General features: G+C 38.4%; 2 protein-coding genes and 1 long non-coding RNA gene across 3 annotated transcripts; 1 reads left to right on the top strand and 2 right to left on the bottom strand.

Moving 5' to 3' along the window:
* Window positions 1-22,517: 22,517 nt before the first annotated feature.
* LOC107776551 (uncharacterized) lies at window positions 22,518-30,492 on the top strand. Its single transcript, XM_016596470.2, has 3 exons — window positions 22,518-23,026; window positions 25,007-26,351; window positions 29,039-30,492. Exons 1-3 carry the CDS (start codon window positions 22,648-22,650, stop codon window positions 30,198-30,200), a joined length of 2,886 nt encoding a protein of 961 aa, XP_016451956.2. The 5' UTR covers window positions 22,518-22,647; the 3' UTR covers window positions 30,201-30,492.
* A 2,491-nt stretch (window positions 30,493-32,983) lies between these two features.
* LOC107776552 (putative mediator of RNA polymerase II transcription subunit 26c) lies at window positions 32,984-35,936 on the bottom strand. Its single transcript, XM_016596471.2, has 9 exons — window positions 35,265-35,936; window positions 35,123-35,191; window positions 34,945-35,027; window positions 34,726-34,799; window positions 34,542-34,603; window positions 34,369-34,402; window positions 34,134-34,264; window positions 33,392-33,482; window positions 32,984-33,254 (listed from the first exon to the last, which is right to left on the bottom strand). The coding sequence occupies exons 1-9, from the start codon at window positions 35,667-35,669 to the stop codon at window positions 33,145-33,147; spliced, it is 1,059 nt and encodes a 352-aa protein (XP_016451957.1). The 5' UTR covers window positions 35,670-35,936; the 3' UTR covers window positions 32,984-33,144.
* A 5,091-nt stretch (window positions 35,937-41,027) lies between these two features.
* Window positions 41,028-44,877, bottom strand: LOC107776553 (uncharacterized). Its single transcript, XR_012698133.1, has 2 exons — window positions 44,571-44,877; window positions 41,028-43,228 (listed from the first exon to the last, which is right to left on the bottom strand). It is a non-coding gene; the product is annotated as an uncharacterized LOC107776553 (long non-coding RNA).
* Window positions 44,878-72,089: the final 27,212 nt, after the last annotated feature.

Below are 72,089 nucleotides of genomic sequence, written 5' to 3'. Positions count from 1 at the left end.
GATTTAAACTACTCTTCTCCTTGTAGCATCTCGAAACTTGCACTTTTAATCCCTCATTTCTTGTCTTGGCTTGTTTAAATCCGTCCTTAAGCTAAACGTACGTTTTCTTTTTCTATTACCAAGCTTATAATTAACTAGTGATTTGTCCATGGTACTCATGAGCTTGGTAAATCTCACTTAGAGGGAAACGACGAAAGAAATAAGTACAAAAGAAGCAAAAGTATGCAACTGTCGGAATCGAGCTCGATTGCGACATGGCAAGTTAGGCTCGGAACATGACAATCAAAGATTGAAGATCGACCTCGAGTCCCACCGAGCTAGAACCCGGGGTCAGAACGCCTGTCTTCAAGAGAATTGAATTCGTAATCCCGGAGTCGACCTTAGCCCCAATCGAGCTTGAAGAAATATTGTTAGCATAACCAACAGAAGGCCAAAATATTCGTGACCGGTGGGGTATTACGGCGGGAATCTCGACGCATATCAGTAAGGAATCGGCAATCAGCCAATCAAGGAATTTTTTACCTTTTATAGAATTTACCTAAAATAGGACTCCTCTACTATATAAAGGGGATTTGATAATTCAATCAAGACGTTGTAACACGCATCCCAAAGCAATACATTGTTATTATTTCTCTTTAATCTCTTGTTCTTTTGTATTCTGACATCGACCAAAGCGTACCTGGCTCGAGGGTGGCTAACCTTCCAAGGACGATACTATTCAATTCGTGTGGTTTGTATTTACTTTGTCATTATTTATTTTAACTGTGATCTAATTTATCATTTTGTATCAAATTAGTCCACGTATCCTTAAAACCACTTACAAATTCAACTATTATCTGATTTTGAAAGTAAATAGTTTGACGCCTACCGTGAGGCTAAGGATAATAGTGGTTATTTGATACGAATCTCCATAACACACATTGCTTTACACTTCTACATTGAAGGGTCTTTAATTTAAGGTTAAAATTTAAAATGTCGAACTCTCAATCAGCACCCCTACATGTTGACAACGAGTCCGGCCATCATGGTGAAAATAACAGCATAGCGCCCGATGATGAGGTACCGCCTGTTGATCCCATCGGAATTTTGACCGCGGGATCGATTGATGCTAATTCACATGTGGCTATCGACACAAACTTGCCAACCGACCCCGAGAATAGCGTATGTGGTGGAGCCCGATCGGCAACTCAAAACACACAAAAATTGGAGGAGACGGGATCAGTTTACGGGTGATCTTCGAAATGTTGCATGCTCAGCAGGTGGCGATAGCTCAGTTGCAGAACTAAAGCCGTGCACCGAGTAGAGTTGAACCCGATCCACCCCAGAAAGTCACCCGCAGGGATGAACCGGTCGCAGAAAGGTCAAATGAAAACGAATTGGGGGCTAACCTTGAGATCATAGAGATGCTCGAAGAGCTGACAAAATGGATAATCAGGGGAGAAGAAAATCGAAGCTAATGACAAAAAGGTAGAAACCTACAATTCCAGGGTAGACCAAATCCTAGGAGCACCGCCAATATTGAAAGGCCTGGATTCCAAGAGGTTCGTGCAAAGAACGCTAGTGCCACTTACCAACGCCTAGTAAACCGGATGTTCGAGGAACAAATAGGAAAATCAATGGAGGTTTACATTAACGATATATTGGTTAAGTCCCTGCGAGCAGAGGACCATTTAAAACATTTATAGGAAACTTTCAACATATTGAAGAAATATAATATGAAGCTGAACCCGAAGAAATATGCGTTTGGAGTTGGGTCAGGTAAATTCCTCAATTTCATGGTATTCAACCGGGGAATCGAGATCAAAGCCATCGAAGATATCACGGATGTGGACAACGTCAATGCCGTATAAAGATTAACCGGGCGCATAGCCGCCCTGGGGAGATTCATCTCGAGGTCCTCTGACAAGAGCCACCGGTTGTTCACACTATTAAAGAAGAAGAATAACTTCTCATGGACCCCGGAGTGCCAATGGGCCTTGGAGGAACTCAAGCAGTATCTATCGAGCCTACCCTTGCTTCACACCCCGAAGACAGACAAACAACTATACTTGTACTTGGCAGTATCGGAGATAGCAGTAAGTGGAGTCCTGGTCCGAGAAGAGCAAGGTACGCAATTTCCAATTTACTATGTTAACAGGACCCTAGGTGAGGCGGAAACTAGGTACCCTCACCTAGAAAAGCTGGCGCTCGCTTTGCTAAGCGCCTATAGAAAGCTAAAACTATAGTTCCAATGTCACCCCATATGTGTCATGACTACTTACCCGTTGCGAAATGTCATGCATAAGCCCGAGATCTCGGGCCGGTTGGCCAAATGGGACGTGAAAATCAGTGGGTTCGATATTGAATATCGACCCCGGACCGCCATTAAATCTCAAATTTTGGAAGACTTTGTGGCCGACTTTACACCTGCCCTAATACCCCAAGGACAAAAGAGAGTTATTAATCAACTCAGGAACCTCCTCGTGGATCTAGACCCTCTTTACAGACGGTGCTTTGAATGCAAAAGGGTCCGGACTTGGTATCTTATTGAAGCCACCAACAGGCAATGTAGTCAGACAATCTGTTAGGACTGTGAAATTGACTAACAACGAGGCCGAATATGAGGCCATGACTGCAGGTCTCGAACTAGCCAAAAGCTTGGGGGCAGAGGTAATCGAAGCCAAGTAATGACTCCCTCCTTGTGGTGAACTAAGTTAATGGGACGTTCGAGGCCAGAGAAGAACGAATACAAAGGTACCTGGATAAGTTGCAAGTAACATTACATCGGTTCAAAGAATGGACTTTGCAACATATACATCGGGATCAAAACAGTGAGGCTGATGCCCTCACTAATTAAGGATCATCGGTCGAGGATGACGAGTTCAACTAGGGGGCAGTCGTACAACTTATGAAATCAGTAGTGGAAGAAGGTCATACCGAGATTAACTCAACGAGCCTAACTTGGGACTAGAGAAATAAATATATAGAATATCTGAAGACCGGTAAACTGCCCTCGGATCTAAAGGAATCGAGGGCCCTTCGTACAAAGGCAGTCCGGTTTAGCCTATCCGAAGATGGAACACTGTTCAGAAGAACATTCGATGGCCCACTCGCGATATGTCTAGGACCAGGGGACACCGAGTACGTTTTGAGGGAAATCCACGAAAGCACCTGTGGAAATCATTCAGGCACCGAATTATTGGTTCGAAAAGTGATCATAGTCGGCTACTACTGGATCGATATGGAAAAGGACGCGAAGGAGTTCGTACGAAAATGTGATGAATGTCAAAGACATGCTCCGATGATTCATCAGCTCGGGGAGGTTCTGCATTAGGTTTTGTCACCATGGTCATTCATGAAGTGGGAAATGGGTATCGTCTTCCCCCCTTCCGTGGGCACCCGGTAAGGCTCAATTTATATTGTTTATGAGTGACTATTTTTCTAAGTGGGTGAAAGCACAGGCATACGAAAAGGTCAAGGGAAATAAGTCATTGATTTCATTTGGGACCACATCATATGCCGGTTTGGAATGTCGGTCGAGATCATGTGCGACAATGGGAAATAATTCATCGGCAGCAAAGTTAGCAAGTTTGTCGAAGATCATAAGATCAAACGGATCCTATCAACACCCTACCACCCTAGTGGGAACGGACAAGCAGAATCGACCAACAAAACCATACTCCAAAACCTCAAGAAGAGGTTGACCGACGCCATAGGAAAATGGAAGAAAATCTTGCCCGAAATCTTATGGGAATACCGTACGACCTCGAAGTCCAGTACCGGGGCCACCCCGTTCTCGTTGGTTTATGGTGCTAAAGCTCTAATACCAGTCGAAGTTGGAGAACCAAGCCTCAGGTTCTGATATACAACCAAGGAATCGAACGACGAGACTATGAACAAGAGCCTAGATCTATTAGATAAAAGGCGTAAAGCAACCCTTGTCCAGTTGGCCGCCCAAAAATAGCGGATCGAGAGATATTACAATCGAAGGGCCAACCTTCGTCACTTCAATGTCGGGGATTTAGTGCTAAGGAAGGTCACACTAAACACCCGGAACCCAAATAAAGGAAAGCTGGGGCCGAAATAGGAAGCACCTTATCAAATTATCGACATCACCAGTAAAGGATCGTACAAGCTCGGAACAATGAACGGTAAGCAACTATTGAACAACTAGAACATAACCCACTTGAAGCGATACTACTGTTAAGGTACGAACCCATTCATTTCCTTTTATTTATTTACATTATGAACTAACACTTGCAGGCAATCATCAAAGAACAATACAATCTTTAGGCCTGAAAGCACGCGTTGCACTCTTTTTCCCTTGAACCGGTTTTGTCCCAAATTGGTTTCCAGACAAGGTTTTTAACGAAGCAATGGAAAATCGTGCTAACATAGAATTGAAGGCTGGTTACAAACCGGTATCGAAGATCATGACAACAGTAGTCAAGGCCTCTCTATGCTCGACCCCGAACACTTAGGGCATCACCCTCGGATAACGACTTTAGCAAGGAAGGAAACTTTATGATTGAACGGTCTCGGTTCGATCGATAGGATTTACTATAAGGGCCAAACGGTCAAATAAATCGTGCCTGCATAGACTACTCGAGCCCTGGCACAAAATTTGTACACATGTATAATTATTATGCATAAGAAAAAAAAGAAGTTTCTACCTTGCGGATAAATATCTTGTCCCTTAAGAATTTCTCTTTTTTCTTTTCCTCTTAAGGAATTTCTTACATTCGATTCCCTAAAGGTATCGAGCCCAAGGGCCGCCTTTATCCGGGTTTGAATGATCACTCCCAATCGGGGGTTTTCATCTAAAAACAAACTCGGACGGCTCCGGCTATCGGAGCCCGGGGGCACGAGACCTATTAGGCAGCGCCTGAACCCTAAAGGCTACGGTCATTCCCATTCGGGGAATGTTTTCTTAGGCAAAGCCCAGATAACTCGAGGTGACAAGCCCACGGGGCAACACCCGAACTAAAGGCTACAGCCATATTAAAATGGCTCGGAGACGTCCGAGACCTGTAACAAAAAAAAACAAGGCCTTCAAAATTTTATAATCGGTTCTAAAGGCTACCCTCGGCAAAGTATAATCTGAAAAATCATAAGTACTTTGGGGAAAAGGTTTCTGGTCATACCGAACCCCCACGATGCCTTAAACAAAATAATGTCGAAGGCAAGGCATGTTCGAACCTCCGAACATGACCTAACTATTTTATGATAAGGCATTTCGATCTTTGCAAACATAAAGAATAAGGCAAAGGAAAACAAAATTTTTAAACTATCGAAGGGAAAAACAAGCCTTGTATATTATATACAGTCTTTACAAAGGCCAAATGGCCTTAACAAAAAATACAAAAGTACACAAGTACAAAAAATCTCTACAAAGGCATATAAACAGCCTGGTCTTCTCCACCCCCGGGTCCATCAGAACCAATGGAGTCTTCATCTTCTTCTTCTCCGGGGTAGGCCAACTTCTTGGCCTCGGCCTCGATCCCCTTAGCGGTCTCGATCTTGGTCGATAGATAGAAACCCCGAGCATGAATCTCCTTAAGGGCCTCTCTTCGCGACTGCCATTTCTCATAATCAACAATGTCCTTCAAGCGGTCCTGGGCCTCGGCATCAGCCTTATATTGGGCCACCATCTCATTGGCGTCGACTTTAACCACCACGACCGTTGACTTAACCATTTCAAGTTCCTTGGCCATAATTTCTCGATCAGAGGCAGCCGAACATAGCCGAGACTACAGCTCTTCAACTTTTTTGGCCTACACCTCGGCCCTTTCCTTTGCTGCTCGAAGCTGGACCTCAGCCGAAGTCAGTTGCGCCCGAGCATACTCTTTTTCCAAGGCTAGACGATCCATCCTGCCCCTCCATTCGTTGGTCTCGGTCTTGACAACGTCCATCTCAACTCGAAGTTGGGCGACCTGGTCAATTTTTTGTTGGATCTGCGGATTTTGATCGTTAGTTACCGAGCCTAGCTCGTCGTCACTAGCCTCAAATATTTTTACCTGCTCGACCTGATCAGCATGCTCCTTCCGAGTCACCTCGAGCTCAGCTCAGAGGCTCTTAGCCTCCCCCTCACGCTGCTCACTGAGAAGTTTGTAGGAATCTCTCTTCTCAGTGAGCCCTCGGACCTCGGTCTCAAGCTGTTTCAGCTCATCTCGATATCGGAGAAAAGTCTCGTGGTGAAGCACTGAGGCCTACAAGCACAAAGATAAAATGTTAATTACAAAATAGCCTAAGTACAAATTGAAAACCATTGAGGAATATCTAAAGTTACCCGGTTTAACGCCTGTTATGCTTCATTGAACAGACAGAGTGCATCTACCTCATTCATCTTGGCCTGATCATCCTCGGTCATCAGACACTGAAGATAACTGGCCACCCTTACGGGGGCGGAGAGGACCCGGGCATCCTCCGGGAGGGAGATAGTGATGGATCGCTTCCGGCCAGAATTCAAACTCGGGGCAGGGAATCGATTGACCAGTTTGGGGCTCGAGGAAGGTCCGCTTGCTCCCGAAGATGGGCTCTTCCTCAGTATTTCTAAATCACCCAACCCGGTGACGTCCTCTTTGGCCATAGAGTCCACTCCATTGAAAAAGCCGTGGAAGGGGTCATCCACTCCAAGAACCCCCTCGTTGGGACGTTCTTTCACTGTATGAGCCTCATTGTACATGGACTCAGTGAACGAAGGTGACGCGGTTATCTCTATCACACCGAGTGCTTCCTTCAGTGCACGGCTCATGTCCCGGGAAGCTTCGGTCTCGGCCTCCTCCTCGACCTCCCTAACTCGATGAATATCGGCATCGTCTCCCTCTGGTTCGAAGACCCCTTGCCCTTCGAGTCGTGTTGACACTCGGGCCACCAGATTGAAGGCTTCTTCCTCTTGTTCTTCTTTGGATTTATCCCTCAGCCGATAGAGAGAACTCGGAGGTGGTGCTCGAGCACTTGAAAGGGGACTCGGTGGGGACATCATTGCTACCAGATGAGGGCCTCATTTGGACATCCTTGGATAAACCTGCAAAAGGAAACAAAGCAAGTGAGAATTGAATGATGCATAAGGACAACCAAATATTACTCATGAAAGATATCTCACTATGGGAACGGGCCTCCCATCGACCCTTTGAAAGTTCACTCCACTAGCGCTCAGAATAGAGCCTTTATAGTATGATGCCCTCGACCCACTCCTTAAGTCGAGGAATTGTGTTCGGGACCCGAGCGAAAGCTACACCACCACAGAACACCGATAAGAAGAAAGGGAAAAAGCGATAAATTAAACCTTGGAAGCAAAAATTATACTTACGTGACATATTCCACTTCTCAGGGAACGGCATATGCTCGGCTGGGATCAAGTCTGAGGTCCTCACTCGGACGAAACGGCCTAGACAATCTCGATCTCGATCTTCATCGATACTCGAGAACGGGGCTTTAATGGCCAGACGTGCGAGCTTGATCAGTCCTCATCCCCCTCCCCCTCCCCCTCCCCCTCCCGGTAGAGTGAGGGACTGTATAAATGCATGAGATGGTCAATGGTAAATGGAAACCCTTCGATCTTACTTACGAAGAAACGGAGGAGGATTACTATCCTCCAGAAATAAGGGTGAATTTGACCAAGGGTTATCTCATATCTCTTGAAAAAGCTGATGATAATCGGGTCCAGGGGGGGCCAATGTGAAGGGATAGGTGTAAACACTTAAAAGTTCCTCAACGTGGGTGGTGATGGCTTTGTCAGATTCGGGAACCACCACATGTCAACCCAGTTACAATCCTTCTTGACTTCGGAGAGAATATCCTCGGTGATCGAGCAGATGTACCTTGAGACCCCCTCATACTGGCATGGTACGAAGGAGGGATTTTCGACTTTAAAATCAGCATTGACCGGGCACCCCCTCGGGATGAACATTTTTAGAGGAGGTTCTGGTGTTGGTTCCTCGACAGCAGTACGTGAAGCGGTCTCTTTGGTAGCTGGCCGCGAGGTAGAAGGAGTTTCCTTTTGGGGAACGGTTTTGAAAGTTTTCGCCATTTCTTTATGGAGAGGAAATAAGGAAAAAGAGGAAGTTAAAAGAGTACACTTAATAGTTTGATATGAAGACGGAACAAAAGTTCTTATAAAAAGACCTCAAATATAAGTGCCTGAAAATATTGAGATTGCTAAGGTACGAGGGCAGAAGCTTTGAATGTAAAGTTTGAATGAGTAAATGAGGGGGTATTTATAGTTTTTCAGTGATGGTTCGCATCAAAGAGTGACCGACCAGCAACTGACAAACATTTAATGCCATTAAGACTTGACTGACGAGTTGTTTTGATTGTTTTGTCGTTTCTGCCGTGTGGTATCGAAGAAAGAATCGAAAGGTCATGTCGTTTCTCGTCGTCTACTCTCCGAAAAATGAGGGGACTATCTGTATATGGTCGGAATCGATCTCGATTAAGACATGGCAAGTTAGGCTCGGAACATGACAACCGAAGACTGAAGATCAACTTTGACTCCGAGAGCATTGAGTCCGTAATCTCGGAGTCGACCTTAGCCCCGATCGAGCTCGAAGAAATATTGTTAGCATAACCAACCGAAGGCCGAAATATTCGTGACCGGTCGGGTATTACGACGGAAATCTCGGCATATATCAGTAAGGAACCAGCAATCAGTCAATCAAGAGATTTTTTACCCTTTATAGAATTGTACCTAAAGTAGGACTCGTCTACTAATAAAGGGGGATCTGATAATTCATTCAGGACATTGTAACACGCATCCTAAAGCAATATATTGTTATTATTTCTCTTTAAGCTCTTGTTCTTCTGTATTCTGACATCGATCAAAGCGTACCTGGCTCGAGGGTAGCTAACCTTCTAAGACTGATACTATTCAATTCGTGTGGTTTGCATTTACTTTGTCATTATTTATTTCAATTGCGATCTAATTTATCATTTTGGTATCGAGTTAGTCCACTTATTCTTAAAAATACTTACAAATTCAATTGTTATCTTATTTTGAGGGTAAACAGGGGTAAAACATGCCACTTATACTTTTAACATAGTTTAGTATAAATTTTTCCCAGAAGGCATCACACCATAAGAAGTATAATCATATACCTTATATGTAGCTTCCCATTCTTTTGGGTTATCAATGTGGAATTTTATTTGTATTCCCAACAATAATTTTTCCCTCGAACTAAGATTCAGGTGGTCCACTACCACGATCCATAGATCTCTCCCTCGAACTTAGTTCCACGTGGTCCATTACAACGATCTATGGGTCAATTTTCAAGATTCATGGCAACTGAAGCCCACTACTAGCTTCTTCTTGTCTGATTGAATTTCTAACCGAGCCCCACGCTATTACTCTGTCATTGTCATACTCATCACGTTGAACTCGGGCTTTGATACTAGTTGTTAGGTTCAACCCAACCCAAAGAGTCTCTTAAGAGGGTGTGATATTGTCTGTTTTGACTAAATCCGCACGATTTTCCTCAAAAGACGTCACACCATTAAGAGATTCCTACATCTTAATTATATGTAACTTTATAATTTTTTCAACTGTCAATATGAAACTTTATTTGCACATCCAATAAAAACTTACTTTCCAATTTTTTCAGCTTCCAATGAAACTTTGTTTTCACATCCAATAAAAGTTTTCCTTTGAGCTCACGATGTCACTAAAGCAACTTTAGTCGTGCATTAAGCTCTATGATTTATAGTCATCACACAAAATGTATCATTGTTTTTATACTTGCATGAAGATGGAAATTCCTTTTTAATTTTTATCTTTTCTCAACAGACAACGGATCTAGAATTGATACTACATTTTTTAAGCAACATTAATTCTCCATTGATAAAAGCTTTCATTTCTTACAATCTTATAATATTCAAATTGCGGGGAACTCTTTCAGGAAAATAAAAGCTGCAATTTTCAAATGATTTGTCGAAAATGAAATTCCTAATTGGGAGGACCAAACGATCTATGTGGGCGTGGTCCGCTTGTGCCCGCTTAATTTCAAGATCTCGTATTTTCCCAAACTGGAAATAAACAAAAGAATAATATTGGAGAAACCTAATGACCAATTTCACGTGAAAATCAAACTTTGAATATATAAATATTTATCAATCAGAGCTTTTTTAAAGAAGCAGATCGCATGTTTTTAGTTTCTTTCGGTTCCAATTTATCTGGATATAATTAATAATAGGAACCGACCACTATGTGCTTCCTCCCAAAATGAAAGATCAAGTCATGTTGATCTTCCATTAGTGCTCTCCATTAGAGATAACAGCGACATTCTCTGAACTTTAATTGTTTACTTTACTATCAGCTAGAGTAATATTTGTTAGCCACCATTGATTGTTAATATAAAATATCAAAATATCAAAATATACTACTTTTCGAGGGAAGCTCAGTGCACAAAGTATTCAATATTCATGTAAGGTTGGGCAAAAAACGCAACCTAAGAGAATATGATATAGGCAGTGTAACTTGACTCAAGTATCAATGATCAATTTCACGGTTCGAACCCGTAACATATAAATCATATAAAAACAACTTCACTATTATTCTAAATTATAGCTCCTCTTCATTACAATGTACTTTTAAATTTCTAAAAAAATTAGAAGTAGTTTTAGATATTCTAAGTTGAGGCTCTTAATTTAAGCGATATAAGCCAAACCAAATGGAGAAACAAGAATTAGGAAATACTCTTAACAAGAATTTGATACTTATAAATTGTAGATCCCTTTAGCCAGATTCTAATACCCCTTCAGCCCAGGGGAGCATCAAATAAACCACACATGTACATTTAATAACATAGCTTGAGGTGTAACACTAAATCAATATTGATGTGTTGAGGGGAGAGTCAAGATTTAAAATTTATAGGTTTTGAATTTGTTATTAAACCTATAACTCATAAGTAAATATTTTATATATCTAATAAATTTTTCATATAAAAATAGAATCTAGACAAAAGTTATTGGTTCCGTCGAAATTTATAGCTAATATAGTAACTTCATCCCGGAATGCGTCGGGATCTAAACCCATAATAAAAAATTAACATTATACTCAACTCAACCTCAAAAGCTCGTGAGATGATGATTATCTAAAACTCTCGAAAACATAATTAATTTCTTCAAACGTTGTGGAACACTAACACAATTGATCAATTATATATCATGAAGTTTTTATTTTTCTAGTTTGTTTTCTTATCTACTATTTCTAGAAAAGAACAAAACAATTTCATGTAAAATTATAACATACAGGGAAAAAAGTTCTATGTACGTACTTCTTTTTTACATATGTTTACCCGAAAAAAATGGATAGAGTTCAATTTATACGTAATTCTAAAGATACGTGGTATAACTTGGTACAAATCAAAAAAATAAGTAGAAATATATTGAATATTGACTGTAAAAAGGAATGAAAATACAAACCAAATTAAGTAGAGAATGATTTATAAACAAGCAAGATGAATCAATGTTCAAAACCCAAAAAAGGATAATATCTCCTATATTTCTGTGTAAAAATCAATAATCTTTGAAATGTGAGAGAGTATTGATGTATGCTTCTCTGGTTGTTCAATCTTCCCCTTACAGAAATGAGACTCACTCTTAATATAGTGAAAAAATCCTACTTTGGATACAATAAAAAATACATAATGGGGATCCCATGATAGATTAGTTAATTAGTTTTTCCTTAATTCTCGCCGAGATTCTCTCCCCCAGTGCGGCTACAACGACTTTTTTGTCTCTTGGCTCGATCTCGGTCGGTCTCGGTATCAGTCGGTCTCTAGGTCTCGAGCTCGATATTGACTCGGGCTTGGTATTGGTCGGTCTCTGGATCTCGAGCACTTCATATCAAAGTTCGATTTGGATTCGAGCTCGATATTGACTTCGAGCTCGGTATTGATCGGTCCCTGAATTTTGAGCTCGATAACATGGCTTCAGATCTCATATCGATATTATGGTGACGACGCTCGGTCCATCATATTCCAATCTCGACTAATTACATGAAGGACGAACTCGGTTTTGACCGTATACAGATAGTCCCCTCGTTTCTCGGAAGGAATGTGGCGAGAAACAATATGATTTTCCGAATTCTGACTAGGTGGGAAATGACGTCAGCGATGAGCTCGATTATGACGTATGCGACAAACGTCCCATCGGTCCAGTTACCAAAATATTAAATGTTTGTCAGTCGTTAGTCGGTCACTACCGATTCTGAACCGTCATTATCAGGCATATAAATATTCAAACTTTTATTCACATCCAAATGTTTTACCCAAAAGTTTTTCCTCTGCTCTTGTATCTTCTTCAAAAATCCATCTACTTCATATACTTTACATCACAAACAAACCCAATTCTCTTTCCTTCATTTATCAATGGCGAAAACCTCTAAAAAGGTGCTGCAGAAAGAGGTTGTTTCTTCATCACGGCCTACCGGCGGCGAGGATACGACGGAGCCCCGCCCCTAGGAGTTCGTTCCGGTAGGGTGCTCGACTGTCATTGATTTCAAAGTTGAAAAACCTTCTTCGGTACCGGGCCGATGTGAGCCTGTCTCGAGGTACCAGTGTTCAATCACCGAGAAAATTCTCAAAAAGGTAAAACGGGAATGCAATTGGGACGACAAGCACGTGGTAGTCCCATCTCCCGAAGAATCAATTACTACCCGCGTTGAAGGGTTCTTAAGTGTCTATACTTACCATTTCACGTTGGGTCCATTAGATCCCGTCATCGTCGCTTTTTGTAAAAGATATGACGTGACCCTTGGCCAAATTCATCCTTCGTTTTGGATAATAGTGATTCTTCTTCGATTCTTCTCAAGCAAGATGGAGGGGTGTCTTTTTACCCTCGATCACCTTATGCGCCTTTATAGTCCCCGACTCTATCGAGCAGCGATGATCAAGCGAGCTCACCGAGCCACTAAAGCATCGTTTTCGAGTATAGACGAAACTCGTGATCGAGGTTGGATGGGCCGGTTTGTTCGAGTCAAAACCTCGGATGATTTCTGTCGCCGATATGTCGTTTCCTGAGAGATGGAATATGAGCCGTGAGTATTTGCTTCTTTTCGAGCATTTTAATTTGGGATCACCTTTCATGTTCTTGATCCACTATTTCTTTTCTGTTATAGCTATGGACCAGATGCCGGAACCGATCCCGGTCCTTAAACAATGGGTTGAAGGCCTCGTGCTGTAGAGACCATATTCTGAGTGTGCTTAGGTGGAACTATCAAAGGGTCGATGGGAGGCCCGTAGTCATGGTAAGTTTCTTTCTCAGTTTGTTTGTAGCTCGATCTTCTTCACTTATTTATCCTCATTTCTTCCTTTGTACGACTCGGGAAAGATGTTGTTATGAGGCCTTCATCTGGTAATGAAGAGGTCCCTGCCCTGAAGCTGGTTAAAGAAAGGAAAAGAAAATATGCTCCAAGTTCCCCGGTCTCGGACAAGAAAAACCTGGTGAAGAGAACTCGCAAACCTAAGGGGGGCTTCGATATCATGCCTTTAGACTCGATCCACCGATTAAAGGACGAGCCTGAAGAATAAGAAGAGGAATTAGCCTGTGTACGAGACAATGTTGTGATACAACAATCCTCCAAATCGGCGAAGGTTAACAAGGGAGTTCTGGCCGTGATTCCCGAACAAGGGAAAACCGAGAATATTCGATCTCGAGCTGAGATTGTCGAGGGAGAGACTGAGGGCAGAACATCTCTGGCAGAATATATCTTGAGGGACGAGCTCGGGATAGTCGATATTACTGGATCCCCTCAGATATCAGATGTTATGATCCATGAGGCCAGCATGTTGGAAGGTCAATCCTACGAGGGCATTCAAAAGCTAACCGATATCCACGATTTTCTGGATGGGATCGAGTCAGCTGCCTCGAAGGAGGTTATCGGGTTGGATGGATTATCGATACCAAAGAAAGTATCATGGTTGGGCTTTGTCGGGTCTTCATCAGTTCTGAAACTGGTAGACCGATTCCCGGTCCCGAGTGTTGATCCCGATCGTAGGCGGAGGGTAGTGCTCTCTGTCCCGGAAGATACCTAAATTTTCTCTTTCCCCATGAGGGTTGCCAGTTACCTTCGGTCCTTAGTGACCGAAGAGGATCCATCACTGATGAATGCGGTAGGACCCGTCTGCCTTTTCAACGAGGCCCAGAATGCCCTGAATCGGGTAACTTCGATGGCATCTTTGTTGTTTCTATTATATTTAGATATGTAGTTAATTCTAACATTTTTGCTATGTTCGTAGGCTTCGGTTCTACATCACAAGGCCTTCCTCCTAATCCGAGAGGAGCATGAAGCTGAGGTTCGGAACCTCACTGAGAAGAGTGACTCTTACAAGCTTCTTAGTGAGAAACTTCGAGCAGATTTGACGCAGTTCGGGAAGAGCACGAGGAGATGGCTGAGAAGGTATTCCGAATTTTTCATGATAGTGAAGGTGAATTGGAGATATTTACTAACAATCTGATTCTGTAGGTTCGGCAGAGAATCGAGCATATCGGACGTCTAAAGCCAAGATCATGGTCGAGCACGCTAAATGGCAGGCTCGGAGAGAAGCTCTCGAGGAGGTCAGTGCTCAGGGCTTCGATATTGGGGCCGAGATTGAAATTGCCAAGGCGGAGGAAAACAAGACTCAAAGGTTGGCCTTCCCTAAGGAAGACTCTGATAGCTCGAGCGAATCTAAAGGTTGGGAAGATGTTAAGGACGCGGCCTCCGATGAAGACCAAACCATTTAGGATATTAGGTAGTTGTTGTTATTTCTTTTGAGGCTGCTTTCGGCCTTTGTAAAGAACTTCATTCGGGCCGAGTTGCCTTTGTAAAAGATTTGTATATAAAATATGTTCCCTTTTATGGCTTCCGAATCTTTTCCTTTTTGTTAATTTATACAAAGGTCAAAAGTGCCTTAGCATTGAATAAATATTCGAAGGTCCAAGATTGAGATAGTAAAGGCCGGTAGTAAGTACTGCACTCGACCGTTTCTTATAGGCAGTCCCTGAGTGAATGTCCAAATTCGAACTGAGGTGGCCCCTAGGCTCGATGGATAGATGTCAAATGAAATGATTTGCTCAAACTTGAAACAGAGTAGCCTTTTTAAGCTTGATACGTAGTCCCCGGTTTGGGGCAATAGTTAGAAATTGAATCAATGCGGACCTTGGGCTTATAGGTCGAGTGAGAATGATTTCTCCAACTTGAAGTGAAAAACAGCCCTTAGGTTTTATGGTCGAGTGAGTGTTTGCTCGAACTCGAAATAATGTAGTCCTTATGCTTAATGGTCGAATGAGCGTTTGATCGAACTCGAAGTAATGTAGCCCTTATACTTAATGGTCGAGTGAGTATTTGCTCGAACTTGAACTAATATAGCCCTTCGGCCTAATCGTCGAGTGAGTGTTTGCTCGAACTCAAATTAATGTATCCCTTAAGCTTAATGGTCGAGTGAGTGTTTGCTCGAACTCGAAGTAATGTATCCCTTAGGCTTAATGGTCGAGTGAGTGTTTGCTCGAACTCAAAGTAATATAGCCCTTAAGCTTGATGGTCGAGTGGGTGTTTACTCGAACTCTAAGTAATATAGCTCTTAGGCTTAATGGTCGAGTGAGTATTTTCTCGAACTCAAAGTAATGTAGCCCTTAGGCTTAATGGTCAAGTGAGTGTTTTCTCGAACTCGAACTAATTTAGCCCTTAGGCTTAATGATCGAGTGAGTGTTTGCTCAAACCCGAACTAATGTAGCCCTTAGGCTTAATGGTCGAGTAAGTGTTTTCTCGAACTCGATGTAATGTATCCCTTAGGCTTAATGGTCGAGTGAGTGTTTGCTCGAACTCGAAGTAAGAATAGCCCTTATGCTTCATGGTCGAGTGAGTGTTTGCTGAACTCGAAGTAATGTAGCCCTTAGTCTTAATGGTCGAGTGTGTGTTTGCTCGAACTCGAAATAATGTAGCCCTTAGGCTTAATGGTCAAGTGAATGTTTGCTCGAACTCGAAGTAATGTAGCCCTTAGGCTTAATGGTCGAGTGAGTGTTTGCTCGAAGTCGAACTAATGTATCCCTTAGGCTTAATGGTCGAGTGAGTGTTTGCTTGAACTCGAACTAATGTAGCCCTTAGGCTTAATAGTCAAATGAGTGTTTGCTCGAACTCGAACTAATGTAGCCCTTAGGCTTAATGGTCGAGTGAGTGTTTTCTCGAACCCAAACTAATGTAGCCCTTAGGCTTAATGGTCGAGTGAGTGTTTAGTCGAACTCGAATTAAGGTAGCCCTTAGGCTCGATAGATAGTCCTCGATTGAGAATCATTTCTCGAACTCGAGTTAAGTTAGCCCTTAGGCTTTATAGTCGAGTGAGTATTTGCTCGAACTCGAAATAAGAATAGCCCTTAGGCTTAGTGGTCGAGTTAGAATAATATCCCGAACTCGAAGTAAAGTTGCCCTTAGGCTCGATATATCCATAGAAATCGGATGCAATAAATTCTTGGAGGGACCTCTTTTCATTCTTGTGTGAAATAATCTTACATGCGTACATGTTTTATGCTTAAGGCTTGAGCAATCTACGCGGGCACGGTTCATTTGACCGTTTGGCCCATACAATAATCTTGTCTTCTCGAGGACCTTTTAACGTAAATCTTTTTCTTTGCTGCAGCTGATATTCGAGGGTGACGCCCCCCAGTATTCGAGGTTGATCAGATAGAGAAGCCTCAGATACTGATGACGCAACATTTAACATCAAACCGTTGTTCTAAGTTACCTACAATTGTTAGTTTTGAAGCATCAAAAAGAGGAACGAACGGGAGTCGTACCTCAGCAGTAGTATCGCTTCTAGGTGAGTTTCATTCCAATTATTAGGCCCGATAGCCTCGGTGCTTCCTGACCGGCATGTCGAAGTCGTTTTTGGTCATGACCCCTAATTATTTTGACCTTGATAATTTCTTCTTTCGTTTCTCACATGTTTCCTACCGGGCCCGATGCTCCTCCGATCTTCATTATATGGTCGATATCGATCCCTGCTTGACCTTGACCCGCGATCGGTGTCTCTCTTGGTTCTTTCGAGGTTCATGGCTGGATAAATAGGCTCCGAAGGGACTCCGAATTGACCATCTTCGACTCTGATTTTCAATTGATACCTATTGTCCACATCGGTCCATGTAGTGACAGGGTATTCTATTAAGTTTTGCTTCAATTGTGGTGAAGCCATCGAGCTTCGTTCGTTCAGTCCTTGAGTGAAAGCTTGAACAGCCCAATCGTCTGTGACCGGTGATAGATCTATTCACTCCATTTGGAAACGAGATACGAACTCTCTTAGCATCTCATTATCTTTTTTCTTTACCTTGAAAAGGTCCGACTTCCTGGTCTCGGCCTTTATGGCTCTGGCATGTACTTTTACGAAAGAATCTGCAAGCATAGAAAAAGAATCGATAGAGTTAGGGGGTAAATTATGATACCATACCATTTCTCCCTTTGACAGTGTTTTCCCGAACTTCTTCAATAATACGGATTCGATCTCATCATCTTCTAGATCGTTCCCTTTAATGGCACATGTGTAGGTGACAAGTTCGTTGGGGTCGGTCGTCCCATTATATTTAGGAATTTCGGGCATGTGGAACTTCTTGGGGATCGGTTTGGGAGCCGCGCTTAGGGGGGGAGGGGGAAGGCTTTTGTATGAATTTTTTGGAATCCAAGCCCTTCAATACCGGTGGAGCCCCCGGGATCTGATCAACCCTAGAGTTATAAGTTTTTATTTTTTTGTCGTTTGCTTCAATCCTCTTTTCTCCTGACTCAATTCATTATGTCAGCTCCTCTAACATCTTAATAATTTCGGGATTAGTCTGCTATTCTTGTTCATTTGATCTTACTACAGCTGGCCCCGTTTCGTGGGTGATTTCTCGGGCGGGCTCGGCCCTGCTCGGTGTCTGGGTTTGGCTCTGCAACTGAGCTATTGCTACCTGTTGAGCTTGTAACATTTCAAAGATCATACGCAGGTTGATCCCGTCTTCTCCAGCATTTTGGATATTTCGAACTGCAGGTCGAGTTCCACCATGGATGTTGTTTTCGGGGTCAGAACGTTGGTTCACCTCGATGGCCACATGTGAATTGACGTCGATTAGATCTGCGGCCCTAGTTCCAATGGGATCGACGAGTGGCCTTTCAGCCCCAATCGTTAGGTTGTTGTTCTCATCTTGAAGGCCACCTTCGTTATCAATAGGTAGGGCCATTGATTGAGAGTTCGTTGTTTTTAACCTGAAATTAAAGACATTTCCAAGAGCAAGTGTAAAATGGTATGTTTTGCAGAGATTCGTACCAAATAACTACTATTATCCTTAGCCCCACGGTGGGCGCCAAACTGTTTACCCGATAAAAATGGATAGAGTTGAATTTATACGTAGTTCTAAGGATACGTGGTATAACTTGATACAAATCGGAAAAATAAGTAGAAATATATTGAATATTAACTGTAAAAATATATTGAATATTGACTGTAAAAAAAGGAATGAAAATACAAACCAAATTGAGTAGAGAATGATTTATAAACAAGTAAGATGAATCAATGTCTAAAGCCCAAAAAAGGATAATCTCTCTTATATTTCTGTGTACAAATCAAAAATCTTTGAAATGTGAGAGTGTATTGATGTATGTTTCCCTGGTTGTTCAATCTGCCCCTTATAGAAATGATACTCACTCTTACTATAGTGGAAAAATACTACTTTGGATACAATAAAAAATACATAGTGGAGATCCCATGATCGATTAGTTAATTAGTTTTTCCTTAATTCCCGTCGAGATTCTCTCCCCCGGTGCGGCTACAACGGTTCTTTTGTCTCTTGGCTCGATCTCGGTCGGTCTCTGGATCACGAGCTCGATATTGACTCGGGCTCGGTATTGATCGGTCTCTGGATCTCGAGCACTTCATATCATAGTTCGATTTGGATTCGAGCTCGATATTGACTTCGAGCTCGGTATTGATCGGTCCCTGAATCTTGAGCTCGATAACCTAGCTTCAGATCTCATCTCGATATTATGGTGACGACCCTCGATCCATCATGTTCCAATCTCGACTAATTACATGAAAGACGGACCCGATTTTGACCGTACACAACATATTAATATGACTTTTGAAGTTTGGTCGCGAAAGGATGTAAGTGAAACGATCAATCCCTTTGCATACTGAACCACTTTAATTTCTTGCATTAGTTTAAGTTGCCTCATACTAGCAAAGAAAAAATGTATTTAAAACGTGAAAAAAGTTTGAAAACCATTATAAGGTTTAACTAGGGGTTTGATATGCTTTTTTAATAATGTTCCATTTGCTCACCTAATGACCAGAAACATTATTTATATACTTGGCCGGTTGATAACTCCCAATCATTAAAGCTTCTGGTACCTTTTATATTCTTCTTTTATTTAAGCTAATCAAATTTTTGGCACATGTTCTATATATATATATATATATATATATATATAAAACCAGGAATCTTAACTATAGTGACAGACTATCCTCTGTCATATATAAAGGGGGAACTAAAGAAGATATAAACAATTACGTACGTAACTGTATCTTTGACTAATACTCTGAATATTAATGTACTCCGTACCTTATTAGTGATAGCTAGAGCTATCTCCACGTTTGATAATTTGGGCTAAATTATGTATCAACAGGAAAAGTGAAGCGAAACATAGTCATGTAACAAACGAGAACTAATATCTTCTTTTAAATATTTCCTAGACCAGCTTTAATAATTTGGGCTACAGAAGTATATGTAGTTTACTAGCTTTACCCTAATTGGATAATAATGGTAGTAATCAGTTTCTGGAGGATTCTTGAAAATTTAACCTAAATAATAGTCCCAAATCTTAAACTAAAAATAGCCAACGAATGTATGTGTGTGTGTGTGTGTGTGTGTGTGTGTGTGTGTGTGTGTGTGTGTGTATATATATATATATATATATATATATATATATATATATATATATATATATATATATATATATATATATATATATATATATATATATAAGGAAAAATGATATTGTATAGCCGCTGTAAAAATAATAGCCGAAAAAATATATAAAATTTATATATATTTTGTATATATATACATTATGTATGTTATATACAAAAATTATACAAATTTTACATATTTTTCCGGCTACCAGATGTAAATAGTTTCTAGTGCGGGCTAAAAGTGATAATATCCCTATATATAATCTATGTATACTGGCTAGAAAAAGTAAACATTAATCAATCAGGCTATTTGTGTCATCTTTATTAGATGGTTTTTGACTTTTATTAATCTTATAAATTAACGTTTTTAAAGTTCCATAACACCATAGTTTATATATACATGTAGTGGTGAAACTCATACAACATTTTTAGATACGATACGCATACACATATATGCATAAGTTGTATAGATATGTACGCTCATGTACGTATGGTGATTGAATCTAAAATATGGCGCAATCAAAATGTAAATCGCGTTTGCTTCAAGTTCAATTGGATTTAACCTCTATTAGACAAGATTGATTCACAAATCACAAACATGATTTCAAATTTGTACTGAATCAAACTTATTCAGTTATTCCTACCAAATTTGGATTTGGAGACTTCTAATTAACAAACACTTCTGGTGTGGTGTTAGTATTGTTTACTTCATAATTTCCTTTTTTTTTTTAAAACAATCTTACTAATGGGAGGTTAACTCTTCCACCGCAGATAATGGGAGGTTGTGTTCCCTCCTCCTCTTTGAAAAATTAACCAAAATAGACTGTAAATGTATAATATATACTATATATAATTCATGTATAATGTATGTATAACCATGTATAATTAGGTAGAAATGGCGTGGGATAGCCACTTTTTAACATGGTATTTAATTTTTATCCAGTATTTTTAATGCTGAGCAAAAACAGTCACTACTCTATTAAATTAATACGAAAATACGTTTTTACCCTTTTTTCATTGTTGTATAAATATTAAGGACATGGTGTCCTTAACATTTATACTGCACACATGAAGTTAAGGACATCATGTCTTTAACATTTACACTGAACATATGAAGTTAAGGACACCATGTCCTTAATATTTACACAACACTCATAAAGTTAAGGACACTATGTCCTTAACATTTACACTATACACATGAAGTTAAGGACATGAGGTCCTAAAGTTTAACATCAAAAGGTGCAAATACAAGTTAAGGACATTATGTCCTTAACATTTACACTGCACACATGAAGTTAAGGACGTCATGTCCTTAATATTTACACTGCACATATGAAGTTAAGGACATGATGTCCTAAAGTTTAACAACAAAAGGTGCAAATACAAGTTAAGGACATTATGTCCTTAACATTTACACTGCACACATGAAGTTAAGGACATGATGTCCTAAAGTTTAACAATGGAAAGTGCAAATACAGGACACTTTGTCCTTAATATTTACATTGTATTCATGAAGTTAAGGACACCATGTCTTTAATATTAGCACATGGGTATTTTCATCCGGATAAAAAATTATTAAGCACTGGCTAAAAAGTAAATATATTTTAAACAGTGGCTAAAGAGTAAATACATCTCTAATTAGTGGCTAACCGTGCACTTCCTCCTATAATTAGCGTATTATCTATGTATATTGGCTAAAAAAGTAAATACTGAATCGGGCTGGCTATTTGTGTAAAAGTTCCTTCCTCCGCATTACAGTCTTCTTTAAGGCCCAAGTAATATGTCCTTTCGTACAGGCCACAAGGCCCAAATCAATGCTTGCCAATTAAAGCCCAATCAACATGAATTCCCCAATTCTTTGTCATTTTAGATTTTTAAAGCCCTCACTTGGATTACAGCCCTCGTTACAAAGTCCAGCAACCAATAGGGTTAAGATTTTTCGTTCTATAAGTTTGAAATTTGGAAATTCAAAGTAATAAAGAAAAAGGTAAATAAATTTGGTTAAGAATATTTTTAGAAAAATGACTTCTTTACTCATTGATCTTATTCTTAGGAGTAAATTTTGTTTGAAAATAGAAAGTAGGATTAGTTTGTTGTGAAAAGGAAAGTGGGATTATTATTGCAGAATCCAATAGTCTATTTGTCCAAGCAATAAAATAAATAATTAAAAATTAAATTAACTATCATTTGGGTGTTTTGAGAATTAATGACTAATATTTCACACACAAAGGATATACTTTTTTTAAAAAAACTCACATACATTTTACTGAAATCTAATAAAGCGCCCACAAAGCGAATTGCTTGCTTATCAACTCATCCTAATTCCTAGCTTTCACTACTCCAATTAGATAATTTCTGATTTTCTCAATTTATTTGAATCCTATCAACTTATATCTTACCATGAAGGATTATAACTTAGTAATTTTGCGTTTTCATTATTCATCCTCATGTAACATTTAAACAAAAATAATTTTCTCTTTCTTTACTTATATTTTTATTTTTACGAAAAATAAAACATGGTTGACAATTTTTGTTTCTTCTCTTTTTTTTTTCCTTATATCACGTGAAGAGCACGTGTAGGGATTTAGGAAGGGTTTTAGCTCATTTCTCCTACTTTACCAAAAAACCTTCACTTCAATAAACCGACTTTTGCAGAGGTTTTTCACTTTCTCTCATGGCATACATCATCAACATGAAATGAACAATCATCATCATCATCACCACCACAAAACCCTAACCCTAAACCCCAAAATTCTCCAAAATGAAACCCCTTTTCCCAAGACCCAATTTTTTTACAATATCTCTCTTCACTAACACTGTTACTACAACAAAACCCTGCTGTCAAATAGCTCATTTCAGCACCAATTTTCAAACCCAAGTCCAATCTACGTATCCGTCTCGGCGCCACGAAGAGGAAAGCCGTAATGTGAAGGTATCAGTGTGGTGGGATTTCGAGAACTGCTCTCCTCCAGCTGGTGTTAATGTTTTCAAGATTGCACAGTGTGTTACTGCTGCTATTAGAGCTAATGGAATAAAGGGTCCCATTCAAATTACTGCTTTTGGTGATGTAATGCAGCTTTCTAGGGTCAATCAAGAAGCTCTTTCTTCTACTGGAATTAATCTTGCTCATATTCCTCATGGTAAAGTTTTCATTTTTATGTTTATTTTTTGGTTCTTGAAATGTAAAGTTTTGATTTGTTTTTTTTGGGAAGAATGTGGTTTTAGATAGTTTTTTAGCCATGCCCTTGTTTCCGAATTGATGCGTTATTATCATGCAATGGGAAAATGTTGAAGGTTCATATATTCCTTTAAAAATAATTGTCAGATAACACTTTTAACTGAGCATTTAAGATGTAATATATAGAACATTGAGTAAACTACATATCTTAATGCAACTTCAATAAATGAAATTAGAAGTTTTGTTCTTTAAGGCTAGCATAATGGTGGGAGAAGTATGTTGTCTGAAGACCATTTGGTAGCACAAACCGTAGAATCATTACCCCCGCCCAAAATAGAAGAATGTTAGTATTAAGTATTAACTCGTAGAAAAATGCCGTGTTGAATAAAAAAGGCTTTTTCTTTACCCAAGTGGCCCGATGCTTGAGTACCATGAGTTCAGATGTGTCAAGTAAGGTCTGTTGCGCGTTTAGACTACATAATTATGGATAATTAAAAATGACATGGCCTTAGGCACACATATAAGGAAGCATTTCCTAGAGTAATCGTGAAGAGATTAATAAAAGCCATCATGAAATCTGAGGAAACTGTTGGAAATTACTACTGCAACTGAAGAATGTTTAGCTGCTTTCATACTAATTGGCAGTTGGCATTTTCTATGCGCATGACCATGTTACCATTATACTATTTAAAATATCAGTTGGTGGTGCATGTTTTCACTACATATCAATTATAGTCCGTGCCAGAATTTGAGCAGACATAGCTATAAGCTGATAATTGAATTTTCCCTTGACAGTGTCTCATCCTATTTTTTGACTTTGTAATATCTTCCTTCAGTACAGATTGAGATTCTCAGTCTGTCGTTTAGGTTTTCTGATCTTTTATGGAGGCTTTCTTACGAAAAATCTTGAGTGGTAATTGTTTATTTGCCGGAAGCATGATTTTTGAAGAAAAATGCGGCTTTAATTGAGAAAGAACAACAAATGCTTATCATTTTCATCTTTCTAAGATGTATATCAGTATTTAGTCTGTGATAATATGGCTTCACCGGGTTTCAAATTATGTGTTCAATGTAAGTGCGGTGTTGAAACACTTTATGGCGTTGAAGTGTTTCCTTTTTTTCCGATATCGGGTATTATGGCTTATTGGAAAGTAAAAGTTTTTTCTCTCCTCGTTTTTGAATTTCTTTATAAAATGTTTGGTGAAAGCTGAAGATGGTTATCCCTATTCCTCCATAGGCTTTTGTTTAATTATTTTGAATGACATAATTTGTGCATAGCTCGGATAGGACCAAGGAGAAAGCGAAAACACATCTTCTCAATCTGTATTCCATGTTTATGAGATTCCTCTTTTTCTGTTATACGGTTGGAGGTGAATAGTAGTTAAAACCAGAAAATTGCATCATGGAATTCAACCTTTTCAATTTTTGGTCACTAAGCTGGAAGAAAGTACCTGTTTTGGATTCCCTTAATTCATGGTACAGCATTGGGAGCTTAAGTTCCATACTTAACTCAATTGCAATGGGTTGTCTTTGCTGAAGTTGTATGACCAATTAAGTTGTAAAATCCGACATAATTGTACTAGTAATCTTGGCCGAGTTTGACCAAATTGTAAATCTTGGATAAGTTTTCCTCAGCTGATTATTACCCTTGATTATCAACTCCATGAATCTGTTTAACTCCGGAATTCTGGGATTTATGGGACCAGAGGGTTTTATGTGGCTGATGCTGGTTTTTGTGTATTAAATTTTTTCTTGACATCGTTTCCCCCTTGTAATTTAACTACTTTTTTATTTGATTCTTAAATTCATATGTTGTCCTCAAAAGGGAAACTAAAAAATATCGTAAAATAAGACAGTTGTCAGGCCTATGAGTAGCTTGTAATTTGACCTTCATTTCCTTGATCGCTACAGCTTTACCAATCTTTCGTTATGTTGATTTCAGGTGGAAAGAACAGTGCTGACAGGTCCCTCCTTGTTGATCTGATGTATTGGGTTTCTCAAAATCCTCCACCGGCACACCTCTTCTTGATTTCAGGTGACAGGGATTTTGCTGGAATATTACACAGGCTGAGAATGAGCAACTACAACATTTTGCTAGCCAGTCCAGAAAGTGCTCCTAGTGTTCTTTGCAGTGCAGCTAGTATCATGTGGCAATGGAACGCGTTATTGAAGGGGGAAAACCTTATAGGGAAACATTTTAATCAGCCGCCAGATGGTCCTTATGGTTCTTGGTATGGTCACTACAAGGCGGCTCTTGAAGACCCTTTTGCAGTTACAGAACAACCTGCAAATCCTCGCTCAGAGGAATTGTCCGAAGCTGTTGCAGATTCTAAATGTCGGCCCATTCCGAGGTCAATAGTGAGGCATATCCGCAATATTTTGAATTCATACCCTAAAGGAGTTTCTATTACAGAACTTCGTGCAGAACTGACGAAAAGCAATTTGAGTATAGACAAAGATTTTTACGGTCATAAGAAGTTCTCTCGTTTTCTTTTAGCCATGCCAAATATTCTAAAGGTCCAGTTTGGAAGCGATGGAAAATATCTTGTGCGGAGCGTCAACCCTAAAGTTCCTGAACAAAGTGACAATTCAGGCAAAAGTGCAGAGCCTGAAACTAATGGAGAGGCAGAATTTACTAGTACTCCTATTTTGAATGGCGAGACAGGCAGTTGTATGGAGGGCAAGGATGAGAAGTCACCTCAATCTTCTGAACAGAAAGTGAAGACATCTCCAAGAAAATTCCCGGGATCACAGAGAGTACAGGAGGTATCAGCAGAAGTTCAGCAGCCCCCACCCGAGAATGTAGTCGCTAAAGCAAGTGAGGGTCAATTGCAAACTGCAGAGCAGCATGATTCTGCACCTGAAATGGACTTTCTAAAAAGGTTCTGGAATATGTGGTTTGGGAACAAGGAGTATGCTCCTAGGGATAATATCTCAAATGAGTCAAAAACTGCAGAAAGGGATGTAGAATTAAAAAGTCATTCTGAGCAATCGGAGGGTCCCCCTTCTTTTGCTCCTGGTAATAACACCCGTATTAAAGATAAAGCCCCTATGCATCCAGAGGATGCAACGGAGAAGCCTAGCCAAGAGTCCAGCCTTTTTAACCAGATTAGAAACTGGTTTAGATCTTGGAGAAGTTCCAAGCTCTCGGATGAATCGGGCTTAGAATCCCATAAAGAATTCAAGCAGACAGAGGAATTGTTCTCAAAGGAATCCTTTTGGAGCGAAGTGGGATCATTCTTAGTTACAAGCCATGGTTCAGTGCTTGTCTTGCAATCAAGAACTAGGTAAACCTTCTAACAGGCTTTCTATTTTTATATTTATGGTCTATCTGGCATCAATTTGCTTCATAATTCTGCTAGCTTTTCTCTTTTTTGCTACAGTTTATGCCTCTGTTTGTCTATGTAGATAATATTTAAGTTTGGTCCATTTGTATTGTACATAGTACTGTTTCCTTTGGATTGAAGGTATACACATTTTTTATAATAAATTACCATGAACCCCTTGACATACATTAGGGAGTTGTTTAATTGTGTTTTATTGCGACCATGTGTTGAGTTGCATTTCGCTGCTTTGTTTCCTCTTTTGAGATGTACTAATATGTTGGTAATCAATATCGTCTGTGGTCTCTTTGTATGCTCAGTTGCATTTATCTCCTTTGTTTCTTTCTTGTAATGGGATAATTATAACATGTTAGTACTTAGTAGTCAATTTCTTTTATGGTCTCCTTATATGTTATATACGCACGTCCTAGGATTTGTGAAGGACCAAAAAAACAAATTAGTCAAGAAAGCAATTCCAAGACGCTTGATTTTAAGTCAGTGCAGTTGTCAAGCTTCAGTAGTGAATTATGTCAACTTCTTTTTTTTTTTAATTAACCGTTGGTGTCCAGGCCAGCTTGCGCGCACTTTGACTAATTCCACGAAGTACCTGCTACCTTTCACCAGTACTGGTACCGGGTGACTTTGTCCACCAAGGCTTGGACAGATGGGATGAAATCACTTGGCTTTTTTGCCTCTAAGTTTTTGAATATGAAACCTCATGATTCTCAACCCACTTCATTAACCGCTGGGGTCTAGGCCACACCTTTGGATGCAATTGAGAATTTTAAGTTAAAAGCACCAAAATATTTGAATTTTTTTTTGGAAGCTGCAATTCCTTTTTCTCCTATGCTGGATATCTTGGTTCCATTCTTCAACATATGTTTTTGCCCCTTTGGTATGCATGATTATTTGGTTAACTTGTTGTTTTCAATTTGTCTTTTCCATTTGTCTAGTAAAAATGTGGAGCTTGTTTTTCCTTTGGTAATTAATGATCATCTGGTTAATTTGTTTGTTTCAATTTGCCTTTCTTTTTCTTTACCTAGTGAAAATGTGGAGGCTAAGAAATATATGGAGATAGTTCGTTCAATTAATAATACTTCATGATCCTGGCATGGGCCCAAAGAGAGATCGATTTTGGATTTGCCATATTTGTTGCAGTTACCTGGTTGGATCTTGGCCCGCCGAATCAAGTCATCTCTTCTGCGCATGGACTAAAGCAAAAGAATCCCGCATGGCGCATATTAGGATGTGTAGCCATACATAAATTCAACCCCAGCCTGAAAAGGCCAAGCCCATCATCCCCCTAGATAAGGGGAGAAATTACTGCGTTTGAGATAGATGTAAGAACCTTTTGATCGCTTGAGGAGTCAGGCAATTAACTGACTCTTTTGGGAGCATGGAGAGGCGAACTCGGCGAACTCAATTAGATGAGAGATTGAAGCGATTAGCTGATGTGGCTAGAAGTGTAAATGGGCTGCTGAGCACACTGACCTTAAATGTGACAGTTTTTTTTTTTTTTTGGGAGAAGGAATGTGACAGGTTTTTAGATAGTCATCCAGAGCATGGCAAGGAAATATTTTAGGCATACAGTGGTTGGTCCTACAGGTATAAATAGTTTCTTTAAACATAAAACAGAGACATCAATTAATCACAACACATTTAACTCCTGTCATTCTCTTTCAACTTGTTAATTCAAGTTTATTTCATTGCAGCTTAAGCAATATTCTCTTTGAACACCAAGCATCTACTATCTTTTCTTCATGTGATTTCGCCTTAACTTTGTACCCCTCACAATCTAGCCCTACAAAACAACTACATTTTTTACTTCCAATATTATGACCTTCCGTAAAGTGGTCCTAATAATCCATGGTAAAGGAATAGAGATCCTTGACGTTTATCGCCTGACATAAATTGGGAATTACAGTGTTCGTGAACACTGCCACAATTGATCAAGCTTAATTGGCTCAGAATTTTTACCCGCAACTATAGGAATTGTTATGCAGCTAATAACAATAATATGGGGGTGTTCATACAAGAATTGCCTACTTTACTGGTAATTTTGTCTTTAGGTATTCTTATACAGAGATTTGCTAATACATATTTCTTATTTCACATCTAATTCAGCAAAAAAAATGCATAGATTCTTGAGTAAATAACCAGTATTAGTAATGCAGAGTTTTATACCAGAAACAGAACTGTGTATTTGTTATGCTGATTTTGCTTGAGAAATGTAGAGCTATATGTTAAAAACCCGACACTGAATTAGCTATGCTAAATGGTATGCAAAAAAAAGTTTGGCAAAATCATATCTTGGAACTTTTTTTCCCATGTATTTTATTTGTGATGTCAGGTTTTAAATGTCTAGTTCTTCAAGTATTTAATACCTAGTATACAGTGCCAAGTATTGTACCCACTTTCTTGTGTTTGGATTTGAAGTTGAGTGGTTTGTTCAGGATGTTTAGTACAATTACTGCCTTCATGCGGCTTGGGTTTTTCGAATGTTTTACCACCTACCCACCCAGAAAGTGGTTTACTTGGGCTTATAATGTACTTCTTTTATGCTTCAACTCAAGCTACATTTCTCTGAATCTGACACATTTTATTTTTATCTGTAATGGTTTCTGATCTTATGCTACTATGGTTTTCTTCAGGGCCCAGATGGCACAGAATCTCCAACAAGAAGGTCCTTCATCTCTGAATTTTCTTAGTGAAGGTGATGCTCTTCGGCTGGTTGACTTGTTAATCTCAGATAAGAAATGGGTGGAGGAATGTCTTTCCCGAACTTTTCCTTACAAACTCTATCAGCCAGCTGTCAAAGCTTCATTGAACAGTTATTCTTCCACTTCAAATGGGTTGAGTTCTATGTTTAGGCATACGAGAGATATATCTAATTTGCAAAGCTCACAAAAACTTGATGGCGAGAAAAGACACCAAAATCCCCCTCACAGAGGAGTTTCTCGGCCCGTTGTTCAGGGCACTTGTTTTGTTAAGTCCAGAAATGAGATGCTTATGGACTGTCAAAAGCTGGTGGATGACATTGTAAAGCAATATCCGGAAGGATACAACATGGGATCTTTCCGGTCCCTATTTCTTGAAAGGTATGGATATTCACTGGATGTAAATAAGCTTGGCTACACAAAGTTAGCTAATCTCCTTCAGATAATGCCTGGGATAAAAATAGAGTCTACTTATATTCTTCCCACTACTAAAGTCCCGAAAAGTCCAGGTCTAAAAACAGAGGAGCCGTCTGATCAAGAAAGTGATTTCAGTGGTACGGAAGGCAATTTAGATAGTGAATTGTCGAGTTTGCCTGGGAAAGATAATGAGTTTGATTCTACTTGGGAGGAACTAGGTCCAGTATCTAAGACAGGACGCGCCAAGGATGAAATAAAACTGGGGTCTGATGGAAAAGCCAAAGATGGATCAAGTGAACAAATACATGGCAACTATGAAGCCCCATCGGATCTTGATTTCTCTGATTCGGATGAAGAGAACTCATCTTCTGCTAAATCAGAAAATGGGAAGCCGAAAGTGAAGGAGGAAGATAGCTCATTGTTACAGATTCTTGATTCATGGTACGGTAGAACGGATGAGTCAGCAAATGTTGATGGCGTGGTAGAATCTTCAACCGACGGTTCAAAATCAGATACTTCAATATCAGCTGACAAAATGGAAAATTCTGCCACTGGGAGGAGGCAGAAGACTTATTCATTTGTAACTGACCAACCTGGGGATACTAAGGATAAGTTGATTGATGGTATATTGGGTAGCTTAAAGAAGTCAGGTGAGAGGTCGACTGAGTCGAGGGTGTAGGTCTGATGGTTGAGAAGAGCATCCTGTCTGTGGCTTCTTTACATCAATTTCTAGGATAGGTGTTTAGCAAGTAGCACACACATTGTGCAACATATTGCTAATTTTTTGCTATTGATCTATGATTATAGTAGGCTGCTATATCGGAGAATTTTAAGGGGGAGAAGTTTCTTTCTTTATCTACTCACTATGTACTATGAAATTGTACTATGGTTGGTTAGAGAGATTAGGAAATGCAACTATTGCAACATTTGTTGGCCGTACAAGTTACAAGGACTAACTCATGACTTGTAAACACTTGGCGTATAAGAAATTTTGGTATTGCCAAATGCGTAAGAATTGACAATTAATCAGGAACCTCTCTTTCAATGTTTGTATATGGAAGACATTAAAATTATCCTCGCAAATGCATTGTGACAACGATCGGTCTATAGCATTGTCTGGTAAGGGTAAACAATCCATGCTAATCAGATAAACAATTAACACAAATACAGAGCTAATAAACACTAGTAGTTAGGGGAAAATAATAAATTTCTGCAACAGAAATGTGATGAAAAATGGGTAGTTCTTCAACATCAACTTCAAATATTGAAAGCACTAGCTGACTGAATATATCCACTTTATACTCGCTGCTCAGAGTTTAAGAGCTACATTATAACGCTAGCCTAAATCGTCAATCATGTCCAAAATGGAGAAGGGGATCATATCTTGTCATATATTCGTCCGGCTTGATCAAAGATCCAGAAGCCATAGGCAAGTTGGAGTTCAAGTGCATAAGCCCATTTTCATGTTGGGAAAATTAGGGTGAAATTAAAAAATAGCTAGATTTACAAGTGGTAATTGAAAAATAGTCACAGTTTCAAAAGTAATCGAAATTTAGCCACGTTTCATGTAAAGATAAATCTGAACGAAAACACTATTTAAAATCCGAAAAATATTCCACTGAAGTTCCAGTATAATATACTGGTCCGGCATAATATGTTGGAAGTTCGTACACAGGTGCTCCAATCTCCAGTATATTATGCTGGAACTTTCCGTGTGTTGGAGTTCCAGCATAATATGCTGGAAGTTCATACACATGTGCACCAATCTCCAGTATATTATGCTGGAACTTTCTGTGTTGCAACAAAATAGTGGCTATTTTTCATGGACTTTGCAAACGATGGCTATTTTTCAATTACCAATCCGAAAACTGGTTAGCCCGTGCTATTTTCACGGAAAATTAGGTCCAAAGTTTTTTAAAAAGGGCTCAGCTATAATTGGACCTCAAGAAAGGGAAAATACCACAGGCTAACCAGTTTTTGGACTGGTAATTGAAAAATAATCAGTGTTTGTAAAGTCATTAAAAAATAGCCACTATTTTGCTAAAACACAGAAAGTTCCAGCATGATATGCTGGATTATGGAACTCCTGCGTATAAACTTCCAGTATAGTATGTTGAAACTCCATCACACGGAAAGTTAGCATAATATGCTGAATTATGGAGCTCATGCATATAAACTTCCAACATATTATGTTGGAACTCAAGCACATTATGAAATTTCAGCACATTATGCTCGAATCTCATGTGTAAAAAAATTCGAATTCCAACATATTATGCTGGAATATTTTCAGATTTTTAAGGGGTGTTTTTGTTCAAATTTTATCTTTACGTGGAAAAGCGGCTAAATTTTAATTACTTTGAAATTGTGGCTATTTTTCAATTACCAGTACTAATACCGGCTATTTCTTTTCTCCCCGAGAAAGGAGAGGGAGCGACTTTTGGACTGCTGTGTGGGGTCCACTTATTCTCCTATTGATGCATAGACCATTTTACTTGCTTTCGTATGGCAGGTGCATTATTCGTGAAGCTAACAAGGATTTTGATACTCCCACTGTAAGCGCTGATTCAACGGTGTAGGCGTGTAATAGAGTCAAGATTGTGTTTAGGCGCCGTTAGTGCTACAATTCTACCTGCAAAAAACCTACATCAGATTCTTCTTTCCAAATAAATGTACTGGACTTGATGTTCTTTAAACAAGGAGTAATTGGACTAATTTAATTTGCTAAATTGAAATAAACTTGTCATTTTTGAAAATAAAAAGCAGGTTTTAGCTTAGAAACACTAATACAAGGTTATTTTGCATTTAACATATTTAGCTTGTATATAAAAAATCTTCTCTCCTTTGTTTCTCTAGATTCCATTCTCTAGTCACCCTATACTACACTAATTGAGATGAAGAGAGTATTTTGTTGCTTTCCTTCAAAAATTAAGAACTGGCTACTACTTTTGAAGAAAGGAAGTACAGTACTCAAAACCTATATTTTGAAAAGTGAGGAAAGAAAGAGAAAGGCAATTAATGGGAAAGAAAATGGTCGACCCTTATGCCCGAAGTATTTCACCGTGCATGACAGTCCTTTTCCCACCCTAACCCAAACGGGTAAAAGAAAAGCTATAGTATTTCCATTCATGTTAAAAATTCCTTCCCTTCCAACCAACGGGTGACTATGCTAGATAATTCTATCTGCATTCGCCACAAAAGGTATACCAGAATTAAGAGAAAGAATTATTATTATTATTTAAAGAGGAAACCCGGATTTGCTTTTCATTTTTTTCCATTTTTTTAATGCAGAATCTTGCAAACAAAAGCCTTTTGCCCATAATTTCAAAACCAAACTTGAGTAAGTTTTTAAAATTCCAAGTTCTTTTTTTTTTCTGGGAAGTGCAAAAGAAATGATCCCTGTTTCCAAAATGTTGACATTCAACAAATGCTTTTGAATATTTACCAAAAAGTAGAAATAAGTACTAAATAAAACGCTTATGGTTTTTGATTGGAAAGAAAAAAGTAGTAACAGGGATGAACCGTTGGGTAAAATCCCGTTATCACAAATGCTGAGTTTTAAGACCAGATGCGTGCAAATAATAGAGAAGTATATTATTGTACACACAAACGGGCTTCTGACAAAATCAGCGATGATGCCTGCCCTGAAAGCCGCCTTTATTCTTGGCAAAGAAGCCGTTCTTTGGTTTTGGAATCTCATGAATATCCATCACCTGTATTGTCCTTTGCTTTTTAGCTTCACAAAGCAAAACAATACACCAACAAACAAAGCCCAGTCAATAATCCAAAAAGAGCAACAAACCATAAAAGGAATAGTAGTAGTTTTGCTATTGCTAATAATACAGCAATATATTCTAAAATCCAAAACCAGACCATTTTGAGCTTCTTGGTAATTCTCCTGAAGCCGCCTTCTTGCTGAATTTAGCTTTTCAAGATCTATGGCTGATTCCCTTGGAGGAGGTCTCTGCAAACACCCAGTAAAACACAATCATATGTTGGGTTTTCCAGCAGAACAGAGATCATTTCCAAAATAAAAAACGAAAGCCTGCTGTTAATCTTTAAAATGATCTTAATCTGAAATTTCACAGAAAAAATGTACGGTTTGTTATGCTGTCTTACACCTCACCAGCAATAACCAATATGGCTGCATTGCATTTCTATATTTGTCAAGTAGGGGAAGTTACTCGTTAGTGCCCCCAGATACAACTAAATCACGCAGTAAAAGAGACTGCGTTAGTTATATTCCGATCACACCAGTTGGTCATCAAGCAATAGATGATGTAGCAAATAAGTTCAAATTAAACACCATATATGATTGTGAAAAAAGATGCAAGTGAACTTGAATGATGTGACAGTAGTCAACTATAGACAAATTGGACCTACTACCATTATTATATGTTAAGCAGTTGAGCTAACTACACCAACTTATCCTTGGTCAAATACTGAAAGAGCTTCAAGGTTAAAGAAGCATGCACTATATTCTAACATAGGAGCGGGACACAACCCATTCATCTCATCATTAATCAACATACTTAACTAGCACTAATTCAGTATAATTTATCAAGAGACACGGTAGTAGTAAACCATGAAAGAGTAAAAGAGTTGAGCATAATACACTTGGGGGAGGAGCAGAAGTAGGTTTAGGAGCAGACTGCAGTGGTCTAGTTGGGGTTACATTCCGCGGGAGAACTGGTTTTGGCTTGTACTCTGATTCGGAATTATTCCTGTCCGAACTTGAACTCCCATCTAAAAAGAAAACGATTGGTCAAAGCTGATGAAATGCATATCAAACTTTTTAAGCAAAAAGACCATATTGACAAGTTAAAATCAGATTCCATTATGATACATACTTCGAGGATTCGGTGAGTATGTGAAGTCAGGAACCTGTAAAAATCATTAAAAAGAAATAAATTCTAACTGTCAAACTTAGAATCTGCAACAAATGGTCCTCCAATCTTACACTTTTTCTTTCCTTGTACAACCGAAAAAACAGACTGGACATCAGTGAATTCCTTAAATTTACCTGATGATGACCATTCAGTTGATTTTTCGGTACATTCTGTTGGGGTGAGTCTCCATCAGCAGCTGCCCCCATTACCATTAACAAACTAATTCATCAGTACCTTCATCGTCTATCTATTGTGTTCCTTTTGGTGAAAGAAAAAACACAAAGGAGAAACTAAATTGGTTTTTGTTGATGATATTACCAATAAGATTTGAAGACCCATGTTGCTCAGGCTGGTTTAGCCTAACCCAATCATCAACAGTTTCTTTCCATTTTCTGCCACAAAAATAAAAATCAACTCAAACGCAAAATTCTCGTAATAATGAAGAGAAACAGGATCACAAAAGCTTGCAGCTGTAACTACTCTTCAACTACTTAGAATCCAAAAAATTCATACAACAAAATTCATGAAAATTCAAACCTCACAAGCATCTTCACCAATCTCCTAACTTCATTTGATGGATGCTTCCTCAGTCGATTCACATGCCTTCCGATATCAGTTTCCTAACCAAAATTTCATTCCAAACAATACCTTCAATGTAACAAACAACAACAAAAAGCAAAAGTAAACAAATAGTTTAAAAAAAAAAAAAACTCACCTTGAGAGCTTGGAATGTAATATCCATATCTGCTAGACTTTGAAGCAAGTCAATCACATCCTCATCCGACTGATTAATAATAAGTTAAATTAATAAAATTACTCATGAGAAAAAAATAAAAAAGAATAACAGTAAACTATACCAGTTGTGGATCTTCAAGTTGTTCTTTGATAGTAAGAATTCGAGTTTGTTCATCATCATCAAATAATCCTCCATATGGATCTACATCTTCTTCCTCGTCATCATTCTTATTATCATTACTGGTATTGTTGTTCCGATGATTTGATTCCGGTGTTAACGGACTCTTATTCATCACCGTCTCCACATTTCTAGTAACTCTCTTGCCGTTATCCAAGCTATACTGACCGTTAACGACGTCGTTACAGCTCCGGCAGCGCGTGGAATACAGCTTCTCAACGATTCCGTCGCGGCGATGCTTCAATTCATCGCCGCAGTCAACCGATGCAACCAAAATCGCTGCGTCGATCATCGTCCACACATCTACCTTCGATTCCGATAAAATCAATCGGAATTCGTCCAAATCCATGCGAAAAAATTATCGAGGAAAATTTGGAGAAAGATATATTGGAATTACATCAGCAGATCTATGGATGATGATGGCTGAATGGAATAAAACGACGACGTATTGAAAAGCATTTTATTAGATCTGATTTTTGAGATTTTAGATGATGTTTACGAGTCTTCTTCGGAACCAGACAGAGAATAGCAAATGAGGGGAGTGGGTGGGCGGGTGATGGGAAGGGGGAGAAGAATGTGAAGGATTTTTTTTGGAATAATGATTTTGATTCTTCTTTTTGGCTTTTGTTTTAGTATTTGTTTATTACAACAATAACAACAACAACCAATTAAAATTTCACAAGAAAGATCTGAAGTGTATAGCGTACGTAGACCTTAAAATTTCACAAGGAGGATCTAGGAAGTGTATAGCGTACATAGACCAGACCTTAAATTTCACAAGTAGGATCTCGGAAATGTATAGCGTACGTAGACCAGACCTTAAAATTTCACAAGTAGGATCTCAGAAGTGTATAGCGTACGTAGAACTTACCTCTACTACAAATGGGTAAAAAAATTATTTTCGAAAGACTCTCGGCTTAAAAAAAAATAAATAAACAATAGACAATAGATCGGTGACAACAACATAAGCCGGAAAAATAAAATAATATCAGCATTATAAGAAACAAAAAATAAATATAAAAGCAATAACAATAACCAATAATAATGTCATAGAAAATAGTGTGGAAACTACATAAACCACTAACAACACAAGGCGAAACATTATCACCTTAGTCCTGCCCCCGGAAATAACGTAAAAACGCTCGACTCCCTCCTAACCTACAACCCTAATGCTCGACCTCCACAACTTCCTATCTAGAGCCATGTCCTCGGAAATCTGAAGTCGCGTCATGTCTTGTTTGATCACCTAACCTCAATACTTCTTAGGCCGCCCTCTACCTCTCCTCATACCTGCCAAAATCAATCATTCACACCTCCTAACCGGGGCATCTATGCTTCTCCTCCACACGTGCCTGAACCATCTAAGCATCGCTTCCCGTATCTTGTCGTCCATGAGAGTCATGCTTACCTTCTCCCTAATATCTTCATTCCTGATCTTATTCAGCCTAGTGTGCCCGCACATCCATCTCAACATCCTCGTTTATGCCACTCTCATCTTTTGGGTATGAGAATTCTTGGCTACCCAACACTCAGCCTAATACAGCATGGCTGGGCTAACCACCGTAAATTGCCTTTGTTTATTCATTAATTAAAATTTAATTTATAATCTACTCCCTCCGTTTAAATTTTAATTGTTCACTTTGAACTTTTTACGCCACTTAAAAAATAATAAATAAAATATGTATTTTATATTTTACCGATAATAATGATAGCATTTCCAAAAGTACTCTTGAAAAATAATTTGGGAAATGAGTAGTTAATATTAACGATAAAACAGAAAAAAATATTATCTTTCTCTTGATTTAATATAGTGAATAAGTGGAATTAAAAATAAAAATATATTTTTAATGTAGTGGACGGGTCAAAATCAACGGAGGAAATATACGAATTGGGTTAGAATCCTCGAAATAGAGATTTTTTAATGAGTCTTATGTGTCAAAAATATTTGAATTAGTTGGGATCTCAAAGCAAGTACTCAATATCGAATTAGAAACTAAAAGAAATTATTAGTAATTTTTAAATTAATTGTAGTAATTAGTAAGGTTGTTTATTTTTTATTAAAAAGGGTGAGCTGTGACGCAGCAAATGGGTTGATGCCTTTTGTTTGCTCTATATTTATTTTCTCGGTAGAAAGTGTGTTTGTTTGTAAGTGACGTTAAAGGAAGAGAGAAGGAAAGCTGTTGTATTGGCAAGTGGGATTGGTGGGTTTGGCTGTACTATTGGCGGGCTAATACTTATCTTATTGAATATTGATTGACAGTTCCCTCCATTTCTGTGCTTTCCTCGAGCGTTAAAATAGTCGAGGCGGCAAAGAAGAAAAAGTAAGTTTCTCGGTCTCAATTGGGTTGTATTTAATTGAGTGTTTGGTTAAACTTAAAAGTTGATTTGACCATTCTATTCTTTTCTTTTTTTTACTCATATATGCGTTTAGTAATAAAATACTTATGAGCAAGTGTTTTGTAAGTACGAATTAACCAAAAATCATAATGTCATCACTTAAAACTTATGATTTTTATTTTATAATTGCTTTTATTTTGGTCAAATCCTTTTCTTTATATTATTCCTAATACCTTTTGTAATCTTCTAAATAACCTTCTTAAGACTAAACCCCCAACTTCATCTTGATCTCATTCTATTCCTTCTCTTTCATGTGAAGATACTTCTAAGTTTATATATATATATATATATTGGTAACTTATTTTAAGAGCACCTCAACCATTTTAAGAGAGAAAGTTCTTATCGGCATTTCTTTATCAAGTATACCAAATGTTTATTATTAATTTTATTACTTTCATTTAACACGAAATTGCATATACACAAAAATAAATTCGACACTTGATATTTGTGATTTGTTTTCAATTAGTTACAATTACGCCAAATAAGCTTTACATTATTTTTTTAAGGACATGTATGATGGAGCTAAGACTCGGGTTAGGGCAGTGAAGGGCGACTCAGAGCATTTTTCGGTTGTTATGGGATTACACCAAGGATCTGCACTTAGCCCATTCTTATTTGCTCTGGCGATGGACGCACCGACACACCATATTTAAGGGGATGTGTCGTGGTGTATGTTATTCGCTAATGATATAGTTCTGATTGATGAGACGCGAGACGGTATTAACGAGAGGTTGGAAGTTTGGAGACGGGCCCTTGAGTCTAAAGGTTTCAAGTTGAGCAGGACTAAGACAAAATACGTGAAGTGCAGGTTCAACGGCGCGTCGAGAGAAGCGGTCATGGACGTGAGGCTTGCCTCTTAAGTCATCCCCAAGAAAGTGAGTTTCACGTATCTGGGGTCGGTTATCCAGGGAATGGGGAGATTGACGAGGGTGCCACGCACCGTATAAGGGTGAAGTGGATGAAATGGAGGCTAACGTCTGGCGTCTTGTGTGACATGAATGTGCCTCAAAACTTAAAGGTAAGTTCTATAGAGTGGTGGTTAGGTCGGCCATGTTGTATAGTGCAAAGTGTTGGCCAGTTAAGAATTCTCATATCCAGAAGATGAAAGTTACAGAAATGAGGATGCTGAGATGGATGTACGGGCACACTTAGATGGATAAGATAAGAATGAAGATATCCAAGTGAAGGTGGGTGTGGCTCCCATTGAAGACAAGATGCGGGAAGTTAGGCTTAGATAGTTCGGGCACGTGCAGAGGAGAAGCCTGAATGCCCCAGTAAGGAGGTGTGAACGACTGGCCTTGACGAGTATGAGGATAGGTAGAGGGCGGCCTAAGAAATGTTAGGGAAAGATGATCAGGCGGGACATGGTGCGACAACAGATTTTCGAGGACATCACCCTTGATAAGAAGTTATGGAGGTCGAGCATTAGGGTTGTAGGTAAGGAGATAGGAGGCTAGTTTGATAGTGTTTTATTTTAGGTTGCTAGTGGCTCTAGTTGTGCCCTTGGTACTTCATTAAGGTAGTAAGAAACTAGTCTGGAAGTGTTTTGTCCTAGGATATTAGTGGCTCTTGTTGTGTCCATATTATTCCATCGCGTCAGTGGTACTGTATCATTGTTACTGCTTAGTGTTATTACTTGTCTTTCTATTTTATGGTTATTACGTTGGTGGTGTTGTCTTTTTGGATTCCTTTGTTGTTACTGCTCCATTGCCTCGTTTTATCTTATTGTACCGAGAGTCTATCAGAAACAGTCTATCTACTCCTCCGGAATAGAGGTAAGGTCTGCGTACACACTACCTTCTTCAGACTCCACTTGTGAGATTTCACTAAGCTGGTGTTGTATTATTTTTTAGTTAAAAAGAATTATGTGACACAATAGTGAAACGAGTAATTACAAATGTAGACTATTTAATATTTATTGCAAAAATCTATGGAATCATCTTAATAGAAGGGAAAAGGAGGACCCTTATTAAGCAAGTAAAACATTCAACTGTAAATTTTTCTAACACAATTATCCTTGTATGTTTTTTCCGGTTGATGAATTGAAATTTGTTTTTTATTTAATCCTCCATTTTTTCCTTTTTTTCCCCTCGTAATTCTACCTGAAAGAAAAGGCAGATCTGCAACAACTTTCTTGTCTTCTTTCTTGAAAATTGAGAAAGAGAGGTAATAAGGCAATATACTTGTTTTGGGCCACTACATTTTCTGAAACAGTTTAGCATCAATTCTCAGAACAAGCAAAATAAAGAAAGAAAACAATAGCAATTTACAGGTTCTCGTTCATCGGTTGACAGGGCCAAACTTTTTTTTTTTGGTAAAATATATATATATTTTTGCCAAAAGTATCGTTTTCCAAAAATTGAGGTATTTGGCTAGGCTTTAAGAAAAAAAATAAAAAAGTACTTTTGATGAGAAGCAGAAGCAGAAGCAGTTTTTGAGAAGTAGAAAAAAATCGTTTCTTTCGAAAAACACTTTTCTGAAAATCACTTTTGAGAAAAATACAATTAGAAGAAATTTTTAAAAGTTTGGTCAAATACTAATTATTGTTCAAAAGTGTTTTTCAAATTAATTAGTCAAACACAAACTATTTATCACCAAAAATACTTTTTTGAAAAATACTTGCGAGAAAAATAATTTTTAAAATAAACTGATTTTAGAAGTTTGGCCAACGTGCTATGAATTTGAAAGAGGCTAAATTATTCGTTTTTTTATGTTCATTTTGTCAAGAATGGAAACAGAATTACACAAATTTAGGATGAATAGGTCCATAGGACATAACTGAGTAAGGAAATTCACGAAAAAAGAAAAGAGCCCATTTCGTTTGCTCCCCACTCTTTTTTCTACTTCTATATATACTAGTATACTTACCCGCGTGATGCGCGGAGAATATTAAATAAAAGTAATTTCACAAAAATTCCTATCTTACCAATATTGTTATTTTCACTACTTTATTGTTGGAGTTTCTAGCGGCCCTAATTCTACTATACTGCATTATAAGCTACTTTACTTTGCATATCGCAAGCAATGAAGTTTACATTTGCATAAAATTATTTTAACCTTTGAATGCAGAAATATTTTTGAGAAGCTCCATGCATTCTTCATATTGGCAAGGAAATCCTGCAAGAATAGTCATGCTAATTGGACTTCAACTGTGCAATTTCAAGTACAAAAGAAGGACTGTGATTTAGAAAAATGATGGAAAATAAATGATTTTAGCGGATAAATCATTTTGGTAACTATGTCAAACTTGTCAATCAAAAAAATATAGAGGGATGGTACTGATACTTAGTTTATCATATAAAGTTAGTTGCTGCATATAAACACCAGTGCATAATATTCATTTACCTCAGATAAACCTGCATAACACTCGGTAGAAAATAAATCCAAAGCATATGACAACATCAAACTCTTACTAATTCCCACAACAATTTAAAAGATCTATTCTTCTCCCTAAGACATAATTTTATATATTAAAACACTCAGCAACAACACCGTATTTCAGAAAGTTTAGTACATCTCCAATTTTTGCAAAGCAGCTATAAAGATATTATTCATTCATCCAAAACTGCAGATCTCCATTTCAAAGTGTCCGGATATCATCGGCACTGGTCGACTGAGCGGATGCCATGTAACCTCCAACACCAACCTTGTTCTACACTTCTAATGTATGTACCTTTTGGCATGACCATAACCATTTGTTGATGATGTATTTCCTCAAGATTGTGTTGTTCAATCTTATGTTCAAATTAAAAACTTCAAAATCAGCCTCTAACCCAACAATGAGAAGGATGACTTTAATTTTTATGTTTCTGCGTCTCTGTCGCGAAACAGAGAATATAACTCGATATAAATGGGATAGACAAAAATTGTTAAAGCAAAATCAGTTTTAAACAAAAGAGTCTTGAAAGTAAAAAGTCATATATGATAACTAAATAAAAAATAGTTATTAAGCCTCACAAAGTTACTTATAGTATCTCGAAAAGTTATTCACAATACATAATAACTGGACTTGTATATAAGTAAGAAAGACGTAGATTTAAGACTTAAGTTTGTAAACAATATCATCACCTTACTTTTCTTATCAAGCCACTTAAGAATATAAGAATATGTGTGAAGACTAATATTTGTTGTTGTCTCTACACAAACGCTTTTTCAGAATTGTTTTCCAACAACAACAACAACAAAATCAACCAAAGAGAAAAAAGGATATCCAAAGAGAGCTGATGATAGAAAAAATTATGGAAAGGAAGAATGTAAGTGAAAAATTGATTTTGCATGTCTAAAATATAAGGTAAGTGATATACTTGTAGAAATATAATGAATAAACTTCCATAATGTTCACAGTACATATGCGAAAAGCAAGTCAAAAATGGAAGAACCTAATAATAATGAATATTAATCTGGTTGCGAAACGTAAAAAGCTAATGCAGTTCCATCACGAGGTGCATCTTTCTCAAATACAACTTTGTGCATTTGAATGTCCTTGAGACCGTGAAAATATCTAGTAAAAACAAAATCCCCACGTACATATATAGTGATGTATTAGTCTAATATTTTTTTAAATAAAACTACTTGGAACATTACAATGCTAATTTTCCTTCTACTTGTTTGAACTTGCAACTTACATTGAACATCATAGAGCGACCTCAAAGTCTCCACAAATTCACTATACGTTCATATTCACACACAACTAATACAGAAAACACATAAACGCAAACCTTTTCTTCATAAGGAGACACCAAAATTGCAAATTTCTCTGTACATATACAATTCAACCTAAACCATTGCCTATTCGGTTATTTCATAACCATTTACTCATCAACCTCCTTCTCACCTATTTTCATGGTTGTTCAGTCACATCTTTCGACCGAACAACTTTATTTACCATAGCACTATCACGCCACTTTATAGTTTAGCGATTCAAACCATCTTTCTTTTTTCGCATATAAAACATCAATCACTGATTTGAAATGAAGGCATCTTATATCATTTGTTTTTCTATACTTGTACAATATTGGTCTTTTTTGAGTTTGTGGGATATATATGAAGTTGAGTTTGAATTTAAAGGATGTTGCGTACTTAAACTTAGTGTCAGTCATTATTGGGATTGTATGAAATACTTCCTTTTGTCCTCACTTGCATTTAGATCAATCTTCTGCATCTTAAGGATTGTTTTATTTCCAGCAGCGATCCAACATTAAAATATAGAGAGAGTTTTATGTTTCAAGCTTTTATGAACGAAAGCTCAAGCGTCATATTTGAAATGCTATTTCATAGATCTTCAAAGTAGTACTTGCCAAGGTAATTCATTTTATTTCACGTATAAACACTTGTATTGTATAGCGGAAAACATAGATTCGAAGCATTTTATGAAATAGAGTTAAAATCTGTTGATTCTAAAGAATCTTTTTTTGTCTCTTACCTTGTTACCACGACCTTCACATGAGTCTCTTCTTGCATTCACAATGTTAGAGTACCACATCGATCCTGTATTTATCTAAGAAGTTGAACCTGCCAATTCATAAAAATAAACAACCATTTTTGTTTAATGCCATAAATGGATAAATCAATATACGACAAATATATAAGAAATATACGACAACAAAGGTAAATCTACATCTCATTTTTTTTTTTCCCAGTAAAATATCCAAAAAAACTTCAAACACATTTTTTGAGGTAAATTTGGTGAATGATTGAGCCAATTAAGATGCACAAAAGAAGGACATATAAAGTTTCAAGATCAAAACTAATAGGAGTTAAAACAAATAATATATTTCTTACACAAAACAAATATAAATATATATATATATATATATATATATATATATATATATGTGTGTGTGTGTGTGTGTGTGTGTGTGTGTGTGTGTGTGTGTTTCAATTTATGTGCATATTGAAATGGAAAGACTGATTCCATCATTCATCAAATTTCCAGGTATGGCAGATGAGACTGTAAGTACCAGTTAATCATTACTTAAATGTATCCCTTTTGTCATAAATATATTAAACCCTTGAATATAACCATCTATGCCACAAGTTAGAAATGGAAATGTTAAAAACCAATAAAAGTTTGCATAAGTTATGTAGCAAATTATAGAGTGACAATCAGCCAATGGAATTACCATCATAGGAATGCTCCAAATAAATCTCTAATAAGCAATATATGAGCATGTGTACTGAAAAAAGGTAAATGCTTAGCCACTACTCAGGGTAACTATTCTGAAGCAAATGCAATGTCTACCTAGTAGCAATTCAAAGGCCAATTTTTCTTGGTCCAGGAGAATTATTGAGGCCACTAACTTGCATTTATCAACTTTCTGGTTCAAGTGAGGATGAAATGAACAAATATATGATCACTAAATGGTAAAAAATTCACTGAGTATATTGTACACAGCAGATAACATACAAAATCGGATGAAGAGCCTCATTCAATAAAAGAACACTGAGTACTTTGTAAAAATTTCCCGATCACATAAACCTATATCAATGAAATAACATTTATCAAAATACATGTAACAGAAGATTTTGCCTTTCTTTTTATTACAGTCATTGCTAGCACACACAAATGGATATATTGTGAAGTGATGTTTGAGGAGAAATACTCTGAATCTCTGCTTAACACCTTTCTTCATTCGTCTTCTATCCTTTTATCTGTTATACAATGAATCATTGAAAAGTTTCTTATCATCATTCAACTCAATGTTTTTGGCGAAAAATCAAAATCGTGTGTCAAATTTCGTCTACCAAATTGATTTGGATATACTAAAATTCAATTCAAATTTCAAATAGAAGATAAATCAAATCTGTAAAAAGGAGAACAAAGACAAAGAACTTGTTTTCTATTTGACAATACCTACAACCATCAATTGGGTCGTCTTCTTTCGCAATTTGTCACCGGCAAGTTGGTTCTTCGATATATTCATCATCTGTACAAATTTCCTGCCGTTCATATCAATGAAATAGTAGAACAATCTATGGTTCTTCCATCTGGTCATCTTGATGAAATTAGATGAGTTTTAAACTTCTCCAAAGAAGAGAAGAGATAAACTGATCTCTGCGGCAGTTTTTGCTGTGTTAATTTGTTATCCTTTTAGTGCGCTTGATTTTGCAATTTCGTGGGATCATGGAGGTTTCTTATCTTTTAATTTAATTTAATGAAGTAATATAGAATTAAGCTACGGGCTTCTAACAAAGAAGTAGGGAAAAAAGAAGAGAAAAAACTAAGGAAAACGTGGGGGTCCATTTTTTGGAATTGGAGTAATTATTTATTTTTTTAGTTTTGAGTTTTAAAAATTATCTGTCCAAAATATGTGGGACTTCACAAAACTACAATAACTTGTTAAAATTGTCAAAAGTCTCACATCGGTGGATGACAATTTTGAATGGGAATTTCACCCTATAAAAGGAGGCCTAATGTTTAGGATTTAAGTACACCTCTCATTTGCCTTTTTATCTTCTTAAGGCATTTGTATCTTCTTTCTTTAGTATTATTTCACTTATAATTTTGGAGTGAAATAAAATATTGATTGTGTCCGAGGAAGTAGGCAAAATTGGCCGAACTTCGTAAATTCTGGTGTTCTTTTATTGTTGTCTCATTGTCTTATTTATTATTTAGTGGTTGTCATAATTTTTGGTATAGTAGTTGTGACTCATTCACACTATATACATTTGGCTTCCGCAACAATTGGTATCAGAGCCAAGGTACTGTCTAAGTATGCTCTGTGGTTGCAGCATAGTCTGATCTTCCACATTAGAAAAGATCTATCTTGGTAACTGAGTCAATGTTCTGTCTGAGTATGCTCTGTGGTTGCAGCTTAGTCTGATCTTCCGCACCAGAAAGGAAATAATTTTGATTTGTGTCGTCAGCTACTAAATAATATTTGTGTCAAAATGGGAAACAGTAAACAAGAAGAATCTACATCAAGTGTCAATAATACGTCATCGTTGGCATCTTCGCTTGTGACAAAAATTGTGTCAAATGCGAAATTTGCGGTAGAAATTTTTGACGGGTCAGGATATTTTGGGATGTGGCAAGGCGAGGTTCTAGATGTTCTTTTTCAACAAGGGCTAGATCTTGCCATTGAAGAAAAGAAGCCAGATGTTATTGGAGAAGAAGATTGGAAAATTATCAATCGTGTTGCTTGCGGTACCATTCGATCCTACCTTGCTAGAGAGCAGAAATATCCATACACAAAGGAAACTTCTGCAAGTAAATTATGGAAAGCACTGGAGGATAAATTTTTGAAGAAAAACAGTCAAAATAAATTGTATATGAAGAAGAGACTGTTTCGCTTCACCTATGTTCCTGGTACCACAATGAATGAACATATCACCAGTTTCAATAAGTTGGTCACAGATTTACAAAATATGGATGTAACTTTTGATGATGGTGACTTGGCCTTGATGTTGTTGCGGTCACTTCCTAATGAGTACGAGCACCTTGAAACTACTCTACTCCATGGAAATGACGAAATTTCTCTCAGAGAAGTTTGTTCGGCTTTGTACAGCTATGAACAAAGAAAGGGAGAAAAATAGAAGGGCGGAGAAGGAGAAGCACTAATTGTGAGGGGTCGTCCTCAAAATCAAACGAGGACTAAGAAGGGAAGATCCAAGTCGAGATCTAGACCCAGCAAAGATGAATGTGCCTTTTATCGAGAAAAGGGGCACTGGAAGAAAGACTGTCCGAAGTTGAAGAATAAGGCCAGACATAACAATGGAAAGGCCATTATGGATTTAAATGTAGCTGATTGTGATGATTCAGACTTCTCATTAGTTACAACAGAGTTATGAACATCATTAGACATATGGTTGATGGACTCGGCTTGTAGCTATCATATGTGTCCCAACAAGGATTGGTTCGTGAATTTTCAAGAAGGAGAATATGGATTCATCCACACAGCGGATAACAGCCCTCTTACCTCATATGGCATTGGTTCAATAAGATTAAGGAGCCATGATGGAATGATCAGAACATTAACAGATGTTCGATATGTACCGGGTTTGAAAAAGAATCTCATCTCTGTGGGAGCCCTAGAATCAAAAGGGTTCAAAATCATTGCAGAAAATGGAGTGATGAGAATATGCTCCGGTGCACTAGTGGTAATGAAGGCCAATCGAAAGAACAATAACATGTACTACTATCGTGGTAGTACAGTTATTGGGACAGCAACAGTGACATCCAGTGATGACAAAGAGGCAGAAGCAACCAGGCTATGGCACATGCGCTTGGGACATGCTGGAGGGAAATCCTTGAAAGCTCTATCTAATCAAGGATTGTTAAAAGGTGTAAAGACTTGCAACTTGGAGTTTTGCGAGCATTGTGTCAAAGGAAAATAGACAGGGGTTAAATTTGGTACATCGATCCATAATACTAAAGGCATTTTGGATTATGTACACTCTGATGTTTGGGGTTCTTTCAAAACACCTTCATTGGGTGGGAAGCACTATTTTGTAACCTTTGTTGATGATTTTTCCCGAAGAGTGTGGGTGTATACAATGAAAAGGAAAGATGAAGTGTTGGGAATTTTTCTCAAATGGAAAACGATGGTGGAGAATCAAACATGCAGGAGGATCAAGTGTATTCGCACAGACAATGGAGGTAAATACAAAAATGATCATTTCAATAAGGTCTGTGAAAATGATGGCATCGTCCGACACTTCACTGTCAGACATACACCATAACAGAATGGAGTGGCAGAACGTATGAACTGGACTTTACTGGAGAAGGTACGGTGTATGTTGTCCAATGCTGGCTTGGGCAAAGAATTTTGGGCTGAGGCAATTACATATGCATGCCACCTCATTAATCGTCTACCATCTACTGCTATTGATGGCAAGACACCATTTGAAAAATGGTATGGAAAACCTGCTGTAGATTATGACTCTTTGCACGTGTTTGGCTCAATTGCATACTATCATGTGAAAGAGTCAAAATTGGATCCGAGAGCAAAGAAGGCTATATTTATGGGGATTACTTCTGGAGTCAAAGGATACCGCTTATGGTGTCCAGAGACAAGGAATACTATATTCAGCAGAGATGTTACCTTTGATAAATCTGCCATAACAGATAAGGTGACAGTTGAAGATGTCAAACAAACTGGTGGTGCATCAAAGCAGGTGGAGTTTGAGGAAAAATTTATTTTTCCTACACAAGAAGCAGAGGAGGAAACTCATGAAGATTACCCTCTGGAAGAAGAGCCAGTAGAGAGGGAGATTCCAACTCAGGAACCTCGACAACAACTTGAATCAATAGCAACCAGCAGGCCAAAAAGGACAATAACGAAACCTGTTCGTCTCATAGAGACGGTTGCTTGTGCAACCTCAATTGTAGCTGATGGTGTTCCTACCACTTATAAAGACGCAATCCAAAGTTCAGAAGAAGATAAGTGGAGGATTGTCATGAATGAAGAAATGCAGTCCCTTCATCAGAATCATACATGGAAATTGGCCAATCTCCCGAAGGGAAAGAAAGCAATTGGGTGCAAATGGGTATTTGCAAAGAAAGAAGAATTTCCTAACCAAGAAGATATTCGCTACAAAGCAAGATTGGTGGCCAAAGGATATGCTCAAAAGGAGGGAATTGATTACAATGAAGTATTTTCTCCAGTTGTAAAACATTCCTCTATTAGAATTATGTTGGCTTTGGTAGCACAGTTGGATTTGGAACTAGTTCAGATGGATGTAAAAACTGCGTTTTTACATGGAAACTTGGAGGAGAAAATCTACATGACTCAGCCAGAAGGATTCAAAGTTGCTGGAAAAGAAAATATGGTATGCAAACTTGAAAAATCGTTGTACGGATTGAAACAATCTTCTAGACAATGGTACAAGCGATTTGACAAGTTTATGTTGCGGCAAGGGTACAAGAGAAGCAAATACGATCATTGTGTGTATTTGCGTAAACTTAATGATGGTTCCTTTGTATATCTTCTCCTATATGTTGATGATATGTTGATAACTTCCAAGAATTCGGAAGAAATTAATAAGTTGAAGATTCAACTGAAGGAGGAGTTCGAGATGAAGGATCTGGGTGAGGCAAAGAAAATTCTTGGCATGGAGATAATAAGAGATAGACGTTCAAAGAAACTCTGTTTATCTCAGAAAGAATATTTTAAGAGAGTACTACAACGTTTTGGCATAGATAAGAAGACTAAGCCAATTAGTACGCCACTTGCTCCCCATTTTAAGCTAAGTACTACTATGTCGCCAAAGGATGAAACTGAACAGGAGTATATGTCAATGGTACCATACGCAAATGCTGTTGGTAGCTTGATGTATGCAATGGTTTGTACGAGACCTGACATTTCACAAGCCGTTGGAGTTATTAGCAGATATATGCATAATCCAGGAAAGGAGCATTGACAAGCTGTGAAATAGATTCTACGGTATATTCATAGTACTGTAGATGTTGGGTTAGTTTTTGAGCAGGAAGGCAATCAGTCTGTAGTTGGATATTGTGACTCAGATTTTGCGGGTGATCTGGACAAACGAAGGTCAACTACTGGTTATGTGTTTACTTTTGCAAAGGCACCAGTTAGTTGGAAGTCTACTTTGCAGTCAACAGTTGCTTTGTCTATAACAGAGGCAGAGTACATGGCTATTACAGAGGCTGTGAAGGAGGCAATTTGGCTTCAGGGGTTACTAAAGGAGCTTGGTATTGAACAAAAAAATATTACAATTTTTTGTGATAGTCAAAGTGCTATTCAATTAGCGAAGAACCAAGTTTATCATGCAAGGACGAAGCACATTGATGTTCGGTATCATTTCGTACGAGAAATCATAGAAGAAGGTGGAGTCACGGTGAAGAAAATTCATACTACGGAGAACCCTGCTGATATGCTCACAAAAGTGGTGACTGCGGTCAAGTTTCAACATTGTTTGGATTTGATCAACATTGTTGAACACTAAAGATAATGAAGACAACCAAAATTTGTTATTGAGAGAAAATTGAAGATGTGGAATTTTGCCAAGGTGGAGATTTGTTGAAATTGTCAAAAGTCTCACATCGGTGGATGGCAATTTTGAATGAGAATTTCACCCTATAAAAGGAGGCCTAATGTTTAGGATTTAAGTACACCTCTCATTTGCCTTTTTATCTTCTTAGGGCATTTGTATCTTCTCTCTTTAGTAATATTTCACTTGTAATTTTGGAGTGGAATAAAATATTAATTGTGTCCGAGGAAGTAGGCAAAATTGGCCGAACCTCATAAATTCTGGTGTTCTTTTATTGTTGTCTCATTGTCTTGTTTATTATTTAGTGGTTGTCATAATTTTTGGTATAGTAGTTGTGACTCATTCACACTATATACATTTGGCTTCCGCAACATAACTGAATTGGTTAATTATTTAAAAAAAAATAAGTTTTTTTCTATTTTAATTTTTTTTTTGAGTCTCCAAATTTATTGGAATTTTGTCCTAAAATATGGCACATGTTGATATCTCGTTGTGACACTTGGCATAATTGCTTCTCCTTTTATATATTAATTGATTACTCCTTTTTTTAATGGCTTCCAATTTACTCCTCAAAACTGACGCACTTATCTTTTTACTATATACCCAAAAAATGACACAATTCTACAAATAACTTACTTTTGAACTAATTTATCCTTAATAAAAAGATTTTAAAACTAGAAAAATATTCCTTAAGAGTATAATTTAAAAAGTTGTTTGTTTTAAATTTTGAGCCTAGTCAAATAGTATTATCATCAATTGGGATGATACGAGTAACTTTAATCTAATGTACGTTACCATCGAAGTAAAACATGAAAGTTTGACTACTATATTCGTATTGAATATGCTTACAGATTTATTTATTTGGGTCCTAGGAAGCTTTTTAAAGGATAAAACGGGCTTTAAAAAAATGAACTTCTTTTACATAAAATTAGAATTTAAAGTTGGCATTTAATTTATTTTTTCACTCCCAATTTATGTGATATTTTTTCTATGTTGTCTTGAAAAGAATGATAACTTTCTATATTTTTAAAAATAACTTAACTTTTAAACTTTTTATTTCATCTTATAGCCAAAAAATTTAATATGGCTTGTTTTTACCATAAATTTGAAAAGGCTTTTTCTTTAAATTTTGTGCTAGATAAAAAAGCCTCACATAAATTAGAACGAATGGAGTAATATTTAATTCAAAGATCGTTTACATGACAAGTTACATTCCTTATCTCCTCACATAAGTTTTTTTTATCACCTCTACAAAAACTGACCAACTATTAGGACCAGGGAAAATCAAGTTAAAAGATTTTTTTATACCTCTAAATTTTAAACTTTTATATTTTATTACTACAACAACATAATGATCAAACTTTGGTAATTGAGCGTATCTTTTGGGACCATAAAATATAATTTACTAAGTAATTCAAAAATAAAAAATTTCGCAAGGGTAATTTTTAGGGGGAAAAACATAAATAGCTAGGCCCACACTATAGTTTACTTTCAATTAGCCATAATAAAATTTAGCCATTAATTGTCTAGCCCCAGAGTTTAAAAGATAGAAAGAGAAAAAAAAATCCCTCAATAAATAGTGGCGACAATCACGGGGATTTCCTTTAAAATTTTAATCTCCAAAGATCAATCCCAAAAATTTCACCAATATTTGGATCATTAATTATCTCCAACAAATTTATATCCAAAGTCGAAAAAAGTTGGATGAAAGAAGGGAGAAATAATATTACCATATCTACAACGAAAGTGAAAATATTCTAGAAAATTTATACATGTATAAAACAGTGTATAATCAATAATTTAATGTGTAGGCACTGATTATACACACATTATACAGTGATTATACACTGATTACAAAAATATACATATAACTTTTTTTTCTCTATCTCTCTTCTTATCTAAAAATATACATATTATACATGGCTTAAGTTACACAGTGTATAAATGATTTTTTTCTGTCTATCCTCTTAATGTACATATTACAGTGCTTATACACTAATTATACAACGAACGACTGAAGATCGAAGAACGTGACCAAGAAGAAGCACCGACAATAATCAACATTACCAAACAAAAAGAGTGGGAAATCTGCCTTTACAAACCACTTGAACCTCCAACACTGACGTTTCTCCATTTTTTAGGACCTTCCACTTTTGTAATTTTAGACCAAAAAACTCCATGTTTATTGATCTTCGCCCAATCAAAATCAGTAAACAAAAGATATATGATGCCTAGATTATTTAAGAGAGAGAGATACTAGCTAATGGGTGAAGGGAAAAATGTGATTTTGATCGAGCAGAGAGAGACATGGTAACACTTAATAAAAAATAAAACCCTAAATTAAAGGAGAGAGATGATTCATCGCTTGAGAGAGAGAAAAAGGATGGTTTAAGGCTTGGCTAAATAAAGTTACTAAACTGTATAGAAGAGTTAAATCAGACAGTTTAAAAAAAAGTGGGGCTATTTTGAGTTTATTGCTAAAATGGGCTGTTATTCTAGTTAATTGTTCTAATTTTTACTAGGGGGAATTACACTTCTTGTCACTTGGCCAACAACCCATCAAAAAATGGCCCACTTTTAAAACCTTTACCTGATAGGCCTAGGTTGTACATAATCTGAAAATTACTTTTCACATGTTAACCTACTACATTTAATTTTTTTGTTAACCTACTCCATTTAATTTTTTTTTCTTTTCTTCATTATTCTTCTCCCTGTATCACAACTTTGCACCCCGAAATTTCTCTACCATTATAGTTATTCTTCAATTCTCCTTCCAGATTCAAAGTTGATAACCACTATTTAGATAAGAAAAAAAAACTACGTAAAAGAATTATTTTTTTGGAGTCACCATTAAAGGTCGTTCGAAGCTTAAATTTCAGAAATTGAATTTTCTGATTTTGTGTCACGACCCGGAATTTCCACCCTCAGGACCGTGATGGCGCCTAACATTTCACTTGCTAGGCAAGCCAAAGTTAGAAATAGATTTTAGCCATTTTAATAAATTAAATTAAATGATAACCAATAAAGTGAATAAAACTGAAATAAAGTGAGTAAACTAAAATAACAACGATGTTTAGATACAATCCCAGAGCTGGTGTCACAGGTACACGAGCAACTAGAGTACTACAAATAAAAGTCTAAATGAAAGCATAACTGTTTGAAATAAAGTAAACAACTAGAGTGATGTAGAAAGGGACTTCGGGTTGCGAACGCCTTGTAGCTGTACCTCAAGTCTCCGTTAGGCACTGGATACGAGCAATCTACTGACCGTCACTGGGACCGACTCCAAAATCTGCACAGGAAGTGCAGAATATAGTATGAGTACAACCGACCCCATGTACTCTGTAACTGTCGAACCTAACCTCGACGAAGTAGTGACGAGGCTAAGACGGATCACTTACAATAACCTGTATGTAGTATAATAATAATAGGAAAGGAAAATAGGAAATGACGACAAAGTAGTTAACTAATGAAAACAAACTCAATCCTCGAAATGAGTGAATCCAGAAATATCAGTCCTAAGATTCTTATATGAAAATACTGAAAGCTAACACAATACAACAATGAGTACAACACATACAATCCGTTGCGACACGCAACCCGATCCCACTGTACAAACACAATCCTCCCTTATTTTACCATATCAATATCAAGAATAACATATAAAACCCGTTTTGACGCGTAACTCGATCCCACCATCAGATTCAATATCATAATCCTCCCTAATTTCACCATATCAATATTAAAATCACATATAAAATCCATTGCGGCGTACAACCCGATCCATAAACAAATTCAATAAATGTAATCAATCCAACAACTCAATTCACAATAATCTCTACGATGAGTATGAAAGCAAAGCAATAAAGGAACCCCGTATCAAATCAAGTAATGCTACAATTAATATAAAGCAACATGACAAGCCATATATATGACAATTAAAGTGTACAAGTAAGGCAATTAAGACAAGTAGCAATTAATCATGAAATCATGGAAGAAACAAATATTTCAATACAAGAGTAAATAAATGACAAGTAACAAGTTACAACAGAGAAAACAATTAAAGCATGTAACCGTTAAGACATGGAATAAGATAGTTAATGAATTACGGGAATGCATGAAAACAATCATTTTGACGTCGTATATACACTCGTCACCTCGCATATACACCGTTACGCACGTAATTCATATAACATATAGTTCAAGGGTTCCTAATTCCCTCAAGTCAAAGTTAGACCCAACACTTACCTTGCTCCGCAAGCAAATCAAAGTTTAACCAGGGCTTTTCCTCTAAAATTCGCCTCCAAACCAATCGAATCTAACCAAAATTGACTTAATATCAACAAACAATGCTAGAAAAATCAATTATAATACATAAAGTTAAAATCTTTACACTTTTCCCAAAAAGCCAACAAAAGTCAACCCCGGGCTCGCTTGGTCAAAACCTGAGATTCGGACCAAAACTCAATTACCCATTCACCCCCGAGCCTAATTATGTGATTAGTTTCGAAATCAGACATCAATTTGAGGTCTAAATCTCAATTTTACAAAACCCCTCAATTCTACCCAAATCTCTAATTTTCTACCATGAAATAGTATAAATTAAGGTTAGAAATCAATGGGTGTTGATGAAAATAGAAGAAAACGAGTTAAAGTATACTAAACTACAAAGCGGGGATGAAATTCTTCTTCAAAATCGCGTCTAGACCGAGCTCTAATGTGAAGATGGTGAAAAATGTGTTAAATCTGGATTTTTAGAAGTTTGAAATAGTGGGCGTCAAGTGTCCTTCGCGTTCGCGAAACACCTGACGCATTCGCGAAGAGCACTAGCCAAAAGACCACCGCAATCAACTCTTCGCGAGCTTAGCCCTTACCTTCGCATTCGCGAGCCAATGCCCGCGATCATGTAGAGTCACCTGCCCAGCTCCCCCAGAACCCCACAAAGCTTTGCGTTCGCGGAGGAACAGTCGCGTTTGCGAAGGGCTAGCCCCCCTCCACTTCGCGTTCCTGACCAGTGCCTCGAGTTTGCGAAGAGTAACTTCGCCCCTATCCCAATTTTTGCTTCGTGATCGCGAGAGTAGCTTCGCCATCACGAAGCACAAATCACCAGACACCGGATATCAGCAAAAACAGCAGATGCCTAAGTCCAAAAATTACTTTGTAGTCTATCCGAAACTCACCCAAGCCCCTCAAGCTCGAAATCAATAATGCACATAAGTATAATAACATCATACAAACTCGCCGGCACGATCAAAATACCAAAATAATACCTAAAACTATGAATCGGACATCAAAATGAATGATATTTTCAAAGAAACTCAAGAACATGCAATTTTACAATCGGACGTCCGAATCACGTCAAATCAACTCCGTTTTGTACTAAATTTTGCAAACAAGTCATAAATTATGAAATGAACCTATACCAAATTGCAGAACCTAAATCTGAACCCGACAGCAATAAAGTCAACCTATGGTAAAATTTGGAATTCTTTTATCCTTCAAATTACTAGTTTTCAACAAATTACTTTAAATCAAGTTAGGGACTTTTGAATTTGATTTCGGGCACACGCCCAAGTCCCAAATCACGATACGGACCCACCGGGACCGTCAAAATACTAATCCAGGTCCATTTACACAAAGTGTTGACCGTAGTCAACTCAATTCATTTTAAGGCTAAATTTCACATTTTCATCAATTTTTCACATAAATTTTTTTCGAAAAAATACGGACTGCACACACAAATCAAGGAAGGCTAAACAGAGCTATTCGAGGTCTCGAAACATAGAAATAAAGACTAAAACTTAAAGTAGCCTATCGGGTCATCACATTCTCCACCTCTAAAACAAACATTTGTCCTCGAACGACCATAGAAAGGTACCTGAACTGGTGAAAAGGTGTGGATATCTAATCCGCATGTCCAAATCGGACTCCCACATGGATGCCTCGATCGGCTGACCTCTCCACTGCACTCGAACTAAAAGATAACTCTTAGACATCAACTGTCGGACCGGCCGTGCTAGAATGGCCATCAGCTCTTCCTCATAAGTCAAATTCTTGTCCAATTGGACTGAGCTGGAATCTAACATGTGGGATGAATCACCGTGATACTCTCTGAGCATGGACATATGGAACACCTGATGGACTGCTGACAAACTAGGTGGCAATGCCAGTTTATAGGCCATCTCACCCACTCTCTCAAGAAACTCAAAAGGGTCCGATATACTTTGGGCTCAACTTGCCCTTCTTTCTGAATCTCATCACACCCTTCATGGATGAAACCCAGAGCAATACCCTCTCTCCAACCATGAATGCAAGATCACTAACTCTACGGTCGACATAACTCTTCTGCCTAGACTGAGCTGTGCAAAGTCGATCCTAAATTATCTTGACCTTTTCTAAGGCATCCTCAACCAAATCAATACCTAACAACCGAGCCTTCCCCAGCTCGAACCAACCAACTGGCAAATGACACCGCCTCCCGTATAATGCCTCATAGGGGGCCGTCTGAATACTCGACTGGTAGCTATTGCTATTGGAAAACTCCGCAAGCGGCAAGAACTGATCCCAAGAACCCCCGAAATCCATAACGCAAGCGCGAAGCATATCCTCCAATATTTGAATAGTTCGCTCAGATTGTCCGTCCTTCTGGGGGTGAGATGTTGTACTCAACTCAACCCGCGTGCCTAACTCACACTGTACGGCCCTCCAGAAGTGTAGCGTGAACTGCGTACCTCAACCAAAAATGATGGACACGGGCACACCATGAAGACAGACGATCTCGTGAATGTAAATCTTAGCTAACCGCTCTGAAGAATAGATAACTGCCACTGGAATAAAATGTGCCGACTTGGTCAACCTGTCCACAATGACCCATATCGCGTCGAACTTCTTCTTAGTCCGTGGGAGCCCAACAATAAAATCCATAGTAATACGCTCCCACTTCCACTCAGGAATCTCTAGCCTCCGAAGCAAACCACCAGGCCTTTGATGCTCATACTTTACTTGCTGACAATTCAGACACCTAGCTACATATGAAACTATATCCTTCTTCATTCTCCTCCACCATAATGCTGCCACAAATCCTGGTATATCTTGGCGGAACCCGGATGAACGGAATATCGGTAACTGTGGGCCTCCTCAAGATATAACTCACTAAGCACATCCATATTGGGCACACAAATCCTACCCTGCATCTGCAAAACCCCATCGTCTCCAACAGTAACCTCCTTGGCACCACCATGTCACACAGCGTCCTTAAGGACAAGCAAATGGGGGTCATCATACGGACACTCTCTGATGTGCTCATACAAGGAAGACCGAGAGACCGTTAAGATAGAACATGGATGGGCTCTGAAACATCTAACCTCATGAACTGGTTGGCCAAAGCCTGAATATCTGATGCTAACGGCCTCTCACTAACTAGAATGTACGTGAGGCTACCCATACTCACTGCCTTTCTACTTAAGGCATCGACCACCAAATTGGCCTTCCCAAGATGATACAAAATGGTGATATCATAGTCTTTCAAGAGCTCTAACCACCTCCTCTGCCACAAGTTATGATCCTTTTGCTTGAACAAATACTGTAGACTCCGAGGATTCATGAATACATCACACGACACGCTGTAAAGATAGTGCCTACAAATCTTCAGTGCATGAATAATGGCTGCCAAATCTAAGTCATGAACATGATAATTCTTCTCATGAACCTTCAACTACCGCGACGCGTATACAATCACCTTACCATCCTGCATCAATACTAGACCGAGCCTAATACGAGATACATCGCAATACACCATGTAGGATCCCAAACTTATGGGCAACACCAACACTCGCGCTGTAGTCCAAGGAGTATTGAGCTTCTGAAAGCTCAATTCATACTCATCCGACCATCTGAATTAGGCACCTTTCTATAAGGCCCCGTAAAATTGTTTCTAAAAACCCAAATTTCGTGATGCCAAAGTAGGCGAAGAGGTTAATAATAGTAGAATTTCTTCGCGGTTCGGACCTTTTGGATTGAACAGTGCCTTAGGAGTTGAAGGAAAATATTGGGTAGAACCGTAGAAGTATGCATTTCTGCGGCCGTAGAAACACTTTGTGGACCGCAGACTGGTTGTAGAGTGGGGCAAATTTTTGGGGCATTTTTTATGCCCAATTTTGCGGCCATTATGCGCCTGCATAACCGTTTCGCGGGCCGCATTCTTGTTGCATATCCCATCTTGGAATTTCTCAAAGAGAAGTTCTGCGGTGCACTATGCGACCGCAGAACCGTTTTACGGTGCATAATGCGACCGCAGAACAGGTCTGTGAACCGCATAATGACCGCAGACCAAGTCAGTTTCTTTCTAGATCTGGCACCCATTTTTGCAGTCATTTTGCGGACCGTATAACCACTATGTGGTCTCATATGCGACCGTAGAACCTATTCCGAAGCTTCAATTTTGGGGTTTTTAAACTCGACCCAGTTTCGTTAAAACACACCCCATAGACCATTTTGATCATATTTTCTGATATTTTTAGAGTGAGAGAGAGGGTCCTAGAGGGAGAAGTGATATTCATCAAATTGTTCTTCAATTCTCACTTAAAACCTTGAAGATTATCAAGAGAGACACCTAGGTCTTCTTCCCAAGAGGTAAATTCTAGCACCCAAACTCTTAATTTCAAAATGTAATTAGAATGTGTCATTAGTAAGGTAATTCATGGGGATGAGGGTGCTTACCTTGCATGCATATGTTCCTCAGGTATGAGGAAGATTGTGGGCTAAAAATGATAGAGAATGGGTTGGGGAAAGATGGAATCTTCCACAAAAGGGGCTTAAAATATTGATGCATACCTAGTGTTTGATAATATGCTCAAATAAGATAAAACCATGTTCATATTCCTAATTTTGGTTCAATTTTGTTATATTACAAAAATAGACTGAATTTGCTAATAGTCCGGAATATCTTAGAGTTTTAAGAGGCTCAATTTAGATATGTTGGCTAAACCCCCTTCTTCTTAGAATCGAATCCCATGTTGTTCATGAAATTGGAGTAAGTCCTCGATCATTATTGAATTGGCTTTTCCTAATGTGGTTGTGTTGAAGGATGTTTGTTCAATGTTTATTCTAAATGATTCATCATGCCATCTTGCCATTTGAGAATATATTCAAAAATCTGGAATATGTGTTAGGAATGTTAAGACTTCATGTCAAGATTGAAATAAAGGTTGTTATGCCAAATTGTATGAAAAGCCTCTATGTGCTTAAGATTTCCCAAATTGCTCATACGAGAATTAATGTCTTGAATGAGAAGCCTTATTGATGTTGTGGAAAAAGGGATCTGGAACTATGAAATACGGCCAAGTGCCAAGAATGACTTTGCAATCGCAATAACTAGTGCCAATGAATCGAAAGTATATAAAAGAAGTATGATGTGCAATGATTGACTAAAAAAGGTAATATCTCAAATGAGATGGCCTAGCCGATCGAGCCGAGATCAGACTCCGTATAAGAACACGGTGGTATTGTATATGAAATTGTGAATATAGTTTATGTCTCAAATGAGATGACCTAGCCGACCGGGCCGAGATCGAACTCCGTGTAAGAACACAATGGTATTGTGTATGAAATTGTGAATATGGTTGATGTCTTAAATGAGATGGCCTAGCCGATCGGGCCGAGATCGGACTCCATGTAAGAACACTGTGGTATTATGAATGAAGAAGTGAAAATGGTTTATGTCTCAATGAGATAGCCTAGCCGATCGGGCCGAGATTGGACTCCGTGTAAGAACACTGTGGTATTGTGGATTGTGGCATATTGGTACTAAAAACCATCCAACCTGATAATATTGAAATTGTCTTGAAAACATATATGATCTTTAACTTGATGTTTTAATATTATTTGAAGCCCTTATTGAATTCTTGACTGTTCCTCTTGTATTATTATTCATTATATTGAGTTGGTGTTTAGATTTACATACTAGTGCTATTCGACGGTACTAACGTCCCTTTTGCCGGGGGCGCTGCATCTTTAAATGGATGTAGGTGGTTACATAGCAGACAATGTTGATCACAGATAGCACTGCATCCTCTTCTCAGCGGACTCGGTGAGCCCCATTTCATTACGGGGTTATGTATTATACCTTTTGTTTATATTTTGGTCACATTTTGAGGTATAGACGGGGCCTTGTTGCCGGCACCATCTTTACTCTCTTTCGTACCTTTAGAGGCTCCGTTGACACTATGTGGGTTGTATATGGGTATTGGGAATGCTAAACAAGTTATGTTGTTTTTGATCACTTGTTCCACTCGAACTATAAGAAATGCGTATTTTGAGATTTAAAGGCTCCATGACTAATGAAACGATTTAATATTGTATGTATGAATTTCCTTTCGTCTAATTAATGAAATCACGTCTTCTCTTGATCATGGGTGAATTGGGTAGAAAATATCTAATAGGCTTGCTCGTCCGGGTTCACTCGGTTGAGCGACGGTCGCTCCTCCCGAGGATGGGGAGAGACACCTTCTTAGTTAATCTAGTCAATGGGGCTGCTATGGATGAAAACCCCCTCCACGAACCGGCGATAATAACCCGCCAAACTCGGGAAACTACGGATCTCTGTAGCTGAAGTAGGTCTAGGGCAGTTCTGAACAGTCTCAATCTTCTTAGGATCTACTTTTATGCCCTATGCCGATACAACATGCCCCAAAAAGTGACTGAGTCTAACCAAAACTCGCACTTTGAAAACTTGGCATATAACTGACTATCCCTCAGAGTCTGAAGTACAATCTGAAGATGTTGCTCATGCTCCTCTCAACTGCGGGAGTAGATCAAGATATTATCAATGAATACGACCCCAAAAGAATCTAAATAGGACTTGAATACTCGGTTCATCAAATCCATAAATGTTGCTTGGGCATTTGTCAACCCAAATGACATCACTAGGAACTCATAATGCCCATACCGAGTCCGAAAAGTTGTCTTTGGGATATCCGATGCCCTAATATTCAACTGATGGTAGCCAGACCTCAAATCAATCTTCGAAAATACCCTGGCACCCTGAAGCTGATCAAATAAGTCATCAATCTTCGACAACGGATACTTGTTCTTGATAGTGACTTTGTTCAACTGTCGATAGTCTATACACATCCTCATCGGCCTATCTTTCTTCTTCACGAGTAACACGGGCGCATCCCAGGGTGATACACTAGGTCTAATGAATCCTTTATCAAGCAAATCTTACAACTGCTCCCTCAATTCCTTCAACTCCGGCGTGGTCATACGGTACGATGGAATGGAAATGGGCTGAGTACCCGGAGCCAAATCAATACATAAGTCAATATCTCAATCGGGAGGCATCCCCGACAGATCTGCAGGAAATACCTCTGGAAACTCATGCACAACTGATACTGAATCCATGGAAGAAATCTCCGTACTCGAATCACGAACATAGGCCAAATAAGCTAGACATCTGATAAGTGGAAATTTTGACTACTTATTAGCGCCTTTTATCTTTCGTTTTAGTCCAAAAATGTCTAATTGTATTCCCGAAAACTGATGAAATATGCTTACCTGTAGGAGTATTGAAAAATGAGTCACTATGATGAAATCAAACTCAAGGAGGAGTGATCTGAACAACGACAAAATTCAGGCATAGAAGCTCAAGTGCGGACCTTAGATTTCTATCTGCGACTGTAGAATGTGAAGGAAAATCAACAGATCCCCAATACAAAGTGCGGATCGCACAATTATTGTGCGGCCGCAGAAGCTGCGTAATAGCCAAAGTTCAGAGAGTTTCATTTCAAGCTCAAGATGAAATGTGGACCGCACAATAATTGTGCGGCCGTAGAAACAGGCAAACAGATATACGACCACACTCAGGAAATGTGCGGTCCGCAGAAGAGCCTAGTGCGACCGCACCCAGAATTGTGCGGACCACAGAACATGAGCGATGCGGCTGCAATCTAGAACTGTGCGGCCACAGAATCAACTCTTGTCAAGATCTGAAGAGAAGTGCGGACCGCACATATAATTGTGCGGCCGCAGAACCTCCAAAAGGGAAATTTTGTTTGAAAATTCCACCTTTGTATAAATAGATTACTTTCACAAAATTAGGTCAAGTTTTGAATATTGAAAGTCCTGTAGCCGTTTTTACTTGCCTCTTTAGGCAATTTTAGCTTACTTTGGTGATTTAACATTCAATTTTTATCTTTTAATATTGCAATATGAGTTTTATCATCTTCTCTTCTTTATTTTCTTCTATACCCATTATGAGTAGATAGATTTCTAACTAGGGTTGTGACCCAATCCTAGTATCTAAACCTAATGTGTGTTTGATTTATGGCTTGTTTATGGTTGAGTATTTTTTATTTAGCCTTGTTGCCTTTAATTGTAGAATTAATGGTTGCAAATATTAGTTTATGCCTATTTGACTTGGTCTCTACTTGAGAAAGATAGACTTAGTCTAGAAATACTTAACTAACAAGAATTTGAGATAAAATCAAGAAATTGATAGTCCGATTAAAGGGTTGAACCTAGAGATAGTAAAACCCGACTTGAGCATTTTATCAATTGTTTTGTTCAATACACATTTGGACTTGAGAAACCCAAATTGGGAAAAATCACTCTCTTACCGAGAGTACCGACCAACTTTGGTCGAAAAAAACCGACCAACTTTGGTCGGTTTTTTTTGCAATATTTTTTTTTATTAATTTAATTGACCGACCAAAGTTGGTCGGTAATTTCCGACCAACTTTGGTCGGTATTCCTTTCCGACCACAAAAATACCGTCCACACGTAAATGGTCGCGTTTTGGTCGGTTTTTGGCCATTACCGACCAACGTTGGTCGGTTTTTTTGGTCGGTTTTTACCGAATTTCTAGTAGTGATATACAATATTGTTCGAATAATAATTGACAATACGATAAAATGGAAAGACTCCAAAGGACTGCGACGACCAAGCAACTCTACCTTAAAAGTATTTTTTAACTAAAAGTTATTTCTTAAATAAATTTTATAATTAAGTCAAGCTCTACAATAATTCCTTCAACAAAAGCTCTCTACAAACTACAAATCATCTCGACTCCCCTTTCCTTTGGTTTTATGCTTAGTTTAATTAGTAAAATTTCTAATGTTATTATTTTGTTATTTTAGTTTTGATTTATAAGATTATAGTTCTAGTAAAAATATTTTTATTGTTTAGCTAAATGTTGCGTAGTTTGGTTTAAAATATTGGTACACCATTCATCCATAAAAAAAAATATTGACTTGCTTAAAGTTTGAGCTCCCTTGATGGAATTCCTGGTTACGCCATTGTCTTTGTAATCTTGGGGCAAGTATCAATTTAATGCCCTATTCGATTTTCAAGACTTTGGGAATTGGGCAACCAAGACCCATATCTATGGGATTACATATGGAAGATCGTACCATGAAGAGACCGTTGGGTATCATTGATGATGTATTGGTTCATGCTTATAAATTCATTCTCTCGACAGATTTTGTGATTCTTGATTGTGAAGTGGACTATGAGGTGCCAATTATTCTAGGTAGACCTTTCCTAACTATGGGGAAGGCTCTTGTTGATGTGGAAGTCGGTGAACTCACTTTTCGGGTGGGTGATGAAAAGGTGGTGTTGCACGTGTGCAAATCTATGAGGCAACCGAATAGCAATGAAGTGTGTTCGTTTGTGGACTTGGTGACCGATGTGATTATTGATGATACTAGTGTCATGATGAATGTTGATGATACTTTGGAGGACATTTTGCTTAACCTTGATGATGATGAGACATGTGGTTATGTGGAATGCGTGAACTCATTGCAAGAAATGAGGGTCGTGCACTTATGAACCCCGCAAATTGTCCTTGGATCTTGAAAATCGGAAGATTCCTCTAACAAAGCCCTCAATCAATGAGCTTCCCGCTTTGGAGTTAAATTCATTGCCTCTTCATCTAAGGTATGAATTCCTTGGACCATGTTCTACTTTACCGGTTATTATTTCCTCTTGTTTGACTAACATGCATGTAGACTCCACATTGGCGGTGCTACAAAAGAGAAAGAAAGCTATTGGATGGACATTGGCGGATATATTCGAGGAATAAGCCCCGCATTTTTCATGCACCGGATTAATTTGTAGGAAGATTCCAAACCCTCCATTGAACATCAAAGGAGGCTAAATGAAGCAATGCAAGAGGTGGTAAAAAAGGAGATCATCAAGTGGTTAGATGCAGGGGTTGTTTACCCCATTTCCGATAGTTCGTGGACCTCTCCGATGCAATGTGTCCCAAAGAAAGGGGGCATGACGGTGGTTACCAATAACAAGAACGAGTTGATTCCTACAAGAACGGTGTCCGGGTGGAGAGTGTGTATGGACTATCGCAAGCTCAACAAAGTCATAAGGTATAATCATTTCCCACTTTCCTTCCTAGATCAAATACTTGATAGGTTGGCCGGCCGTGCTTTATATTGTTTCCTTGATGGGTATTCTGACTATAATCAAATTCTTATTGCTCCGGAGGATCAAGAGAAGACTACTTTCATATGTCCTTATGGTACTTTCACATTATCGCGGATGCCATTTGGGTTATGCAATGCACCATCGAATTTTCAAATGTGTATGATGGCTATATTCACGGACATGGTGGAGGATTTCCTTGAAGTCTTCATGGATGACTTTTCGGTGGTCGGGAATTCTTTTGATGATTGCTTGAAAAATTTGGATAAGGTCTTGGCAAGATGTGAAGAGACGAACTTGGTGTTGAATTGGGAGAAATGCCATTTTATGGTTGAGGAAGGCATTGTCCTTGGCCACAAAATTTCAAAGAATAGCATTGAGGTCGACAAGGAGAAAATAGAGGTGATTTCTAAACTTCCACCTCCAACATCCGTGAAGGAAGTGAGGAGTTTCTTGGGTCATGCGGGGTTCTACCGGCGTTTCATCAAAGATTTTTCCAAAATGGTGAATCCCTTGTGTAAGCTTTTGGAGAAAGATGCCAAATTCCATTTTAATGAGGATTGCATGAAGGCATTTGAATTGCTCAAGTTCAAATTGACAACTACTCCTATTATCACCGCCCCGAATTGGAGCTTGCCTTTTGAGCTCATGTGTGATGCTAGTGATGTGGCGGTCGGAGCAGTGTTTTAGGGCAACGTGTTAACAAGATATTTCATCCGGTCTACTATGCTAGTAAGACTATGAATGATGCTCAAGTCAATTACTCTGTGACCGAAAAATAGCTCATTGCTATTGTTTTTTCTGTGGAGAAGTTCCACCCACACTTGATGGGTACAAAGGTGATTGTCCACACGGATCATGCGGCACTTGGGTACCTTATGAGTAAGAAAGATTCAAAGGCTCGGTTAATCAGATGGGTGCTTTTATTGCAAGAGTTCGATCTGGACATCCAAGACCGCAAAGGTAGTGAAAACCAAGTGGCGAACCACTTATCTCGCTTGGAGGAGGAGGGGAGGCCACACGACGGCCTTGAAATCAATGACTCCTTCCACGACGAGCAACTTCTAGCCATTTCAATGACCGAGATGCCATGGTTCACTAATTTAGCAAATTATCTTATGAGTGGTATTGTACGAGATGAGGTTTCTTCAAACCAAAGGAAGAAGCTCATACGGGATTGCCTAGGCTATTATTGGGATGAACCGTACCTCTTCCAGATTTGTACTAATGGCATGATTAGAAGATGTGTGTCAGAGGAGGAACAAGTTGAAATTCTTGGGGCTTATCATTCTTCACCCTATGGTGGTCATCATGGGGGAGCAAGAACGATAGCCAAAGTGTTGAGTTGTGGATTCTATTGTCCTACTCTCTAGAAGGACGCAAGTGATCTAGTCAAGCGTTGTGATGAATGTCAAAGGGCCGGTGAGAATTCAAAGAAACATGAGATGCCCCTCACCACCATCTTGGAAATTGATATTTTTGATGTGTGGGGTATTGATTTCATGGGACCGTTTGTAAGATCTTGTGGGAACACCTATATTTTGGTACCTGTGGATTATGTGTCAAAATGGGTTGAGGCCGTTGCTCTACCCAACAATGAAGCTAGAAGTGTGGTGACATTTTTGAAAAAGAACATCTTCACAAGTTTTGGTACTCCGAGGGACATTATAAGTGATAGGGGGTTGCATTTTTGTAACAAAGCTTTTTATACCTTGTTTAGAAAGTATGGTGTCACTCACAAAGTCACGACCCCTATCACCCTCAAGCAAGCGGACAAGTGAAAGTCTCCAACTGGGAGATCAAGAGTATTTTGTCGAAAACAGTGAATGCCAACCGGACGGATTGGTCAAAGAAACTTGATGATGCTTTATGGGCTTATAGGATGGCTTACAAAATAACGATTGGATGTATCCATACCGGTTAGTGTTTAGGAAAGCTTGTCACCTTCCGGTGGAACTTGAGCACAAGGCCATATGGGCTTTGAAGAAACTAAAAATAGAGTGGGATGTCGCCTCCAACTTAAGGGTAGTACAATTGAATGAGCTAGATAAATTTCGATACCAAGCTTATTAAAAGTTCATCCTTATACAAGGAGAAAATGAAGTACCTCCATGACAAGTACATTAGGAACAAGGAGTTTAAAGAAGGTGATCTTGTGTTATTGTTCAATTCTCAGTTACGAATGTGTCCGGGAAAGTTGAATTTTAAATGGAGTGGCCCGTTTGAAGTTATGAGTGTGACACTCTTTGGTGCATTGGACTTGAAGAATAAAAATGATTAAGTGTTTAGAGTCAATGGTCATCGGGTGAAGCACTATCTGGGAAAAGTTGGTGATGGCCACGTAGTGGTAGTGATTCATTTCAAGTAATTGATGGTAATCTGCATCGTGTCGCGACGTTAAATCAGACGCTTCTTGGGAGGCAACCCATGTTTCTTTTTCTTTTCCTTTTTCTTCTTCTTTAGATAGATCTTGTTTTGTGCTAACTGGTTTTGAAGTATGTTGCAGGAATGAGTGTGCTTTGCAAGAATTGTGCTCAGGAAAAATGGCAAGTGTGAAAAAAGTGTGGACCGCACATTTATTGTACGAACCGCAAAATTTTGAAGGCCACAACAGAAAGGGATCTGCGACCGCACAACTGGAGATCAGAAATTGCAAACTCTCTGAAGTTTGCCTGTCACAGAAATGGCCAAAGTGCGGCCACACAAGGAAATGTGTGGCCCGCACCAAAATCTGTGGCCGCACTAAAAAATGGGTGGATCGCAGATCAACAAAGGGCAAATGTGTAACAGGTAAAGGAGTGCGGTCCGCACATAAAATTGTGCGGCCGCACTCATCTCTTGAACTTTTGCCCTAACCGGTCAAGTATAAATAGTAGCCTTCTCACTACTGTTGAGACTTTACAAACTCTGAACAATTAACACAAAGGCAAACACAGTGCACTCAACTGATTCACGCATCTAACACTCATTTCATCATATTTGATTCTTCCATAGCATCACTAGGTTGCTGGTATGTTCAATTCATCTTTAACTTTTTCAATTTTCTTAATTTTGTTCATAATTAGTTTAGTTATTGTTAGGCCTAATGTCAAATTCATCATCATGTGAGCTTAAATTTGTGTGGGTAACTTCCTATTTTCTATTTGGGGGATGGATAAACTGTGTATCATGTCTAAATTGCTACTACCATGTCTAAATTGAGCGTGAATTAGAAACCCTAAGAATCTACCTGATAAATTTTTGAATTGTGCGGTCCGCAGATCAGTAGGCTAGGGCATTTGGTGTAGAATGATTATGCGAACCGCACTTGAAATTGTGCGGTCCGCATAAATTCAACCGCAGCCGCAGAAAGGTGTGTGCGGCCACAAATCAAGCAAGTCTCTATCTCCAGAGAGTTGTCATTTTTTAAGTTGCAATTGTGTGGCCGCACTCAAGATTGTGCGGACCACACTTCAATTGTGCGGTCACACTTAAAATTATGCGGACTGCAGAACCATCAATGCAGCCGCACTTCCAAAATTGTGCGGTCCGCACAAGCCCATCTGCGGCTGCACCCAAAAATATGCGGACCGCACTTCCCCCAACTTGCATATTATTTATCTATAATTGTCTGATACTTTGGATTTGAACTATATTTGATTCCTGTTGCTATGTATTTTAGATAATGGTTAGATCACGGGGAGGGGTGAACCCTTCCGAAGCTGAGGCAGGGGTACCCTACCACTCTCCATGCAAAAAGTGTTATCTAAAGAGGCAACTGCAGGGCGAGGTAGGGCTTCAGAGCCCTCTGAGTCAAGTTCGTACATACCGTCTAGGGAAGCATCAGGGGGCCACTCTGTGGAAGAACGACCTGATGCCTAATCTCAGTCACAATAATTTCTAGGAAGATACCAGCTCCAAAACGAGCCTTCCACCTCAGCAAGCACTTCTGAGGGTTCGGATGATGACAATCAGGGTTCAGAACCCTTATCTATTCATGCCCCTACCCCACCAGTCACAGTTGATGATGATGATGATATTACGGATGATAGTCGGGTGGGGGTGGAGGTGATACCAGAGTTGCTGGCTTGGAGAGGTCAAAGAAAAAGGAAGTTTGGGAAGATAAGTTTGTGAGCCTGACTGCATTTAATAGGTTCCGAGAGTGGTGGCCGCAGAGATTATTCATACTTGAGCGTCAGCTTCTTTTGAAAGACTTGGATAGGTACAATCCAAATGTGGTAAAACAGTTTCGGGAGAGAAAAATGTGGAAATGGTTCACGCAAAGCGTAGTGGCTGCTAAGGAGCACTTAGTCCGGGAGTTTTATGCCAATGTGGCGCACATCAAGAAAGGGAATAAGGTGACTAAGGTGAGGAACTTGAAAGTACGATTTGATCAGAGCACCCTGAACACTTATTTGGGGCTCGAAGATATGGAGGCAGTGCGGTATTTAGAGAAGTTCGCAATGGGTGATGCAGCTCGCCCTTGGCTAGCTGAGATACTAGCAGCCCCATGACCACCACCACCATGGATCATAGAATGGGTTCCCATTCAGTAGAACACCCTCAACTTTGAAGCAAAAGGGTGGCAAACATTTGTGTGCAGTCGCATAGACCCAAGACGGAATGTAAACAATCTCCTAATCCCTAGGGCAGTCCTAGTTGCTTCCATCATAGCCGGTTACCCAATAAATGTGGGTGCCATCATGTCAGCCAACATGTCTCTGGTTGTCAGGCAGAGTGAAAGCTCCTATCTGTATCCCAACACTATCACGGAGTATCTCACAGATGCGGGGATAGAGCCCAAGAGCTTTGATACGAAGGTTAGGGATAAGAAGCCCTTCTCCTGTTACTCTCTGAATGACCCAAGGAGAACAAGGGTAAGTCGACTACTACCGTAGGCCAGTCTGATGAGCCATCGGTGGTAGTTGCAGATTCAGCTGCCATGCCTTCCACAGTAGTCGGGCCTTCCACCGATACAACTTCCATACCTCCATCTCCATCTTCAGGGCCATTAATATGAGTGCCTTCCTCATCTCCTTATGCACTCTTTGCGCTGCGAGTCTCCCATACACTGGCGAGTCTCAACAACTGGATGCAGATAACTACTACAAAGCTATCTGACCTATCCAGTGCTGTTGCAGCTCAGAATTCTACCCCAATACCCCAGATTCCTCCGTCAGTGGAGGAAACTTTGAAGAAAATATTGGAGAATCAAAAGACCATCATGTACACCTTGGTGGCACATGAGGCATCAATTGAGGAGCTTGGGAAGAAGGTGAAGAAGATGAGGAAATATCAAGCTTCGAGGAAATCAGTTGACAAATTGAGATGAGAGGTGACCAAGATAGCAGCCACTAGAGATCTTCCATTTGACTTACTGATGGAGACAGACCCATCAGCACCATCAGCACCAGTGGCACTAGCTGGCTAGTCTGAGGAGCCAGACCTCGCTATCCACACGGCTGAGGCAGTGCTATAGATATTCACCAACCCAGCTACTCCTCTAGAAGAGGATGATGAGATCTAGTTGGAGGAGCCTGGGGGAGGTGATGATGCTATGGACACTAAAATCACATAGGGAGTCCTCTCTACTCTTTCCCTTCCTTATTTTTATTTTGTTAAGCATTGAGGACAGTGCTTATTTTTATTCAGGGGTGGAGTTTATTTTGATTTGATATTTGACATTGGCTTGTAATAACTGATAACATTCTCTTTTTATTTTTACTTTGATTATGTACATATTCTTCCTTCTCTATTGATGTATATATTCTCTTTCCCTTTCTCAGTTTGTATATTCATTTATGCTTTCAGCAGTTTACTTCATAGCTTCTTTATTTTATTTTCTCAGTAGTCAATGTTTAGTGTAATAGCTTCTTATTTACTTTAATAGCTTCTTTTTAATTTAGTAGTTTCTTTTCATGTTTAAGTGATCAATAAGCCTTTGGTTTTCTTAATGCCACAGTTCTTTCCAAAGGTGATTTTTATGTGAACCGGGTGGCACCAGCTGGCTAGTCTGAGCAGCCAGACCTCATTGTCCACACGACTGAGGCGGTGCTACAGATGTTTACCAGACCATTTACTCCCCGAGCAGAGGATGATGAGATCCATTTGAGGGCGCTCTTATACATGACGTACACCTGTGAAAACTAGGGAAAATCGAGTTAAAAACTTTTTGTATACCCATAACAATGTGACCAACTATCAGAACTAGGGAAAATCGAGTTAAAAGCTTTTTGTATACCTCTAAATTCTAAACTTTTACATTTTATTACTGCAACAACATAATGATCAACATAATGTACACTTATACATGATGTATAATAGTGTATAAACACTTATGATACATTATTTTAAGGTTGATATATTATTTACAAGTTTGATAGATTTCACACATTTCTTCTTCTTCTCTTTATCTTCAACTACTACACTTATATACATAGTGTATGAACAACATTTTCACTACTATGCATATACATCTTTATGTATATAAAAGTATTTAAGCATCTCTGGCGAACTTTTTGTACGATTTTTACTTGCAATTCTTGTTTAAAACTAGTCCAAATCCCTATCAAATGCCTTCAAACGTTGTAAACAGCCTACTTAGACTATTTATAATAAGTTCAAACAATATCCACTCCAAAATTCTCACAAAATTATATTTAAAAATTAACAAGATTAGAATTAAAGGAGATGGGATTTTAGATTTCTCGCGTATATTTTTGTGTTTTTGTAGATGTGATAGGTATGTAGAAACTTGAGGAAAAAGGAGAATGGAAACTCACGGATGTTTCATGCCTGAAGATATAGAGAATAAAAAATGAAAAAAATCATATCTAAGCTTATTGATATTTGGCTACACATTTGCAAACTTGTTACTGAGTTAAAATACTGCAAAGTCAACTTACAGAGTGCATTATTTTGTAATTCCGTAATGATATGATATAACTCTATAGGTGTATATGTCATGCAAAACTTCATTTTTTCAGGGGACCCTTTGGTTTTTTCACACTGACTTGGTTATTCATGCGACGTTTACATAAGGCTAAGGACTAAGGTAGAGACTATATTGCTCGATTCATACTTTATCTCCCTAATTTTTTAAAATTAACTTTGTTATTGCTCTATATGGAGTAACGTTCAATTTCGAATCTAAAAGGTAATTCCATGTATAGTTTATGATTAGCATCATTCAATAATCTGATAAAAAAGATAATCAATTTGCTATTGTAGGTTAATCTACACTAGTAAAAATATATTTACATTATCTATGTATCTAACTTAAACCCGTTACATATTAATTACTTCTTATCATATTGCCCCTTTTTTCTTCTCCCTTTTTTGGGGGGTTACTTTTCTCATTAGCACTTCCTATCAATTTCTTCTATTCCTTTTTATCCTGCTTACTCCGTTCTTGAATCGAATCCAAAATTTATTGGTTTAATATCAGTATTTTAAAAGATATTTTCAAGACGAACCTCAGGGCGAGAAACACCAAAAATACTCTGAAGCCATGGTGGGAGCCTCAAGAGGCGCACACCCAATAATTCGGGGCGTATGTCCAGGCGTTGAGCCATGTTTTTACAGTGAGACGTAAGCCCAATAGACTTTTTCAAATTAAAATAAAATTTGTTGAATAAATGATCACACCCAACTATGTCTCCTAATAGGTATAGCGGTCATTGCAAATATAATCTGGTTTACAAGTACGAAGTCGAATCCCACAAGGAATTAACTTACTAATTACAACCACTAGTTTCTCAAGAATTCAAGTAATCAACCTTCAGAAATATTAAATAATGGTTTGAGTGTTTACTAACTAAGAGCAAAGTATACAGAAAGCTGTAATTTTATTACTAACAAAGCAAATGTTGTAAACAAGATTGGAAAATTTTAGGATTTTCATTTTCCCTGTTGTCGGAATCTTCGCCGCTACGTTTCCTATAAATTTACCCAAGTATTCTCTACCGATCATGAGTACTTTGAGTGTCGTATATCTCTCTTGATCAACTAC

Source organism: Nicotiana tabacum, chromosome 13 (genome assembly GCF_000715075.1).
Source record: "Nicotiana tabacum cultivar K326 chromosome 13, ASM71507v2, whole genome shotgun sequence".
NCBI classification, from domain to species: Eukaryota; Viridiplantae; Streptophyta; class Magnoliopsida; order Solanales; family Solanaceae; genus Nicotiana; species Nicotiana tabacum.
This window is presented reverse-complemented; position numbering and strand designations above follow the sequence as displayed.

Coding starts and splice junctions, on each gene's coding strand:
- LOC107776551 (XM_016596470.2), top strand. CDS start 22,648: ATGAAACCCCTTTTCCCAAGACCCAATTTTTTTACAATATCTCTCTTC. Junction 23,027..25,006: donor TCTTGCTCATATTCCTCATG/GTAAAGTTTTCA, acceptor TGTTGATTTCAG/GTGGAAAGAACAGTGCTGAC. Junction 26,352..29,038: donor GTCTTGCAATCAAGAACTAG/GTAAACCTTCTA, acceptor GGTTTTCTTCAG/GGCCCAGATGGCACAGAATC.
- LOC107776552 (XM_016596471.2), bottom strand. CDS start 35,669: ATGGATTTGGACGAATTCCGATTGATTTTATCGGAATCGAAGGTAGAT. Junction 35,028..35,122: donor TTACATTCCAAGCTCTCAAG/GTGAGTTTTTTT, acceptor AATTTTGGTTAG/GAAACTGATATCGGAAGGCA. Junction 34,265..34,368: donor ATACTCACCGAATCCTCGAA/GTATGTATCATA, acceptor TTTTCTTTTTAG/ATGGGAGTTCAAGTTCGGAC.